Source organism: Pagrus major, chromosome 6 (genome assembly GCF_040436345.1).
Source record: "Pagrus major chromosome 6, Pma_NU_1.0".
Classification (NCBI taxonomy): domain Eukaryota; kingdom Metazoa; phylum Chordata; class Actinopteri; order Spariformes; family Sparidae; genus Pagrus; species Pagrus major.
Window position 1 is genome coordinate 38,914,047 of NC_133220.1, and position 72,089 is coordinate 38,986,135.

General features: G+C 40.9%; 1 protein-coding gene and 1 long non-coding RNA gene across 2 annotated transcripts; one reads left to right on the plus strand and one right to left on the minus strand.

The window, feature by feature from the left end:
* Window positions 1-27,666: 27,666 nt before the first annotated feature.
* On the minus strand, window positions 27,667-34,911 carry LOC140998735 (uncharacterized). Its single transcript, XM_073469097.1, has 6 exons — window positions 34,510-34,911; window positions 33,076-33,209; window positions 32,717-32,864; window positions 30,722-30,970; window positions 29,794-30,061; window positions 27,667-28,335 (listed from the first exon to the last, which is right to left on the minus strand). The coding sequence occupies exons 3-6, from the start codon at window positions 32,812-32,814 to the stop codon at window positions 28,138-28,140; spliced, it is 813 nt and encodes a 270-aa protein (XP_073325198.1). The 5' UTR covers window positions 32,815-32,864; window positions 33,076-33,209; window positions 34,510-34,911; the 3' UTR covers window positions 27,667-28,137.
* A 15,436-nt stretch (window positions 34,912-50,347) lies between these two features.
* Window positions 50,348-51,578, plus strand: LOC140998780 (uncharacterized). The gene is made up of 2 exons (XR_012179457.1): window positions 50,348-51,142; window positions 51,274-51,578. It is a non-coding gene; the product is annotated as an uncharacterized lncRNA (long non-coding RNA).
* Window positions 51,579-72,089: the final 20,511 nt, after the last annotated feature.

Consider the following 72,089-nt stretch of genomic DNA (forward strand, 5'->3'; position numbering starts at 1 on the left):
AATAATGACAAACATGGTTTCAGTTCTTTAATTCATTTTGGTCAAAACTCACTTATGGCAAATTTAAGCTTTTCTCAGTGAAATAAGCATCTTTTTGCACTGGGAAGTAGATAAAGCTTTATTTCACTGAAAAAAGGTTTTTCAAGGATGCTTCCTACCCAGGAATGTTGGATTTTTCTGAGACTGATTTGGTGAATTGGCTATCTTTTCCCTTCTTCAAGGGTGGTGCCCTTATCCCTGATAATCATTAATTATTATTGACAGCCAAATTTAACCCAAAACTCCCTATTAATGTCGCATGAAGCACTACACTTGTTAATGGCTCCCAGTTAGTTACTGTGATTACTTTGCGCAGTAAGTTACTTGTCAATGGCTGCCAGTTACTATGAATATCACAGTAAGTTTTTTACAGTGTGACCTACATGATCGATACTGATATTCTGCAAATTGAGCACAAGAAATTGACTTGTATTTGTTGTTTATTTTAGACAACTTTTTCTATATTTCAACGCCTGCACTGAAGCCTCCGTAGTTTGCCTCTGTTGGCTGAAGCTTTGCTTCTGTGTGTTGATGCTCTAGTTGTTTTACAACATAACGTCACTTATGATTTGGCAGAAGTGTCGATAGTTTAAGCTACAGTTTTGTCCTGTAAAAATATAGACTTTGAATTCATAGGCTGCAGTGCTACAGCCAAGATGTGATGTCTGCTTTCTGTCATTCAGACAGTGTACGGACTTTGATGTTTTTGTTTCTACCTTTACTTATGATGCTAAACATTGTTAAGTCATTCAAAGTTTTTTCTTAACCAACACCAATATTTTCAGAGACATGACATTAACAATAAAAAACAGCATAAGAACTAAATTCTGTATAACTCTGTGTGGTGAGGGTCTGCTGCCCAAATGGTGAAAAAGTCTGTCTCATCTCAGGTAACCTAATGAGTCCCGGCCAAAAAACACAGCCACAAAAAGATTTTCTAAAGGTGCCTCACCTAGCAACATAAAGAGTGAAAACGTGTTTTGGAGATACTGAGCATATGAGTGAATAGCCGACACATAGTTAGTCCATACTATGCTTTTCACCCTTGTAACGAAGCGCATTTCGTTACGTATATATATTGCACATGTGGTTAACGGCAGAGATGGCAAAAGTACCCAGATTCTTTACTTGAGTAGAAGAAAACTACCTGTGTAAAAAACAACTTAAGTAAAAGTGAAAGTACTGATCCAAATATTCACTCAAGTAAAAGTAAAGAGTACGGGCTGTGAAATCTACTCAAAAGTATTATTAAAAGTAAAAAGTATTTCTATTGCACGATTCACTGCAAAGTTAATAACCACACGATAATTTATATGAAATTCATTTAATCAATGTTATTGTTTGAACAAATACAAGATGTATCCTAATGTACTTTACCATACTCAATTTAGGCATTTGAATTGTACAGGACTGGTTCACACATCACACTTACTGAACATTACATTTTGGACCAGGATTTGCCTCTAAACTGTGGCCCCAACTTTTAATCAACCTTTTTAATTGCATATCAGGTAACAATACTACTACTACTGTTAACACATACTAGACCCCCATCTTTATCTCTCTGCACTACATCACTCTATCCCTCTGAGTCTAATGTGAAGGCAGGGTAAACAAATCTACCAAAATTGTTTGTTCAACTTCAAGAGAAGAAGGTTTTCAAAGTTCTTGGAACAAAGCTTTGCCCTCTTGGGTCTAAAAACCATTCCTGCTGTGCTAAAAAGCCTTTCACAGGCAGCTGAGGCAGGTAGTGGTGTGTTTAGCTTAAGAGACAGGTGGCACACAGATGGAAATGTTTTCAGGATGTCCATGGTATCAGTTGGACTGGCCAGGTAGGACTCTAGTTGCTTGGTGTTACCGTCCCGTTGATCCACCTGCTTGATTGTTGAAAAGAAGTCCTCCTCAGAAGATGACAACGACGCAGAGTCACCTGACTGCCCTGCAGTACTCTGCTCCTTCAGGTGGGTTTTGATGTAGTTGAGGCCTATGAGGGATACAAAACCAAATGAAGAAACATAATTAGCATAAAAGAGAAGGGGATGGAAGAGAAAGGAGGGGCCGGGAGCAAGGGAGGGTGAGGAAACAAGGGAGTAAGGATGGAGGTATGGAGGAGGAAGGGAAGGGTTGTGGGGTTCTAAGTGGTGCTTAACAGGTGCAACAGTCAATTAAGATCTACTTTGTTTGAATGTAGAAAGAGATGTGAGGGTAGTGAGTTTTATGGTGTTAAGCATATTAAAAATAACATAATATTAAACAAAAAGAAAGTGATGCAGCACATACCACATCTAAGGATGCCTTCATCAGTGGTCCAGTGTGTTCTGAATTTGGGGACAAGAATGGCAGCAGCAATCAGCTCAGGTTCAGCTAGCATCTCTCGGAAGCGATGCTCAAGTCCTGCTACAAGAGCATTCGCCAAGGGCCGCAGTACTTGGAAGTTGTGTGAAGGTTGTGGAGCTTAGATTTGAGTAGGGTGATGGTGGGTACGAGCCAGCCCATCTGCACGTTGGCCTCTCCTTGAAGAAGGTTAACTGCCTTTGCTACTGGGCTCATGGTTTTCATATATTCTGTGAGAAATGCAATTTCAGCAGGAGTGAACCTGGAAAACACACAGAGACGCACAAAACCATCAGTGTCTAGGCAGTCAAACATGTTTGCATGGGACAACAATACCCACAACACCAAGGCAGTCAGATTGTTGTGTTCTTTGTAACAAGTGCCAATGCCTTGCTTATGCCTAGTTCTACTCCCTGTTAGGTCACTAGGTGTCACTATAAGTGAGCACTACAAGTTATCACGCATTCTTCAGTGCTGTAGAAGAACAGCAGTGAAGAGAATGTATCGCCTAAAAAGATGGTGAATAAAGAAGCTAGCTGCTCACGCTGATTCTCTCATGTTTACTTACACCAGCCAACCCTACAGTTAGGTGTAAATGCAAAGTAAACTTACATCGGAATCTTCAGCGCGCTGCAGACCTCTGCCATGGCTGCTTCTCCTTGTTCCTTAATGATTCGTACAATCCGCTCAATAGCATAGAAAAGGGAATTCCACCTTGTAATAAAAAAAATGTTACATTTTATTAAATTTGTATAGTGCTTTACATTTGAAACAGGTTCAAAGGGCTGAACATATCTCAAAGTGCAGTGTACCTTGTTTCACATGGCCTGAGGAGCTGGAGTTTGCAGTGCTCTTCAATGATCTCTGAAGCTGTTGTGGATCTGCTGCTCTTGTTCCAGAGAGCCTGGCACTTTGCAAATGATGAGCGAGAAAGCTTCATGTACACCGGGTTACCATTCGCTGCTTTGACATCTACTGTGGCCACCTGTTAATATCAAACGATAGTGTTCACACTTACATGTCATCCGTGATTACTGTTGTTACTCAATCCATAAACTCAATCACCCACCAGGTTCAATAGATGACAGGCACACCGATGGTGCTTTGGCAGCTGGTATTCAAGCCCATCATCCTGCTCCAACAAGGGACCGGCTTCAACAGACTCAACCATGTCCTCCTCACCATCCTCTACTCCTGCTTAATAAAATAAAATATGAACTGCATTCATAGGGTGCTTTTCAATACATCCAAACACAGGACAATAGCTATGTCATCATCATAAACCAATGTGTAATGCTCACCTGATTGATCTGGCTCTGCGTTGTTGTTTTCATCTTCAGTGACACCATACACGCGGAAGGCTTTCACAAAATTGGAGCCACTATCTGTTGTCGTACGTACAATCTTGTCTCTGATGTTGAACTCTAGACAGACGTATAAGAGAAGTCAGGTAGATATGGTATTGATCCCACTGGAAATTCAAGTTCGCAGTAACCAGGGAAAATGCACAGACACATACACATGAATGTACACATTAGAAGTTAATGAACCAGATATTCAAAGTTAAAAGTAATGTATTAAAATGTGAATAACAAACCTATACATTTTAACTGGATTGGACTTAAGTAAAATACTACTAAACCCACATACCTGTATGTATTTCAGTCAGAGCATCTGCGAGTGCAGTAAAGTTGTGTGGGCCTTTCAGTTGCTTGCACGCTAGTGCAGCAGAGCTCCTCTGCAGACTTGTGGGTTGTAGCCAGTGTGCTGTGACACCGATGAAGCCCTTTCTATGTGCTGTCCAGCAATCTGTAGTGGTTCCGATGAACTCGACATCACGCATCGCATCCTTGAGATTCTTTTTCATCTCCTGTGTTGCTTTGTCAATCTTGCTTTTCATCGTATTACGAGCCATGACCTTTGTATTTGGTTGCAGGTGATGCACAAGACGTTGGAAAGCCTCCTCCTCAACAACACTCAGAGGATGCAGGCCCTGAACTACAAAGTCAATGATATGATTATCTACACTTTTCTGTGACACGTGCCTGCCTTCCCAAAGTTTCACCTGCTTGGTTGCTTGGTCCTTAGGTTCTTCGTCATTCTTCCTTTTCATGGTTGTGAGTTTTGTATACCTCTCCAGGTGTCTCATGTTTTCTCTAAAAGGACAAATGTAGGAGAGCCACAATTAAGTCAAGCGATACAAACATATATGAGTCAGGGGCTGCATTGCCTACCTTCCAACATTAACCTCATAATGTTACAGCTGACTAGAGTAAAAAAAAAAGCGCGATTTGGGCCGTTTAATTGATTAGAGCAGGCAATTTTATTTGTATAACCCGTTTTTTTTACCACCAGTTTGTCTCAAAGGGCTTTACATGGCATCATAACAACATCCCCTGTCCTTAGACCCTCACATCCACTGACGAAAAACTCCATAGAAAACCCTTTTAACAGGAAAAAATTGTAGAAACCTCTGGGTGAGCAACAGAGGAGGGCTCTGTGTCCATGTGTCTCTGTGCGTCAGGTGTTAATTGGTATCCCTGGTCATTGCAAAAAATAAACAGTAGCCGGTTGCAAATATGCGCCTGGTTCTCATAAATGCATGGGCTCCAAGTTAATTTAGCATATTAAAATGGTCATATAGGGTAGTCTGATAACGGTAGCTAGCTAATTAGCATAGCCTAGACGTAGCCTCACCAGCCCAATTTAGCACAACATTACTAGCGAACGACGACGTTAACTTAACTAACACATTAATTAACGTTAGCCTTTATGACTTACCTGTATATGTTTCCTGAGGTTTGACGGTGAGTTCTTGAATGCCAACACTTCATGGACTTTAGGTTTGCATAAGACGCAGCACATTTGCCAAGAATTATTTTTAGACCCCACAAACTCGAACAGTTCTTTTAAATAAGGCCATGGGTGCTCCTCGACTGGCTGCTCCGCAGTCTCTTCTTCACATTCCTCTCCATTGTCCATTTTGAACCCTTGCTGGCTGCAGCAGGTGCCGTGACGAGGTCTGATTACTGGCGGACAGGCAGCTGTGTCGTGCCCATAGACTGTAGGTCGTGCCTCGCAAGATTTTAGCGGGAGCCGAAAACACAGCAAACACAGGCTACAGGCTGCACATGACATGCATACGTCACAGCGCCCCCACCAAAAAAGAAAGAAAGATTTTTTTTTGATTTTTTTTTTAAAGTAACGAGCCTTTTTGGGAAATGTAAGGAGTAGAAAGTACCGATATTTGTGTTAGAAATTTACTGAGTAAAAGTAAAAAGTTGTGAGAAAAAAAAATACTTCTAAAAGTACAAATACCTGAAAATTATACTTAAGTACAGTAACGAAGTATTTGTACTTCGTTACTTGCCATCACTGGTTAACGGTATCAAATTTGCACAACAACTCTCAAGCCATTGCAATAACTGCACATTGCACTTTAGTCATAATGGCACTTTAATTAAGATTTGCACGGTACATTTTGCACATGCTTATTTGCACAGTTTTTACAGATATTTAAATGAATCTAGTTATTGAATATTTATTGAGCCATATGAAACCTCGTGACAGCGGTTGATTGCGTGCCGTCGGGCAGGTGCGGGAGTGCGCACTCGGCTCCGCCTGCAAGAGAGGAAAAGTTAAGCTCCGCTAAAATTGTGCAGGTAATTGACGAGAATGAACCATAAGCAATGCAAAGGTATTGGGGAAGATGTGTGTGTGCAATATCGCTAACGGGTAAGAGTGCAAGTGGGTGTTGTAGTGCAAAAACGAGTTGTTTGTGTTTAACACTTACCTGTCCGGTCCTGTGTCATGGATCTACAATAAGACCTGGATATGGCGCCGCCTCTCAGCAGACACGCCGATTTTTCCCAGTGGCCACTCGTGGTATTGCAACAAAAAATCCCATGGGGCCCAGAAAGCATTTTTCCCATAGGCCGTAATAGTAAAAGAGAAGCCTGTAAAACTGTTCTCAGGACAGCTCCAGCTGTAACCACTGTTAATTGCTAATCTTTGTATTCCATATTTTTAAGTCATGGACTTTTGAACCGTCAAAAAGTTTTCTAAAGGCCAGAAAAGCCCCCCCAAAGTCTCATTTTCCATAGTGACGTCACAGCTGTGTGCGTGAACTCCCAAGCGCGGTCCCGCTGTGTCTCGGGAGCGAGGATGCCTGTTGGCTTAATGACAGCTCTGAACGGGGCTAAACGCGGTCGGAAAAGTGAATTAAACGACTCCAGGGTGAGTTTTTTTCGAGACAGAGTTGTGATACAAGTTTCATATTTTAACGTCATGTATTTTTAAATGCAACTCTAAAGGTATTTTGGCGTTAAATCACCCGCTTAATGACATTTTCACTTACTGCCAGTGCCACTGCTGTGTAAAAGTCGAAGTTATTTACCTGCATGTGATAGTTTCGGTGATGTGTCACCACGGTCTCGGTCTCACCTTGACTGATGTTCAATATCCTTTTCATCCTATCATAACGACCTTTTATTACGTTTTGAACCGTCTGAGTCTGATGGCCTGGAATTATGCAATGTGCAGCAGAGCATACTGATGATGATGCAAGTATAAACTACAACGCAATAAATAATAAAGATGAATAATAAAACAGAAAAATATAAAATTAATTAATTAATTAAGAAATGCACATTTTAATGTCAAAGCATTCTCTATTTAAAGAAAGTAAGAAACAACAGTCAACATGCAGTTACATATGTTTTACTCTCACTTGCCTCTTACAAACTATTTTTCTCAGTTTTGCAGACTGTAATCACAAATTAAACAATTTTTACTTGGGACAGATTTGTTTGAGCCTTGGAAATATTTTACAATTATTTTTTATACATATATGCACAATCAACTTAACAATGCACATGAATAATGGCACTTGCACTTCGGTAGAGATTTGCACTTTATTGGATTCGCACACAACATTGTTTACACATCACACCAGCTCCGCCTGAAAGGGAGATAGTCAGGATCCTGAATAGAGGGAGATTGGACATGGTGGATCACTTTGTTAGTATTTGGTGGAACATGTGCCATAATTACTATGGCTTACATGTGTAGAATATAGTGCCATAAGTGTGTGCATGTAGTTGAGTCATTGTGTACAGTATGAAACACTAAACTGTCCTCTGTGCTCCAGGGTTTTTGGCCAGAAGGCTCCCCGGGGGCCAGACACCTCTTTATATCAGTGAGAGATGTCTTGTGTAGATGGTGGAAAGCTTAATCTTTGTTTGGAGTAAGAGTGGGTGTATTAAAATATTGCATGGGGGTTAGGAGTTAGTAGTGTGTTAAAGGCTGAATATGGAGAGTGAACAGAAAAAACACCACCTATTGACCAGAGATGGGAGTCACGACAACAGATAAAGTGACTCCTGCAGTCGGTTGCCAGGCCCGTTGCTAAGGACGCCACTCTGGTCAGAGTAGCACAGAGAAGAACTATGCAGGGTATTTACCTTGTGTTTCATTTTTACCTTCATTAAACAGCTTCAGACTAATTGTGATGGTAGATAAATGACTTGTAACTTGTTACAGGGAGAGTGGAGGCTCCTTCCATATCGTGGCTAAAAACCAACCCTGCGATCAGCCTCGGGACCGGCGGTGTCACAGACAGTCGCTCTGGCCACAGGCTCAGCTCCCGTCTCTGTGGCACCGTGAGTCCGCGACACAAACGCGCCCCGTTACATGTGATCTGTTGTTTATGACAGATCAGACTACACAAATACACACAACATAACATGTATATGATAATCCATCGATCCACCGACTGACTTCACTGAAAACAAATGCATACGACCGGGAGGAGGGTTAGGAAAACAGCGGAGAACAACGTTTTATCCTTACTTTAAAAAAAATAAAACAACACAAATTAACCACGTACAGTCTATAACCATGACTTTCATCACCGGTTGATGTGCCCTAGAAATCCATCATTTGATTGTGTAGATTTGTCATTACCGGTCAAACTCATCCACAAGCACTCATGAGCGCGCAGCGCTTGTTCAGAACGCAGTTTGCTCGTTCTCATTGCCCCAGGGCATGATGGGAGGCCCCAGAGCATCATGGGGGGTGACTCAACTGCGCATGCTCTATGGGCCCCATAACGCGGAAGTAAACCCGGAAGTCAGAAACTTTTTCGGCGTATGCGCCAGGCGAGCAACTCCGTTGAAATCAACGGCCGCCATTTTTGGTCCGGTATCCAGTTATATATAGATCCATGTCCTGTGTCTGCTCCAGGGTGCGCGGGCCAAAAGATTCCCCCGGCGGCACAGCACAGTGATAAACGTTCCGGGAGAGACCAAGTGGCAGGACAGGAAGTGGGGGGATTTTCAAATCACAGTGTTTATTTCTACATGTTGTAATTATATTTTATATGTGTATTTTGGGGTTAGCATAGCGGCAAAATGAATTATTGTAAATATGGTGTATTATAAGTAAAGAGGGAAATTGTCATTTGGTTAGTTAGCCATATGATTATATTTTAACTTACCTCTGAGTGGAAGAGTCCGGTGATCAAGCCTATTGACACAGTATTTAAGGCGCCATTTACCATCTGTCTGTGTTGCACGTCTGATCTCAGAGACATATCACTATTGTTGTTGCTGCTATTTTTGGACATTCGATTGAATAAATATAATGAAATCTGGGAAACCCGACCATTGCCTGTCTTTTCTTCGGCATCATCCAGCCACTCACGGGTCATCTATCTAACAACCCTATATTTGTTCGCTGCAATATCTACCTTCCTCATTTACATAATTGACTGTATATTTTGAGTCAGAAATCTGCAATGTGACCAAAACTGCAATTGACTGAATCACCATTTTACAAATGTTAAAGCTGCTGTAAGCATTATTTTCTTATTAAAACAGTACATACAGTAAGTGTAAAATGGCTTGAAATTCACTAACCCATGTCTCTTCTCATGCAGTAAAAAAAAAAGAAATTTCTGATATCTCTGTCAACTTTATCCAATCAGGACAGAGAACTCCATAAAGAGGCGGTCCTGTCTGCTCGTGAACATGCAGAGAGCAGGTTCCTCCTGTTACCTGCAATAGAGTGGTAATGATGTATTTTTTTAGGCTAACCCAGAAGTTAGCATCTCCATGGTTCCCTCGACAAAAAGCCTATGAGATTTTTGAATCAGATTTTGCAATACTGTCAAAGTTTGATACTTGCACATTTTGTTCAGTAAAATAATCTTCATAGATGAACACCACTTTTGTGATTTTCGCATCGTAAATTAAATTACTAGAAGTAAAAGGCTATTGTTAGGCTATAAACACACTACATTGCGGTCACATAATTTTAACATCAACACCACTAAGCATCTAACTACACAATTACTAAAGACATTTTCTGATAAATCTGCAAGTTGGAATAGTTTGTAACTGAAGTCCTGTAAACATGGATTAGTGAGTAGATGAGTCTCCGTGTTTGGCGTGATGATGTTTAATTTGCGTGACAACTTCTGTAGTCTCATTTAGCCACTTGTTTGCAACCGTCGTTTTTTTAGGGGAAAAAAATATTAAACTTAAATTTATGTATTGAGGAAAATGATCCAATATTACATATCTGTGAGTGGCAGCAAGAACTGTCCTCTTCCTTTCTGTGCAGCTCTGATTAAAAAGGAAAAAAAACATAAATACCAGTTGTTTATTGAGCATTATCAGCCTGTAGACAGTTAAAATATTACTAAACTGTGTTTCAGCATTCCATCAAAATATAATCAAAGGAATATCAAAAACCAGAACTAGGCCAGTCTTTTAATATGCTAAATATTACCATTTGGTCACGCGAATTAGAACCTGCAAACAGCAAATGGTATCCATTCTATAACAAATTCTAGAAATGATAAAACACTGTAATCCTTGAAAGCTTAGTGGTAGGCAGGGCCGGCCCTGGGCATAGGCTGTATAGGCGAATGCTAAGGGCGCCGTCATCCATGGGGGGTGCCGCAAACGGGGGGAGAGAAAAAAAACAAAAACAACAAAAAACTGTTTTTTACCAGTGCTATTACTACTATTATTTCGAAATATTATATAAGCCCACGGCAACATAACTTCATAGCAAAGCTTATTAAATAATGGAGAGGCCTTTTTTCTGGTTTCCTGGCTCGTTGCACTGTACCTGCCCTCTGTGAGGGGGGCGGGGTCGAGAGGCGAGCTGCCTGAATCTGACCGGACCGTGACCCCAAGACCAAGACAGACATTTATTGATACTGTAGCAGAACCACAATGTCCAAAAGACTGAAACCATCCGACGCCCAGGGAAGGAAAAGAAGGAAAGAAGAGAAAGAAAAACGTGGAAAGAAAGAGGTACAGTAACGTCAATGTGATGAAGTGAATGACATGAATGGTTTATTGCATCGTAGTTACCGTTGTTGGAGCAGAGTGTTAACTTGCTAGCTTACTTTGGATGATAGCAGCATTGTTTAATAATCAGTAAATAGCTGAGTCGACGTAAGTTAATGTTACTCCACCTTAAATTCATCAGGGACATTTGGAAAGTTAACGTCAGGCCTGTTCAGGTGTTATTTTAACCTGTTGGCTGTGTTTTCCTGCTTGTTTGTCAGTTAAAATGCTCTTAGTTTTCCATCCCCTTTATAAGTAATAGGGCAGTTGTAAGCCTTTGGTTTATTGTGTCACAGTTTATGTTTGCTAAAGTGCAGCTAAAGTGTATTACTATTAATACTCCATACCTTAGCTTTCCCATATCATTCATAGGCTACATATATATATTAATTATTCACTACACTTTACTGCTTTTTGCACTCTGGTTAGACTGAATTGCATTGCAATGACAATAAAGTTGAATGAATCTCATCGTATCTTCATTATTAGTCTATATTTGTCTTATGTATAGCACACACCAAGCATCTGTTTTTTTATTAAAATGTAACATCCAGTGGTCACATATACTTCTCTCTTCAGATGCACTTTTAAAATATTTCATCACCACCCCCAGTGACACAGCATCAGGTGCTCCTGTCCTCTACCTCAGCACAACAGAGTGACAATATTCTTTAATATGTTTGTGCATTACCTTATTTATATTGTATTTTTAATTTATCACTTGTTTCTTTCTTCAGTTTTTATTTGGTGTGATATTTTTGACTAAAAAGAAATTAAATCTTGAATACATACATGCAGTTTCTGTGTGAGTGTATGAAAAACGATTGTGAAATTGACTGCGATGCAAGGGGGCGCCAGCTAAAATCTTGCCTAGGGCACAAAATTGGTCAGGGCCGGCACTGCCTTTATTCATGGTAGTTTGTGGTTTTCCAGTCTATATGTTTTGGTGGCTTATGTTCTGCCTCTGCTTTTTTCTAAATCTAGTGTGTATTATAAATCTGACATCTAATCTGCATATTTTCTCTACTGACTTCATACCAAATGTCCGTTAATCTCCCAAAAAAGGGACTTAAAGTCGCCCACTTGAACATCTGTAGTCTGAAAAATAAGGTAAATGAGTTGAGAATTAAATGTTGGAAAATGATCTACACTTAGTTGCTATCTCCGAAACTCATCTGGATGAATCTATTGACAATACTGAGGTAGACATACAAGGTTATAATATAATCAGACTGGATAGAAATAGGCACGGGGGAGGAGTGGCTTTCTATGTACAAGATCACATTCCAACAAAAATAAGAAGAGATCTCAAATGGCCAGATGTGGAGGCAATCTGGATTCAGGTTCACTTGCCCCATCTTAAGCCATTAATAGTATGCTGCTGCTATAGACCGCCTTCCTCTGACGCCATATACCTTGAAAAAGTCTGTACTATGCTTCAGCATGCCTCTGACACAGACAGAGAAATTTATTTCATGGGAGAGTTAAATATAGACTGGCTTTCAAAAAACTGCCCTATGAAAAGAAAGCTCAATGACACTGCCACTGTATGTAACCTTTTTAAAATGATAAACCTACCAACCAGAATAAATATTAATAATTCAGGTGTATCATCATCAACTTGCATAGACCATATTTTCACCAATTCACCAGATAAATGTTCAAAAGTTGTTTCAGTACCAATCGGATTCAGTGATCATAATATGATTGCTATGGCAAAGTCCCCAAAGTGGGACCCAAAATTATATATAAGAGAATTCATAAAAATTTCTGTGAAAATGCATTTCTTGCAGATCTGCAGAATTTAGAGTGGGACAGTATATTTAAATCTACCCATACTGATACTGCTCTACACAAATTCATGAAGTTATTTTCCTCTGTCTGTGACAAGCATGCACCCATGCACTAAAGCGCCCTGGCTTGACCCTGATCTGAGAGGTTGGATGAAGGAAAGAGATCAACTAAAGAGAATTGCTGTAAATTCAGGGAATTCAGATGACTGGCAAAAGTACTACCAATTTAGAATTGATGAAATTAAATATGACAGTAAAAAACTTTGGAGTACTTTCAATCAAATCATGGGCAGAGATAAAAAGGGAAAAACACCATCATTTATTGACTCAGATGATGGTTTTATTACCAAACCCCAAGAAATTGCAAATTATTTCAACAATTATTACATAAATAAAGTAAATACTATAAGAAATGGCATGTCGCCTGTAAATGGCCAGTTATCTGAATCAATCATAAAAGAACACATCATGCGGCACAAGGAATGCAAATTTGAATTTTCAATCACTAATATATTGGAAATTCAAAAGTTATTATCTGAACTAAAATGTGACAAACCCTGTGGTCATGACAATCTAGAGAGTAGACTCTTAAAGCTTTCAGTTGGAATCGTAGCCAGTCCTATTTGTTGTATTTTTAACTTGTGTATTAAGGAAGGAATTTAACCTCAAGTATGGAAGGTAGCTAAGCTTACTCCTCTACAGAAAAACAGGAAAGAAGCATTCACTGGATCGAACAGTAGGCCAATCAGTATTTTACCTGTCTTAGGAAAACTTATGGAGACAATTGTATTTAGGCAAATTCAAAACTATTTCTCTAGTAATAGTATCAATTCTGACTTTCAACACGCTTACAAAAGTGGCTACTCAACATGCACTGCTCTCACGCAATTAACGGATGATTGGCTGAAACAAATTGACAACAAATTATTAGTTGGAACAGTGATGCCGGATTTTAGCGCAGCTTTTGATCTTATCGACCACGAATTGCTAATTATAAAACTAGCTGCTTATGGTTTTAAACTTCCAGCCATTAACTGGATGAAAAGCTACCTGTTTAACAGACAGCAATGTGTCTCGTTTAATGGATCTCTTTCAAGTTGCAAAATATTAAATTGTGGCCTTCCTCAGGGAAGCTGCCTTGGACCTTTATTATACTCAGTGTTTGTAAATGATATTCCATATGTCTTAAAAAAACGCTCGCAGTATAATTGACGCAGATGACACTACAATATATGCCTCGGCAGAGAATGATACAGATCTGAGTAGTGTACTTCAAGATGAGTTAATGCAGATCTCTCAATGGGTCACTGAAAATAAGTTGAAACTGAATATATCAAAAACCAAATGTCTTGTTATTAGCTCAAATTATGCTCATAGAAAGGAACAAAGATTATGTGTTTCTTTGCTTGGAGCTAATATTGAGCAAGTTAAGGAGGCCAGACTGCTGGGGATTACAGTCGATGAAACACTTTCTTGGGCTACTCACATTAACAACATTGTAACAAAAACGAGCAGAAGTATTTCAGTCGTTAGAAGAAGTGCCTACTTTTTAACCAAAACAACTACTAAGCAAGTAATAGAATCACTTGTGCTTACACATCTTGACTATTGCCCAGCAATTTGGTCAAATGCATCCAAACTACAACTAAATAAAATTCAGCTCACTCAAAATAGGGCTGCAAGACTTGCTCTACGTTGCTCATTTAGGCACAGTGTCGAAAAAATGCACAATGAATTGTCATGGATGAGAGTTGGTGAGAGACTTGCTTGTAGCCTAATTTTATTTTTGAAAAACATTTATACATCAACTAAGCCTTCTTGTCTCTACTCTCAGCTGGTGCGTGTTAGTGACAGTCACAACCATGGAACTACACGAGCCTTAAGAGGTGTTTTTACCCTGCCTATACCTAGATCAGATGCTTTAAAAAGAACAGTTACGTACAGGGCAATTACATGCTGGAATAGACTCCCACAGCATCTGGTCTCAATCACGAGTAGAGCTGGTTTCCGGAAAAGACTAAAAGAGAGTGTTGCACAGAAAGAGATTTTTTTGGACTGCATTTAATATTTAGACATACATTTGCCTCATTTATTTTCTTTATTTTCTTTTTTTTTCAACTGTCATTTATTTTATTTTCTTTTTTGTAGTGGTTGTTTGTTACAAGACAAGTGCTACAGGATAAGTGTCATTTGTAGTTGTTGTTTGCTACAGAATAGGTTTGGAGAATTGTCTTGAATGTCTTAAATATTTTAACATGTATGTAATATTTGTATACATGTATGTAATATTTGTATATGTATATGTGTATATATGTTTTCGGATTGAGCATATATATATATATTTTAAATTTTGTATTGTGATGTAGGACCCCAGGAAGAATAGTCGCTGCTGAGGCAGTGACTAATGGGGATCCATAAAAATAAACAAACAAACATGATGGAAACCATGTTGTTCTGCAAACTGCCGCCATTCACTGCAGTTATAACACAGACCATTGTCACTAACTACAGTCTCTGGTATTCCATGCCTAGCGAATATGGACTTTACATGAGTAATAACACTGTTGGCAGTTGCATTTGTGAGCAGAGCAATTTCTGGGAAATTGGAATAGTAATCAATAACTAACACATAATCTTTCCCATTACAATGAAACAAATCTGTTCCTACTTTCTTCCAGGGTTCAGTAGGAAGATCAGGAATCATCATGGGTTCCTTTGCCTGCTTACTCTGGTGCCTTTTGCATGTTTCACATTTTCCTATCATGTTTTCAATGTCCTTGTTTATACCATGCCAGTATACAGTGTCTCTGGATCTCCTTTTACATTTTTCAATTCCCAAGTGTCCCTCATGTAGTTTCTGTAGTACTTCCAGTCTCAGGCTGTGTGGAATGACAATCCGATTGTCCCTTAATAACAGTCCATTTGCCACACTTGGCTCAGATCTGATGTGATAGTACTTTGAGCAGGACCCCCTGGGCCAGCCACTTTGGAGGTGTTCTATCACAGCTTGCAGCTCCTTGTCTTTAGCAGTCTCCGCACTTATTTGCTTTGATTTAGCATCTGACACTGGCAGAGACTCAACTATCATGTTGACATGATTTTCTACTTCTTTTTCAGTGGAACTCACAGGACTCATATCTGGAGCTCGTGATAGTGCATCGGCTAACGCTAGATGCTTGCCAGGTGTGTATATCAACTCGAAGTCATACCTTTGCATTTTCATGATGAGGCGCTGAATCCTCTGCGACATCTCATTCAGGCTTTTCTTGATGATCGACACAAGAGGACGATGATCTATCTCAACTGTGAAAGTGGGAAGTCCATATACATAACAATGAAAGATTTCCAGTCCATAAGTCAGTCCAAGACACTCTTTTTCAATTTGAGCATATCTGCTTTCAGTCTTAGTCATGGATCTGGAAGCATACTCTACTGGCTTCCAACCTTCTCCTTCTGCCTGTAGCAAGACAGCACCAAGCCCGTCCTTTGAAGAATCTGTGGAAATCTTCAGTCTCTTGGTTGAATCATAATAAGCCAGCACGGGGACAGTTGTCAGTGTGGTCTTTAAAGCATTCCACTCTCTCTCATTCCTCTCTGTCCACTCAAATTCTGTGGAATCATGAAGGAGCTCTCTTAATGCTGACGTTCTCACTGACAAGTTTGGTATGAACTTTCCAATAAAGTTTATCATGCCCATTACTCTAAGCACACCTTTCTTGTCAGTAGGGCGTGGCATGCCTAGGATAGCTTTTATCTTTCTTTCATCAGGCTCAATGCCCCGAGCAGACAGTGTGTCACCCAAAAATATTATCTCCTGTACACCAAATTGGCACTTGGCACGGTTTAGTCTCAGTCCATTTTCATGTACTAGTCCCTCCAACATGTTGTCCATGGCATGATGAAAAATCTCAGAAGCTGAGATTATGCCAAATGGCATTCTGAGAAACCTGTATCTGCCATAAGGTGTATTGAAAGTGCAGTATCTTGAACTTTCCTCATCCAACTTGATTTGCCAGAGTCCCTGCGCTGCATCAAGTTTTGAGAAATATTTGGCTCTTGCCATTTCACTTGCAATCTCCTCATGCTTTGGTATCTGGTAATGCTCACGTGTTATGTTCTTGTTTAAATCTCCAGGATCCATGCATATTCTCAGTTCTTTGTTTTTATTCTTTTTATCCACGCACACCATCGAGTTTACCCACTCAGTAGGTTGCTCCACTTTAGTGACGACTTGCAGCTGAGACATCCTGTCCAGTTCCTTTTTGAGACGCTCTCGAAGTGGAGCTGGAACTCTGCGTGGTGCATGAATTACTGGTTTTGCATCGTCTTTTAGTTGGATTTTATATGTGTATGGCAGGCATCCCAATCCTTTGAAGACATCATCATAACACTGCAAAATGGAGTCAACTGTGCATGAGTGTACACTTATTGCTTCTGAGCAGTTAATGTGGTACACTCTCCTCACCAGGTTCAATGCCTTTGATGCAACCCCGCCCAGCAGTGACTCACGGCCCTCAGGTACGACTGAAAACAGCACATTGTAAGTTTTATTCTTCACTGTTACTTTTAGTCTGCACTGACCTTTGCTTTCAATGTCTTTTCAATTGTAGTCCTTCAGCGGCACTCTTTTCTTGATTATTTTGGGCTTTTCTTTCACAGCACTGATTTCTGTCATGCTGATCAGGTTCGCCTGTGCACCTGTATCAATCCTTAGTGCTACTATAGCTCCATTTATTTGAAGTGACACAAGCCACGTGTCTCCTTTTTCTGAGCGCCTGTCATTTTTCTCTGTGTCCTCCTGCTCTGTTTGTGTATTATCACATCCTGACAAAGAAAGTCTCACTCAGGTCAGTCTCTTCCACTAACCGCACTGATTTGGGCTTGCTTTTAGAGAGACATTGTTTTGCAAAATGATTTTTTCCATTACATTTTGAACACTTTTTGCCATACGCAGGACACTGCCGGGGCTCGTGTCTGCCACCACAGCGTTTGCAGGAGTAGCTCGCATCATCTGTGCTTTTCTTTTGTGGCGTGATTCTTTTCATTTTATTTTTAACCACAGCTACTTTTACACTGTCATGTCCCGCAGTGATACCTGTTTCACTGAACGTCTTTGCATGCTGTTGTGCTAACTCACTTGCATGGCACTGTCTCTCCGCCTCCCGTAGCAGCCGTTCCCTGGTCCGCTTATCATAGATCCCGTACACAATTTGATCATGGATCATGGAGTCTTTCAGATCCCAGAAATCACATGATTGCGCCTTTAGTTTTAAATCAGTCACAAAGCAATCAAACGTCTCTTCAGGCTGTTGCATCCGTGAACGGAACACGTATCTCTCATATACTGTGTTTTGTTTTTGGTGAGCAATGTGCCTGGAACTTCCCGATTTTTAGTCCAGTCCAATGGCAGCCATGTACAGCTCAAATTGCTGCTTGAAACACCACCAGTTGCCGTCGACATTTCCCACCAGTTTCAGTCCCTCCGGTGGCCTCAAAGTCTCCATCTCGAGTAGAAAGTTATGCTTGACCTGCCTTTCGCTCCTGGTACCATGTCTTGTTCATCTTTTAAAATGATGAGGCTTTTGTCTTTCATATGAGCTAACGCTCAAAACCTTTATTTACGTCTTCATCCACGTTCTGAATGACCCCCACAGGAAGTGCCTCTATATGTTGTTCACAATCACCAGCCCCCTCTATTGGTCACCACTGGTAATGACACATTAATACCAACACAGTCGCTAGCCGAACACAGGTGTAGCTATCATAAATTAGCACTTGCTAGAGTTAACAGTCAGCTAATTAAGACAGTTATCAGAGTTTTCGGGTACCAGGGTGGACTGACTCGTAAAAATTAAGGTCATTTGTATGTTCGGGTGTCAGTTATATTATTTATTTTTATTTTTTATCTGCGCCAGGGTAGGAATATAGCGGCTATATTCACCGAGTCCATCACACCTGGTGTGGGGGGACGGGTGGTTGGTTTCGCAGGACAATGCACTTGACTCGATCACAATTTGACCTGAAGTCATGCTTATGTGGGCTACGATAATCCAGCCATATTTTTATACTTAATACTTTTTATTTAGTTCTTTCTTTTCTTGCTGTCGTTGCTGTAGGGTTGCTGTTGTTTATATGTCTCTGTTACAGTCAGCTGAGTTAGTGGCGTCTGGGTTGCTGCACGCTCCTTTTTTTTCTCTGCCTTAGCAGCAGCCAACTTTGAAAACTCAGTATACTCCTTGATGTGAGAAACTTTCAAATGTCTTCTTTTGTAGCATTCCTCCTCGAGGTATCTCCTTTGCACACACCTTGCAGACTGCAAATTTGTTGTCCTTTTCAGACACATTGTAAAGCTCCTTTACCGGCGACGCCATTTTCAGTGTTGATGCTTTTTTTTCTCTCCCCCTCCCTCCTCGCCTGCCCGCCTTTCAATGTAGAGACTGCCACACCCCCTTAGGAGACCTGGGTCTGAGAAGTGGGAATGCATGCAGTCAATGCACTGTCTCTATATTGAAACGTCATCTGATCGGCCTGCTTTGATCTATTTTGAGAACTCTGATCAAAACCGTTAGGGGCATTATCGGCCGATTGCGATCGGTTGCCGATCGATCTGTGCATCTCTAGTTTTTATTGACTTTCAACATAGATGTGTCACCCAAGAAAATTACTCTTGGCTCTGCGGGGATGGTTAGTCCTGTGATATCATTAAGCACTTTGTGTATAGACACCCAATATGAATTAAGACAAGGGCAAGTCCAAAACATACGTACCAACATTCCTATTCCCGATTTGCATCTTGGGCAAAACTGGGAGTACTGAGACTTTATTTTATGTAGTCTGTCAGGGGTATAGTATGTTCTATGAATAAGATTGTATTGTGTAATTTTATGTCTAGAGTTAAAAGAAAAACACTGACTACTAGTAGACACTGGGTCTCATTCATGAAACGTGAGCAGAACGAATTTGTGTGTAAACTGTTCGCAGACGGAAATTTACGTGCATCTCGCATTCATCAATATTTTAGTAGCTCCGATCTTTTCGTAGCTACTAACAAAATCTACACATGCTGCTGACCACGCGTAGTGCTTGTGTAAATTTAAGAATGCACATAAATAATGCTTGTCACTATTGGAAATTACAATTTAAATTCATATTGCGCTCTGTTATGTACACAATACGCAGATGCCTTTGAAACACGTGATATAGCCTAAACATATAATACAAATATAACACATTTAGTTAAAGTAGTTGGCAATTGGCAGGTTTAAGATCCAGATTAGGTTCATGATTGTGAATTATCTATGTAAATCGACTCAATAGATTACACGTTCTTTCTACATGTTGAATGATGATAATAAAAATATAGGCTCCAGTGGAGGCATGTCGCTGTCTCCGCCAGGTATAATTCCTGACAGAGAGGTCTCCCCAGTTATCCCCGCGATGCGCTCGTCTGCAGGTGATAGCTGCGACTGTGAGCCTCCTCCTTCTGTGGCTGATATATTTCTTTTGTGTGAGGTTATGTGTTTCTTTGCCTCCAGTTTCATGTCAAACCATTTACGCTTCACCTCGGACATGGTTCTTTGGACTACAGAGACAATATTGACGGCATCTGTCACCTCCCTCCAGGCCTTCGCTTTGCCTGTCCCTGTCACACCACTGCTAACAGATGAAAATAAAAATGTTTTTCTTAATTCCACTTCACCCAAAAGTATTTCTATCTCCGCTTCCGCAAAGTTCTTTTTTCTTTCTCTCCCTTTCTTCGTTTGCGCCATGACTGACAGGTCGACTGGATGCAGCTACACCTCCTTATATGGTGGTCATTGGCAATTCATGGGCGGGGATTTATGCTAATAGCTGATTACCGGGAGCGCGCTGTCACTTTACGATGGATTGGCATTCACGATCATACACACGTGTTTACGATCAGATCTGAGTTTCCCGCGGTGTTCATGAATCCGGAGTAGGTTTTTAGTAGCGTAGGCTTTTATGTGCAAATCTACGCACAAATTTACTAACGTTTCATGAATGAGACCCAATGATTCTAAATCCCCTTCTTCAAAATTAGACTCCAGGTCTTCTTCCCATTTACATTTCACTCTTAGCTAAGAGTAGGATATAAACCCCCTCACTCCCTGTTTACTACGCAGAAGTTTATCTAGAGGCTGCTCTTTTAATGGTTGAAGATGGCCACCCTGTTCGGAGATAACAAAGTGCCTAACCTGGAGGTATTTGGAAAAAATGGGTGTGGGGTAGTCCATACTGAGATGAGAGCTCTTCAAAAGTCTGAAGGGTTCCATCTTTGAACAAATTCCCATAAGCTGTAATACCTTTTGTAAACCATAGGTTTGTAATAATATCTCTAAGGGCTTTAGGTAAAGAGGGATTGGAGTGGAAAGGGGATTTGTCATAAATAGGTTGAATACAGCCCGTTTTCTTCCGAATTTGCTGCCATATCTTATAAGTATGGACAATAACTGGGTTTGTTGTTGTAACCAAAAGAGAGCTAAGCGAGCTGATATATGGAACTGATTCCAGTTTCAACTCTGTTAAAAGTGTTCTGTTCAATGTGTTTCCACTTAGGTGAATGGGCTTGCACTGTTTGCCAGACCCATATTGATCTAATTTGTGCTGCCCAATAGAACAGCTCAAAATTGGGGACTTTCAGTCCACCTTTTTCTAGAGGGTTTTGCAATATTGTCATCTTTATCCTGGGTGGTTTGTTTCTCCATATAAACTGTGTGACACAAAGGTTGAGTTGTTTAAAAAACTGCTTCGGGACCGGAATTGGTAACATCTGGAAAACATACAAGTATTTTGGTAATACATTCATTTTTATGCAATTAATATGCCCAATTAAAGACAAAGGTAAATCATTCCATCTCTTACAGTCCTCTTTTGTCTTTTTTAGTAATGGTGTATAGTTAAGGGAGAATGAATTATGCTCTTCAACTGGAATTTTAAGTCCAAGATAGGTAATGTGATTAGGGCTCCATTGAAACATAGTGTCAGGAGGGTCAGCTTTAGCGTTCAGGGGCATGACAACACTTTTATTTATATTGATCTTATAGCCAGATATTTTACCATATTCTGTCAGTGTGTCCATAAGAGCTAGGATAGATTCATCTGGACTTGAGAAGTATACCAATATATCGTCCGCATATAGAGACAAAGTATGAGTACAGTCACCAATTTTTATACCATGAATGGCTGGGTTAGACCTTATAGCTGTAGCTAGCGGTTCAATCGCAATAGCAAATAATAGAGGCGAAAGGCAACAGCCTTGTCTAGTGCTGCGTGATAGAACAAATCTGGCCGAAATGTCTTTGTTACTTTGTATTTGTGCTGTAGGGTGTTCGTGAAGCAGTTTGACCAAGTTGGTGAATTTGGGACCTATGTTCATTCTTCCCATCGTCTCAAACAAGTACTGCCACTCTACATGGTCGAATGCCTTTTCTGCATCGAGTGATACTGCAACGCATGGGTTTTGGTCAGACTTGGAGCTGTAAATAATGTTAAAGAAAAAAAAAAAAAAGCAAGGACTTTAGAAAAAAAATTATATTCACTGGGCAAGATTGAAATAGGCCTGTACGAGCTGCAGAGTCCCTGGTTTCAGTAATACAATAATCAGTGCCTGCTCCAGCAACTCTGGGAGTCTACCTGTTTCTATGGCATAATTGAACATTGAGAGCATGGGCTCTATCAGTTTGGGAATAAATGCTTTGAAAAATTCCATGGGAAATCCGTCACGACCTGGTGATTTTCCTGAGGCAAGTGAGGTCAAAGCTTTCATCACTTCCTCTTTCGTAATACTGCCTCTAGTATCTCCTTCTTATCATCAGATAGAGTAGGGAGAACGAGCTTATCCAAAAAATGCTGTATACTCACAGTGTTACATCCTTGAGATGTATACAATGACTGGTAATAACTCAAGAAAGTCTCATTAACCTCTCTAGGATTACTAGTAAATGTGTCATCCTTTTGGATTATGTATATTGCCATGTTTGTCTCCTCTTTCTTTATCTGCCAAGCTAAAAGCTTCCCTGCCTTGTCTCCCTGTTCATAATATCTATGTTTCATTCTTTTTATAGCATTTTCTGTCTTATGTGTATTAAGCATGTTGTATTCCAGCTGTTTTTATTTCAGTTGTTGGAGAATGATATTGTCACATGACTGTATGTGTTGTCTTTCTAATTTCTTAATCTTATTTTCAAGATCTTGGATTTTGGTTATATACTTTTTGCGTTTACTTGAGGTGTAAGCTATTATTTGACCTCTGAGGTACGCTTTCATAGCATCCCATACAATGTTAGGGTTTGCAGTGTTTTGAGTTATATTTAATAGTGGTGTCACGATTCTCCAAATCCTCGATTCGATTCAATTTTCGATTCTAAGGTCACGATTCACTTTGATTCTTGATTTTTACTTTTTTTTTTTTAAAGCACAGGTTGCTATGCCATTTTTAGACTAGACTTTTATGCAATATAATATCTGACCTTTGTTAGCAATGAACCACACTACATTGTCAAATTTAAAACACTTAAACTTAAACAAAATAACCTGCCATCTAGTTTCTCTTTTGTAACTGCAGTCTTCTTCACAGAAGATGACATTCAAGTTCACAACAAAACAAACAAAAAAATAAATCAGCCATGTCCATAGTCTTCTCTGAACAATTAAGTGTCTTAACAAACTATTTCCCAACAGTTGGACACAAGGTGCGTAAAGCGGGAATTATGGTTCTGCGTCGATTGTGCGCCTAGGCGTCGGCGAACATGATCGCCGTGATTTTTCATTTATAGTAGTGCGGCGGTGTCTATGCATCGCGTGGTAATTCACCGCCACAACGCTAGGGGGCGCTGAGTAACGAAACCGCATGAATTCGTACCTGGAGTGTTTACTTTCCGGTTACGCCAGAAGCGGGGAGTGAACACGCCTGGTCTCTGGTAAACAGTACATTGAACAATGGCGACTGAGCGAGAGAGGATACTTTTGGAGCTGGAGCTGATCGATATTGAAGAACAAATGCTTCTAGTGCAAATGTTAAATACCAAACGAAGGAGAAGACGTGTGAGGAGGTGGTCTGTACGTCCTTTGAACGCTGCGACCCGGAAATGATGTAACGCGGACCAATCACAGCCCTCGAGGTCCGCGTCGCATGTCCCTGCTGTCTGCGCCGTTTCGACGCGTAGTTAGGATTTTTGGGAGGCGCGCGTCAAGTGACGCAGATGTTCGGCGTAGGGGTCTGCGTCGACGGCGTAGCTACGGCGTAGGTACGCCGTCGACCTGACGCAGAACCATAAATCCCGCTTAAGGTGTGAGTGGGCGAGCGAGAGTGAGGGAGCGTGCGTACGTGCGGACAGTGAATGAATGGGAGAGGAAGGAGAAGCGAAAGGAGTAGCAGTAGTAGCGACAGCAATAAAGTGAACAATATAGTGCAGCTGCAGTTTGGCTGTGAATAAAGACGACGGCTCCTCGAGATACAGCAAAGCTCCCCGGTATTATTTCCCGACCAGCTTAACACGTGAATGGGGGTTCACCCCGAAGGTAAACATAAACTTCATCCCTGGAGGAAATCATCTCCCCTGTGCTTCCCTACCACGGTCCAGGAGCCGAACAGGAATGGTGTAACACCATGCTATCGTTTGACTGGCTGTAGCTAATAGCTACTGGCTTAGCTAGTAGCTAAGTTAGAGGAGGTTGACTCGCAGCACTTCAACACATGTGTGTTTTTTTCCCCTTGGCAAGCCGACCGGACGTGACATGGGGCCTTGGCAGCATGATGATTCCATTTTTTTATTTGAAGTTCGAGATTGTGATTTTGATTGAAAATCGAAATCGTGACACCCTTAATACTCAAGAAAGAGTCAATTTCCCTGCTAATCATATTCACAAATTCTGAATTGTTAAGTAAGTGTGAGGTAAATCTCCATCTGTTACACCTGATAATTGGTGTGGATGCAGGTATAGTTACTAACAAAGAAGCGTGGTCTGACAAGGTCCTAGCCAAGTACTCACAAGAAGTGACTTGGTGTATCTTAGAGGAGGGCATCAAAAATAAATCTATACGGGTATAACTATTGTGGACAGGAGAATAAAATGAGTATTCTCTAGTATCTTTATTTAGTGTATGCCAAATGTCTACGAGCCCCATTCCTAGCATCTCTTCTTTTAAATATATAGCACTCTGTGTTAGAGAGCTGGTTTTCTGAGAAGACCGATCAAAGATTGGATCCAAAACTAAATTGAAGTCTCCTCCCATGTAGACCTCTGTGTGTAGGTCAGATAAGGTAAAGAACAGTTTCTCAAAAAATTGAGGATTATCTGTGTTAGGCCCATAAACATTAACCAGTGTTATGGGTTCCAAGTGTAATAACCCTTGCACTATCACAAATCTTCCGAAAGGGTCCTTAATGACTGAATTCACCTGAAATGGGACATTTCTATGAAGTAGTATGGCCACTCCTCTAGCCTGAGATGTATATGATGAGAAAAATATGTGACTATAACCCCCTTGTTTCAGTTTAACGTGTTCATTTTCTGTCAAATGTGTTTCCTGCAGTAAGTCTGCAACGCTGTCATTGAGTTACTCACTTATGTTTCGTCTCTCCTGTATCAGAGCAAAACCAGATGGTAATACGGAGAGAAGTGGGAATACATTGTTAAATTTGACATACAGGCTTGCACAATCAGTGATTGTCATTTTGCCATCTGCTAATGTAATCCTGCAATGTAAATGAAATACATTTCAAAATGTATCAAAATTAAAACAAATAGAATATAGGACCTGTAGGAGACTATTTTCATTTCTGTAATATTTTCCGCTCCCTTTTCTTGTTTTTTGTCCTTTTTCAGTATTGATGCCTCCAGAGAAGACGGTTCATTTGGGCGTTTAGTTAAAGATAAACACAGACATCCAAAATGTAAGATGAAAAAAATTGACGTGGAAGGAACACCACACTTATGTCTTTTTGCTCTAAAAGACATGAAGGAAGGTGAAGAAATTACATATGACTATGGAGAAGAGCACAGCACAGTGTTTAAGTGTGTAGGGTTTAATATTGTCTCCGAATAACATGGTGGTTGAACGTAGTGTCATTTGAAAAATAAATTAAATCTAATTAATCTATGTATGAATGCTTTCACAAATTTGGGACATTTAGGACAGATCTGAGCTTTAATAGACATTTTCTTTGGGCAGAAATATTGCTCTAATCGGGGACATTCACGACGTTGAATGTTGAAATGTATTACTCTAATTGAATATTATTGAGTGTTTACATCAAATTGACCAATTGCTTAACATATTTTTGATTATTTCTTCCATCAAATCATTGCAGAGGACCACAACCACAAGGGATGTTCCTCCTGTCACAGGCTCCCACCATGCTGTCGTGACAGAGACGGAGATAACTGACGCTCCCTGTCCACAGGACACTTATCAACAGGTATGTTCATAGTTGATGTTAACTTCTTTTAACTTCTGGAGTCTCTGTGAGTCTTCTTTTAATGCTGTTGTTATCTTTAAGCAAGTAAATGCAAAATGTAAGGTCATTATGAGGGAAATCTATTGTGAATCAGGCCAGCCAAACAGTTTAATCTACTGCACCCATAAGGCAGATGATTAAGGGACATTTAGGATAGATCTGAACTTTAATAGACATTTTCCTTGGCAAGAAATATTGCTCTAATCGGGGACATTCACGACGTCCCCACAGTGCACTTTTACTCTGGTGTATGAGTGCAAACTTTGTGTGAGGTTTCTGATGACCTGGAGACAACTGGTCCCCATAAATGATGACAACGTGGTGTGTGAAATGTCCCCACTAAGCTTCTTGTTATGAAGGTGTGTGACAACACACAATAGCTGAAGTAATTGTAGGAAAAAATACAGTAGAATTGGGTGTTTGTTTTCCTCTGAAGTCTGGTGTGTAGGCATGGTTGTCCTTAAGTCCTTGCAAGTTGATTTTCAAATGAAATGAACTGATACTAATTGCTGCCTTAAAAGAAGGAAACCAATCAAAAAACTGATGGATGATTTAGAAAATGCTCAACAGGACTGGAAAGTACTCAGTTTGCCATTTGCCGTAACTTTACCCATGCAAAACCTCCAGTATGGTTCTTAAAACTGACTATAACCATGCCCTGACCAAATTACAATTTGGATAATTAGAAGTGACAATTTCCCATATTTTCTGTTCTGTGGTTTATTGTGCTTTATATTCTCTGGGCTGTTGGGAAAAACAAGTGTTAACTGATTTGAAAAAATGATCTGTCAGATGGTCTTGGAAAAGATAAACTGGCCAACACAGGATGAGGATGAAGACAGTGATGTCTCTTTGGAGGATACATGTAGGATCACAGGATTCCTTTGGACATTTATTGAGAACGGTAAATATGTACTTTTAACAGTTTCTCAGGTTATTTAACTGAAAGTCTGTATTGGGTGCAAATAAATGAATGTTGGTCAAAAACACAAGGCTTTGCTTCCTCTACTTTTTTTATTACCTGTGGATTATCAGCTACATGAATAACCCAAAGCACAAATTGAGTAAAAGTACGTTCTTTTTTCAACTTCATTTATGATTGATGATACAAAATCATTTCAGGCAATAAAATAAATGTTGACTTTATTCTCTATTTTGGTAGCATCTCCAAGCGTCCTTAGGAAACTCCTGCAGTTCTGGATAGGGTGGAATGTGCTGCCCAGACACTTGGATGTTAAAGTGGTGGAGAGCAACTTCCCCAGTTCTTCCACCTGCTTCCACCTGCTTAAACTTCCAGGACATTACAAAGAGTACTCTAACTTTGAAAGAGACATTCTTGCTGCTATTTGTAGCACTGACACTGGGTTTGGAATGGTCTAAGGACACATCAATATATCACTGTACACCTTAGTGTACATTTGTTGTCTTGCTTGGCCAGCAACAAAATTTGGATTGCAGCATAAAAGCATTTGAAAGAGTGATACCAACTAGTGCCTAGTTCTGCCAGCGTGTGTAACACTGGTGCAGTAAAAAGGTCTGCATGCTTGTGATGTGGTGAAGCATTTTTGTTATTTGTTTCATGTCTATACCATTGTCTTTTAGGTTTAATCTCACTGTTCACAATTCTTTTAAAGCTCAGGAGACTGTTACAGAGACAAATTGAGTTGTTGCTGTTCTTTATTTGTGGTATTGTTCTGAAACAGGATGCATGTTGCAGTTTCTCGAGCCTTCTGATTCAGAGACTGTAAGTCTCCAATCACATGTGAAATGAATACTTCAAAACAAGTTATCTTGATAACTACAGGACAGTTTCTCGTACAAGGCTCTGTTACATAACCATAATGTTTTTCAATGTTTAAACTTAATGGTTAAAAACAAATTCATTAATAGTAATAGACATAAATTGCTTATTGCAAAAAGTGTTTGTTTGCAGTCATATTGTACAATGCAGCAAGTTGTATACATCTGGTGTAAAATAAAAATGCTGTCATTACCATTCTTTTTACAGAAAAACATTTTAGACACTTGAAACAAAGATGTGTTTGACAAATAAGAATGCGATTCAACACAGATATCAGAACTGCTAAACCACAATACCGGCTTCTTTATCAGAACTTGAGCAATATGGATTTACTGGAGCATTTCTGATAATAAGCTCACACTTTGTACATAAACATCTAACACATTGGACAGAGGGCCATCAGGGTCTGGTAGACTTCCAACTTCCTGGTCAGTCAGTGAGCGCTGCAGCTGAACTTCAGGGACCACAACACCAGGCTGACGGTGACCACATGGTCCAGTCCAGTCAACTCCAAACTCCATGTCAACCTGCAATTGCAAACTTAAACTTTATTTATTTATATAGCACCTTTCATACATATAAAATGCAACACAAAGTGCTTTACAAGTTAAAAGCACACACACACACACACAAACGCACACACACATACGCACAAGTACACGCACCTACTCACTCACTTAGGCATGCACACACAGCTGCAAACATATACTCGTTAAGATATGATATGATATGGCTGGGCACTGAGGATCCAGGTGAGGAAAGCATCGTTGGGGAGCCATCCACGCTGGGAAGTCATGTAGATCCATGGCCACAAGGGGGCACCGCCACAGGAACCACCCAACCAGGACAGACAGAGGAGCCCACACCACGGCTGTGGAGATGGCCGTGGTTCAGTGCCACCCCATCCATCCAGGCCAGGACAGCCCCCAGGGCAGCACCCCCATAGGCGGATCAAACTACTCCCAGCGTGGAGGGCCCCCCGTGAGGAAAACACTGGAGCTAGAAGATAAAAAGAAAACAGGATAAAATCAACATTAAAAGAAGTTAAAAGTAGTTAAAAATATTAAGAAAGAGACTAAAAGAAAAAAGCTAAGATACCATTCTTAAAGCTGTATCTAAAAGTTCCTAAAAAAACAACCTAAGATCTGAGTAAAACACCATAAATGACTAGTTTAAAGGAGTTTAGAAGAAGGATAAGAAGAAATCAATTAAAAGCCAAGTTAAAAAGGTGTGTCTTGAGCCTGCTTTTAAAAACATCAACAGTCTCTGTGGCCCTGAGGCTCTCCGGCAGGCACAGACGCGGGCCGTAGTGATAAAAGGATGCCTCACCGTGGGTTTTTGTCCGAACACTTGGGATGACTAAAAGGTTGGAGCCGGAGGACCTCAGGGTCCGCGAGGGTTGGTAATGTAAAAGCAGTCAGATAGATAAGAAGGCCCAAGACTGTTAAGACACTTAAAAACTAATAAAAGAACCTTAAAATCGATCAATGCAAGAGCTGAGGTTAAAGGGTAGGATAAAGAGTCAATCAAAATCAAAGTCTTAAAGATTTTTATGGTAAATATGTCTACAGAACTGTAAGCCATATTCATTCATTTTACAGAACCTAGTTTGAAATATCACTTGTTTATCATCTGGGATTCTGTAATATATGCCCCAAAAACAGCTATGGCATCAGAAAGAGCTTGACTACAATTTCCAAGAGCCAATACATTAATTTTGAGAGCTAAGATGTATAATTTTCTCTCTAAATCACTGCTCCTTGTTTGACCACAACATTGTAGCAATACCTTATTGTGTTGAAAGTGCCAATGATAGGCAGTATAAATCCATCACATTTAGTTCCTGAACAACAGGCCACTATTAGTTACATTTTGCTACTGATACATGCATTTTATAATGGACATAAAGTGGAGATAATGTTGACAATATCCCATGTAGGAAATTAAAAGTTAAAGTAAAACAGAATTACTGAATAAATTCAAACCTGTATGGGGCCCTGCTGCGCCTCATGCTCATGGCGAGTCCACAGTTGCAGCGGTGACTGGTTGCCCTCAGTCCGTAGTCTGTGGCAGTTCCAGCCACGCTGGAAAAACTGAAGGTGCTTCTGTATGTGGGGCACAAAGCACCAGTGCAGAGCATAGAGATGCATTTCATTGTCAGGATTGAAAAGGCCTTCTCTCTCAAGGTTGGTAAAGATGGTGTAGAAGAGATCAAGCACTCCCACATAAACGTCTCTCCAGAGCCTTTTGATTCTGATGGGTATAAAGGAAAAACTATTTAATCTACCTACAATTAACAGAAACACAACATACAGGGAAAATACCTTTACCTAATACTTTTACCTACTGTTGGTGTATGACAACACTCCCATCAATTCAATATTCAGTCTAAATAACAGTTAATGACAAAGTTTAATTTTAATCTCTTAAAGGATAAGTTGATTTTTTTCAAGTTTGTCTTCAAACAATGCTCACATGCCCACATGTATGATGAAAGTGTTTTTGGTCGCTGTGGTTGTTCCTCTGTCCATCTGTACTGGCTGTGGAAAATCTAATGCTAACCATTCTATTGTAAGTGATGGGTGGCCTTGTTCTGTGACTGCTGAAGCCTCATATTAGCTTCAGAATGAAGTTCAGCTGAACTACAGAATGAGGACTGTAGATTTGTCATCACTTACATTGGAATCACACTAGAATAGTAATCTTCTCCTGGTCAGTATAGTTTACAGAGAGACAATTAGAGAACAACTCTTTCAATATTTACACTAACGTTAATGTTGAAAAGCTCATAATCTGCTGCCACAAAGCTTGATTGTACTAAGATAGACTTGAAGAGACAGGTTAAGTCAGTTTATATTGCCATCTTTTACAAAGTGTTATCTTGATAAATGTTTGAATGGAAGATTATGTTACCTTTGGTTATGGACGCTCCTACCAGCAATCTGTGAATTGCTGTTCAGTCCTCTATTAGCCACCATGTAGCGTGCAACATCAACATTTTCCCCACCTTTATCTGACCTCACACGTGATGGCACACCATAGACATTGACAGCTTCCAGAAAGCTTTTTAGGACTGTTGCTTCACGATTGTTGGTGGCAGCACTCAAGTATACAATCAAACAACTAAAGCCGTCAATACCACCATGCACAACAATACGCCATCTGAAATAGATATGTATGAGAACAGATTAAGATCAGTACCACTACCTGCATCATGCATCTCTGTATGTGCAAGTTTAGGCCAGATTTACACAGAGCATACTGTATAGGCCTATTTGAACAGAACTTCTCTATCTGAAATCTTTAACACACAAACATAAATAAAAATCCTGATATACTTCTAGGTCAACATTTCTTTGTATTTAATTCCAGCTCACAAAATTTACACCCACACCCACACACGACAAAGTGAATTTATACAAAGTTCTGGTGAGTATTTTGATTAAAAATAGCCTTTGAGGCCAGCTGCATGTTGTAGAGTTTTTAGTCTTTGGTCACTGACATTTTCTGTTTTAAGCACTGTACTCCAGCATATTAGATTTCAAAGAAGACAATGGCTGAGGTTAAAATTTTGAGTGCAACTTTAATTTGGTAGCCCCTAACCCAATATTGACATCAATACTGCATGCACAGTGTGGGAGCCGTAGCCATTGTAGCCCCTGTCAGACTGTATATACACAGATTACAATTTCGACATTGTACAATCTACAGTAGAGTACTGTGCCAAAAACAGAAGGTTTATCACAGTTTCTAACTGACCTGTTTGGACCACTTTAAAAAGCCACCCCACCTAAAAGTTCAAAGAACCAACCAGCATTACTCTTAATTTTAATGCTGGTAGAAGTCAGTAAAACTGATTTGCATGCAAAAGAACGTTGATGGATTAAATAATTTGATCCATCCACCATTGATAAATCCCAGTCTGGCTTGCAGTGACACTGGTAGGTTAATTAAAATTGTAGATGGGCTTTTGTGACTGCTCTGTAAAGGGATGTCCCGATCCCGATTGCGGGATCGGGATCAGGGCTGATATGGGCATTTTTTCACTGATCGGGATCGGCAATTTTGAACGTGGATCCAAGCCCGATTATTTTTACGTCAGCTGTCGTCAACAGAGCACAATTTGTGGCAGAATGCAGTCATGCTCGTAACATTAGTCTGGAGAACCTGTGGATAAAATGTCTGCAGTGTGGAAATATTTCAAATTAGAAAGCGAAAGCAGTCCAACGGCAACACGTAACATCTGCAATACGACCGTTTCGCGAGCTGGTAACAAAAGAGCTGCATTTAATACTACAAATTTGATAAGGCACATAAACAAAAACATGAGTTCACTCAAGCAATACAGGCAAAGGCACCGAAGCAACACACACTCGTGGATACTTTCAAAAGAAAAGAGAAATATCCTTGAGTCAGCGACATGGCCACAAATATTACAGAGAAGGTCACTGAATTCATCGCTCTGGATAACCAGCCCACCTCTGTGGTAGAGGATCAGGGTTTAGTTACTGACTTTGTTTACTTGGTTGTTTTTGTTAAAAAAATTTAAAAAAACTAATGAAAACCAATGTTGCAATAGGATATGCAGAATAAGAAAGAGCCATATGAAAGTATTTACTTTGTTTCAACAAAATAAAAAAAGCTATTAAGAACAGCTTGGATGCAGGTGATTTTTTTTGTAATGCAGCTGTATTATCTAAGAAAATATTAGTTAGGGCTAAGTATCGGATCGGGACTCGGTATCGGCAGATACTAAATATTAAATGACTCGGATCGGGATCGGGGTAAAAAAAACCTGATCGGGACATCCCTAGCTCTGGATATACACTAAACTGGGTAGTAAGTAGCTTACAGTAGTAAAATCTACAATGAAGTGGGTGCTTGAGATGGTTAATGTTTTTTCGATACCTTATCAGTTTGTGATTTCCATCGATGTGCCATAAACTGTTCGGTGCTCTAACAGAGTACTTCCTACGCCTTCTTGGGTTCAGCTGAAGGGTGCGCATCAAAACTCCACCAGGATCCACTCACCGCATGGATTCCTGGACATGCTGTCCTATAATAGGCAAAACAATGCACCGATATGGTGTACTGAAAAAAAGTAAATCATTCCCCAATCTGGCAGTGAATTCACAAATCCAGATAAAATCCAGACTAGCACTAAATAAAGCAGCTTCCTCACATTGTGAGTAAATCAGCAAGTAGGCCAAATCCCAACATAAAATAACCCCCGAACAAATGAATGGGTAATGAATACAATTCCTTACTTTGTATGCCTATGCCTTGTGCATTCAGGTGCCCAACCATCATTTTGTATTCAGACATGGGATGCTGCTGCAGAATTTGGGTCACAGTTTCATCCAGATTGTTGTCCTCTATTGGAGTTAATAGATTGTGGACTCTGATCATCAAAAATAACAAGAAAAAAGTCACAAGAGGCAACAAAGAAATGTCACCTATCTCACAGTACAAACAAAACACATTGACCACAAGGAGTCTGTTGCTCTGTCGTTAGCTGCAGTGTAAGGTTTAGATTATTTTAAATCGGTGTCACCTAAAACAAACCTCATTCCTGTTTAGTCTAAACTCAGCTGCTGTGTCCTGTAGAAATAACCTAAATGCCTATCAGTTTATGAATTTTATTTATAATTTAAGTTAAAATCGTTCATATTGTATGAGTTTATAAAAGCAACACTATCATGTGCCAAACTAATGCAATTGTGCTGAAATGTCACATCTGACTCTGTTCACTTTTTACTCCAGAAATAGGGTTACAGATTATCTGACAAACTGAAGATGTTAATTAATGGCACCCATGTGCAGTATCAACAAATGCAGCAGCACAAATCCACTACCTGTAAGGAGTACATATAATAAACTAAGTGTAGCGACTAATTGTCCAATTTAAAAGGCCGCTAAAAGGCTCAGTGGGGTCTTGTCTGCGACGCGCTCGTATAAATCCATTCTTGACTCAAAGTAACGTTTTTAAAGTGTTTATTGAAACAAAAAATTATATAAGTATATGGAAACAAAACGATACGTTATGGAAATGAAATGAAACGGTCAACAGAAAATATCCAACCCCACTCACCCTCTTTGTCTAACCAGAACCACTGTGCAACTGAACAGGTAAAATACCGTAAAACCAGACCCAGGTGTTAATTGCCGGAAATAATAGTAAGAGCGTGTGCAGAATAAACAATTAATAATACAGGCCAAACCAATTTTGGCTCCTACACTAAGTTTGTCAGTAATATAAGCATGTTAGTCACCAGTCCATCTGTCATTGAAAACCAAAGCATATAGGCCTATATCATCAAGTATTGTTAGACCTATTCCAAGTCCATATTAATGTAAGTTAATATCAGTAACGTTAGTTAATTTTTAGTTAACTTAAACTCAGATTACAGAGCAGTGCAAGGAGACATATTATTGTAGGGATAAATGTTCTATGATATCATGAACAATTTATATAAAAAGCTTAGACTAACAAATATTTTATGATCAAATGTGCACCTAACGTTAGACTATATAAGATAAACACAGTATATTTCCCAGTGGTATTTGGAGATAAGGTGAGCAACATTACCATCAATAAACACTAGCTAGTTAAATATATCTGTGAATTTGCACACATATATTGCCACCTTAAACGGGAAACCAGACAAACAAACAATGTAGCGTTAGGGGAGTAAAATTACCTTATTCCGTACTGTGCCATCCTCCGACGAATTGTTCTCTCGCACACTCCCAACACCTGTGCTATTTCCTCAGCAGTGCGCCCCCAGAGTAGGTGTGCTTCGATTAAAGTGGGGGTATATTGTACGACGGATGTCCAAGGGTCCCTTCTTCTGTCTCTGACAGGATGTAAAGTTGGCGGGCGACTTCTTCAAGACCGTCTAACACTGCTGGTTCAATTTCCACATCCATGAGCTGAGCCAAGTCATCCATCAATCTATCCAGACGAAACTGAACATAGTCGTTGGTTGCATGGTTCTCTAAATCGTTCGCTAATGATCGTAATTCATTCGCAATCGCTCGTACAAAAAATGCCATTACTAATCCAGAGCTACATAAATAACAAATGTCAACAACTGCAGCTAATGGTTAGCTGAGCGGGCGGGCTGGTAGCCAACAACATTCCTGTACATAAATTAGCGCCGCTAGTAAGGCAGAGGTAGTAGACCCGAATCGAGCACACTCCTGTAACCAATCATGCTGTTGACTGAGGTTAGGACCTCCTACCTCATTAACATATGGACACAGAAATACAGAAATAAATAAATGTAGGTGAACAGAAATGTTGAAATAAATGTAAAGCATTTATTTATTTATTCTTTTATTTATTTATTCTTTTATTTATTTATTTATGCATTTATTTATTCATTCATTCATTTATTTATTCTTTTGTTTATACATTTATTTATTCATTCATTTATGTATGCATGTATTTATTATTTTATTTATACATTTATTCATGCATTTATTTATTTATACATTTATTTATGCATTTATTTATTTATTTATTTATACTTAAGTCATGTTTAGTCCTCCATAGTAAACTGGCTTTTACTGTTATGGGTGAGGAACATGACACACATGTAAGTGTTTCTTCTTGTGACTGTGAAGTGCCAAGGTACTTAGTACATACTCTGCAGTAATGATGGTGTTCAAATTGATCTACAATACCAGCTAATGGTTTCTCCAAAAAATACTTGCTTGCTGGAACTGTACTTGTCCCAGTAGAATGTAACTTTAGAAGTTTCAGCAAGTCTTCCATCAATACACCTGTAGTGTTGTGTCTCAATTCAAAGGAGAGAATCGAGATGCAACTTTGCCCTTCCGTTAGTCCATGGGAGTGGACATCATCTATTGCTTTGAGGTACATTGTCCTAAAATTATAGAAAAAGAAGCGTTGTATTAAAACTTATCAGGTTCTGTTTGTTTTTATTTTTCCATTACATAACCTTGTTTTGGTCTACAGTACTTAGCACAAATAATTAAATGGAAGCCACAACACACGCCAGAAACAAAAAAGGAAGGACAGAAAGTGTCTGTACACGTCCATGAACTGCAGAAATTAATGTGTGAATGTTGTCATTGCATTGGTTGTCTTGTAATAATTTAATGAGTTAACATCATTTTCCTCTAAAAGAGTATTTTTTATTAATTTTGGATTGTAATTATTTCCAGTGGCCGCTACAATGGGAGAAAAAAAACAGGGGAAATCCTATTGGAGTAATATAGCAGAAACACGCCCACTAATGTTTCTTAGGTTTCGTTTCTGCCGCCATTTTCTAACCCCGCAGTGGAAGGTCAAGGTGAGCGGCAGCGGTGAGCGGCAGCAGTGGAAGGCGGTGAGCCAGGTAAGTCGGCAAAGTATTAAATATGGATTTTATTTAAGATGAAATGTCAGCAGAATTTTTGTTGGCTTACTTGAAAGGTAAAGCCTGTGCTTAACATTGCAGCTGGCGAGTTTGTGGGTCTTACTGCATAATTGCCATGGTCGATGCTAACTGGGCTTCTACGTAGTCAGTCATTACACTACGCACAAACTACATTGATGTGTATTTTATTGTGTATTTCATTTACAACTAAATTACTCAATAGCTGCTTGGTATGTATCTTAATTTACCACGCACAGTGTGTTTTTACTGCGTTAAGTCCTGTGTACCGACCATTTTATCAAAGAGGGTTTGCTCCGAATTGAGTCATGTACACCACCGTTTTCCCTGCTCTTCGGTTAGCAAGCATGTGTTTTGTTTGTTTTTTTTAATTTATTTTTGATCAGTCTGTTTTCTCCTGTTCGGTTTGCAAGCACGTGTGTTTTACTCTGAATTTAGTCGTGTACATTGACGGTTTTCTCCTGCTGTCCGGTGAGCAAGCACGTGGTTAGCAAGCATGCCTGTTTTGCTTCACCTGCTATTTGGTTAGCAAGCATGCGTGTTTTGTTTCACCTGCTATTTGGTTAGCAAGCATTGTTTTATTTTGAATTGAGTCATGTACATTGACCGTCTTCAGTCAGTCAGAAAACTTTAATTTTCCGTGCTATTTGGTTAGCAAACACACGTGTTTTACTTTAGAGTCCTTTGTATACTATTTTTATCTGCAGCTCGGTTAGCAAGTACATGGCTCTGACAGTCGTTCTAGTCCCAGTGTGATAAATTGGCATTATACAAGCTCTGCATTGTACTAACGTTATGGACATGACATGTACTTAATTTGTTGCTGCTATGTAGAGTTTGCCATTATTTTTGTTAACATGGATTTACACAATCAGAGCAGCATAGTCAACATCACGAGATTGTAAAATACACATTGAATAAGTCAAGGTGGACAATGGATTATATGTTAAAGCAACACTAGGTAGTTTGGACTCATTACTACCCCCGGCTGGTTGAGAAGCGCAATTATCTGTTACTAGTGTCGTAAATACTGTCACTGTATGAGCATCCCTGGGGAAAATGAATACACGTGAATTTGTTGACGGAGCCGGCGAATCACGAAGCCTCGTTTGGAAACATCAAAAACATGAAACCTCAATCGAGTGCCAACAACAAGTTAGATTCAGAGATAGCAGTTGGTAGTTTGTTAGCATATAGGCTGCACAGCACATTAGCATGCTAGAATTATTCTCATACCGAGTTGGTTATAATGATTGCACCGACTAAGTTACTTCCAAAACACGACGCTTGGGCGTGAATGTGTTTAGTAACATCTGAAAATATAATTATGTTTTCGGGAGTTACTAAATACAATTGCAAGTTGTGACGTTGTGTTCGGCGTAATAACTACAACCAACTCGGTATGACAACAGTAAGTAGCATGCTAACGTTACCTCCCGATCACACTGTTTAACAATTACGTTGATTATCTGCATGAACTAAGGAATCTGCAACTTTTCAAGACAAGACGTTCATAGTGTTTTAGTAAGTTACTCATCGTTTACAGTCACTACATGAAAACGTGCAAGCTGACGTTGTGTTTGGTGTAATAACTACAACCAACTCAGTACGACAACAGTAGCTAAGTAGCATGCTAACGTTACCGATAACAACAGTAGCCTAAAGTTACCTCCGGACCACACTGTTCAACAATTATGTTGATTATCTGCATGAACTAAGGAATCTGCAACTTTTCAAGACAAGACGTTCATAGTGTTTTAGTAAGTTAGTCATCATTTACAGTCACTACATGAAGACGTGCAAGCTATCGAAACGGACAGCATTAGATTATAGTAGCATCTAGGCTAGGTTGCCATCAGTCTTGAAACCCATTCCTTCTCTCAGCTCGCTCCACTGAGTGTAAGCTGGTCTAATATTTATCCGTGTCCGGCTCATGTTATATCACTTTCACTTTTTCTTTTCTTCGCCTCCTCAGACAATACCTTCTTGGCTTTTTTAGCTGGCTCGGCCATGGCGTTTGTTTACAAAAAATCCAAGTAGCAGCTGGCTAAATCCACCGACAAATAAACGTGTCGTAAAGCAGGTCGCACTAGACTTCTTTACGTCAGGTAGGTTCCTACCCGCTCTGAGAAGTTACACAGTGCGGTTTCTGCCGGCGCGACCCCCCTCAGGCTGCAGAGGCGTCACCGTTCATCCTATTAACCGTTATTCTACCACTTAACTGAGTTTAGAAACATTATTTTAAGGTCGAAAAACTACTTAGTGTTGCTTTAAGGCTTTGTGAATAATTGTGGAAATGATATTAAAAATAACCTTTTTGTGTCATGAAGGATGCAGGCTGTGCGTGTAAAGTACAAGGAAAGACAGAAATACCTCTGTTTTGAGGGCCAAGTGACCTACACATTGTTTTTGGAATGTGGTGAGTGGAAAACTTAAAGAGTTTCATGCAATCTATTAAACATATATTTTGGGGGATGGTGCAAATATCAATTAATGATTACTAAAGATGAGATATACCTGTAAGAGGCCAATTATTATCCAGCTGCTATACTAACCGTTTAGGTTTATATGGCTCAATTTATTAAATTTCACTGTTTCCCTTGTTCTGGTGTTTATTTTAAATAGTGCAATTTTATTGTGTTCACAGCTGCCAAGAAGTTCAGCATCCCAACCTTGGACTTAAAAGTCTTTGACGACTCAAAGACTGAGGTTGATGAGGAAGTTTTTGATTTCCTGCTGAAAAAACAAAACCTTGGTGTGCTTGAGATTTGTCTCGCACAGGGTCCAAATCCAGATGGTAAGTTACTTGTGTCATTGGTTCTTTTTTTTTTGTATTTGGGGGGAGGGGTTTGCCTTTTATTGACAGGATAGTGTAGAGTGGATAGTAAAAGGGAGAGAGACTGGGGGAATGACACGCAGTACAGATCAGCACAGTCAGGAATCGATCCAGCCATCACTGCATTGGGCATTGCCAACATGGGACAGGTGCTTAACCACTCAGCCACTGAGCATCCTAGTGTCATTCATTCTTTAAGTCTTGGCTAGCCTAACATGTTCTGTGTAAGACAAGCAGATAAATCTGCTAAATTGTTAGTTTGCTATATTTCAAATAATCTTTTTGTATGGTATTTTTTGGTAGTTACTATAATACTCTTAGTAATTGTATGGTGTTAGTGTTAATCACACCAACTGAATGTTTACATGGTTTGACAGATTGGCTAAGTTCCCCTGCAAGCAGCTCCCTAAACAGCTCCAGTGGGGATATTGCAGAGGACTCTGATGACACAATAATATTGCAGCACAGTCCTGCCACAAGACGGAGAGCTGACCACACCTTTCTTGCACAAGTAAGCTATGCTGATTGCTGTACATCCTTTCAGAAAATGTACACAAATTTGAATGTATTGTTAATGATTGAATGGATTATCATATTGCCATTGAAGCACAAGGTTCTGCTATCTTACCTTAGACACAGCTCTGCATATTGTTGACAGTATCTCCAACATAGAAGTCTAGTGTGCTTGCAGACAAGTGTTAACATTGATTTTATATTGTATTTTTTACTGTCACTTAGATGATTGAAAATGTTCTAAAGAACAAACCTGGCGGAGAGAGGATCATCAATGACAAGTGAACATGGGTATGCTGAAATATTTATTTCATTCACAACTAATATGTTTTTTTATGCACCATCCACGCCTAGTTTGCTGAAGGTGTCATTTACACTCCAATACTTCCAAAGGTGCTCATAGTGTCTATCTGTGTAGGACAAGTCCTTCAAGGCGTGTCAAAGAGGACTACGCAAAGGGGATCATCAGCTTGTTTCCATACCTGGCTGATCCAAGGAGCAAGTTGGGTTATGTAAGTACAGAAAACAATAAATTCAACATTTACTCTTCACTTCTAAACTCAAGACATTTTTCAGGCATGATGTACATCTAGATTTTTTTGCTTGGCTATGGTTTAAGTAAAACTAAAGATGTTAACATTTATGCATGTCCACCATCTCTGCCATCTTTTCTTAACTACAATGCAGAAGATGGGAGTGGGTATCTGGCTTGGAGACTGAAGTTTGTCCAAAAGGAAGCTTCTGATGGACAAAAGAAGGCCATGAGGCTATCAAAAACACAAACAGGTATGTGTTATTGTTACCTGGAACCAAACTGTATACATGAAAAACCTGGCAGAGTTCCCAAGCCTTATTTATTAAATCCTAGAACACTGTCATGTCCATATCCACTGTTACAGGGGGCCCAACAGCTGATCGAGACTTGAGAGAGGACAGTCACCTAATGACAGACATCTTGTGGTCTGAGGCCATTGCACTGATGAAGCATACAGCTGATGAAGGAATTGTTATGACTAAGATGAGGCAGACCTTCAACTATCGCCAAAATATCATTCATGATCCAGTGAAGTCCTCTGACATCTTTCTGGCCTTCCCGAGATTCCTGGACATAGAAGGATTAGTACGTTGATCTTAAACTACCTTCATTGTAACTTGTAAAAATTGACTTGCATGTTGGAAAAAAGTGAAATTGTATGAGTTAAGGAGATTTAACAACTTGACATCATCTATTCTACAGATTGAGCAAGATTTTACTTTGCTGTTTGATGATGCCATCTCTGCGAAGTTCCTGGAGAAGTGGCCCACTACATACAAGAAAAAAGTCCTCGAGCAAAGCCGTGGTCTCACACAGTCAGATGACCTTCAGTACCTCATTCAGAATGCGGAATCCACAGCAGAAGTGGAAAGTAGTGAGGCAAAAATAAATGGATTATATTGTTGTTGTTCTGGTTTGGTTGTGATAAGATTTAATGTTTTAGGAAAGAGCACTTGATGTAGTTAATTTCATTGTATTTTGTATAAATGGGAGCATAAGAAGTGTAACACTGCCACCTGCTGAGTCTTTTTGGTAAAGCAAGTAGTGATTTGTTTTTTGTATTAAACTTTATTATGGAAGTGTTTTTTTGTTTTTTTCTTTATTACTTGTTCTTTCAGGATGGGACAGTGACATGTCGTCCATTTTGATCCTTGTACACCTGCTGCCACCGTCACCTCATGACTGCAAGAGACCAGGAAAGCTCTCCGCCAGACAAGCATGTGAGAATCTTGTGAAGTTCATCAAGGTAAGGCTGCAATACAGGAAACATCACTAGCTATATCATGCTACATGTTGTCTTTTTGTAGTTTTTTACTGGATGAACAATCATAATTTGCATATATCAATATTTCTCTCTCTTCCTATAGCTAACACTTATTTTTTCTTCAGTTCTAAACTTTGACCTTTTCTCACTTAAGTTGACACAACACTAATGCCACCTTGTGGTCTGAATGTGCAACATTACAAATGAAAACTTGTGTAATACATTAACTTTATTTTTAACCACTTCGATGTAAATTGTGAATCATGAACTATTATAGTGAATAAAAGATACAAAAGTCATTCCAAACGTTCATTTTATTGCAACTAGAAATGCAACTAGCTAGTAGTTTTGTCCCTAATCCTAACAAGTCTAATCATGTCTTGTTATCTGTATGTTTTATTTTTTGGTTTTTTTTGTTTTTCAAACTATTTTCAGATGGTTCATTTTAATAGCAGACTAATGAAACTCTTTGTGTCACAGACGGGGACCAGCATCCAGGGGCATCTCGATGGCATCACAGAAAGCCTTTAACCATACCTGCTTGCAGTGGGAACTCAGAGGAGTGTGATTCACAAGTACTTCATTGTCATTGACAAACATGCAATACCTTGTAAATCATCCGGCTCTCTTGCCTGTTTTGATAAGCTTTTCAAAGCTCACTTTGTCTTTGGTACTTCATACAACCACGATCTGGTCAATGTGTACAACTTCCTGCAGACAACCATTTATGAAATCGATATTGATACAACCAAGGTGAATCCTAGAGTTGCAGAGTTGAGGGCTCGGATGCTGCGTTGAGTAGATTGTCTTTTTTTTTCTGTGAGGGCTTCACTACAGAATTAAGGTGATCTGAAATGTTCTGTTTTATTTGTAAGAGCTCCCAGGCAAATGCTAATTCCCTGACAAAGCACTTAAAAGATCCACAGTCTTTGCTCTGGCAAGACACTTTGTCTTAAATTTGGTCAGGCTGGTTGTGCTCAAGTTTATGGAACTTTTTCTGGGTTCAGAAAGCATCTCAATAAAGCACATGAACCTTGTTCTGATCCTGGTGAAGGCCCATCCACAGCTGAAGATTCAGTAGGAAGTCAATGTTATGATTTACCATCTACAAATCCTCCTTCTGATTCTGTCCTGCTTCAGAAATCTCTTGTGCACAGTTGTGCGGCAACAATAGCTGAACTGAAAGTGGCAGGTGTAGGTGAATCAACGATCAACTCCTTGGTCATTTCCATGGAAGAGATGGTTAATGATATTCATAATCAAGTAAAATAATCTGTGAAGAGTAGTCTGTCTTTACAAGAACCTGTCAAAAGTGACATTGAGTGCAAAATTGATCAGTATTTTGAAAAAATGGAAAATCCTTTTAATGCATTAAATTCTAAAAGTAAAAGAACACAATATTTTGCAGAGAAGTGGGGGCGGGTGGACCCAGTTGAACATGTTCTTGGTTCAAGGTTTGATACCCTGCGCAATCGAACTACAGGAGCCTACGATCAGGTTGTTGTTACTTTTAAATTTGTTTACATTCCAATTTTGAAAACTCTACAGTTTATTTACAATCACCCCAATATAAAGGAGATGATGCAGACTGAGTCCAATTCAAGAGAAAATCTGCTGAAAGACTTGTGTGATGGAGATCTTTTCAAGAGCCATGCTCTATTTTCAAAGCAGAAACATGCTATTCAGATTCAATTTTTCTATGATCATTTCGAGACTGCTAATCCTCTTGGATCTAAACGGGGAATACATAAATTAGGAGCAATATATTTCACCTTGCAGAATTTTTCTCCCAAGTACAACTCTGCTCTCCATAATATTCATTTGGTATCTTTATTTCATGCCAAAGACATTAAAACATATGGCTTCTCTAAAATACTTGATCCAATTGTGCAGGATATTAAAATACTGGAGAGGGATGGAATTAGGGTTCCCCTGTATGATGACACAGTATATGGAACTATTGTCCGAGTTACTGGTGACAACCTTGGCCTTCACTGTTTGTTTGGTTTTGTAGAATCATTTAGTGCCAGATATTGTTGCCGCTTTTGTCTTGCTGAGAAAGAGGACTTTCAGACAGAGTTTACTGAGGATTCACCCAAGATAACTATGCGAACTCAAGCACTTCATGCAGAACACTGCCAAAAAATGGAGACAAATCCCAGACTTCCCTATGTGAACGGTCTTGTATTCTGAATTCATTGCAGTACTTCAATACATGTGAACATTTCTCTGTTGATATTATGCATGATATCTTGGAGGGAGTGGCACAATTTGAAATGAAACTGTTAATATTACATGTAATAGACCGATACACAACATCAAAGGAAGTAGACAGGAGAATTAAGAGCTTTAACTATGGCTACATGGAACAAAACAACAAGACTTAGACTTAGACTTAGACTTCACTTTATTGATCCCGTTGGGATGACTCCCTCAGGGAAATTGAATTTCCAGCAGCATACAGTTCACGAGAAAATAAACTCTTAGCAAAAAATAGAAAATAAAGATAGGAATAGAACAAAATACAATACAATAGAATACAATAAAAATAGATTAAAATAAAATAAGATAAAATAGGATAAATAAAATAAAATAAAATAAATGTAAATGTAGAGGACTGTATATTTGTTATTGTACAGAAATTATTGCACGAAAGTGAGAGTGTCCAGGTATGTATGTGAATAAATAGATAAATAGATAAATAAGTTATTGCACAGTGAAATCACAGTATTGCAGTATTGCCGGTTATCTATTTCCTCCTATTTCCTCCTCCCCCCAAGTGATGAGTTGTACAGCCTGATGGCATGAGGGACAAAGGAGTTCTTAAGTCTGTTGGTCCTACACTTGGGAAGGAGCAGTCTTTCACTGAACAGGCTCCGCTGGTCGCTGATGACGGTGTGCAGAGGGTGGCTGGTATTGTCTATAATATCCAGCAGTTTTTCCAGTGTCCTCCTCTCTGCCACCGTCACCAGAGGGTCGAGCTTCATGCCGACCACAGAGCTGGCCCGCCTGACCACCTACAGTGAAGTTAGGAGAGGACTCGAGTGACTTGGGGTTAAAAGCCATCCAGTCCTGGTGTTTACTTCGCAATCTACCACTCATCTTCGGAGATTTGGTTTGTCCAAATGATCAGCACTGGTATTTGCTACTGTTGTTGCTTCAAATTGTAAATATTGTTTTTTCTCCAGTGTTATCAAAGGGTATAACCATTTTCTTGAAACACTTGATCGCTAAACACCATAGGTTATTCAAGCATTTGTTTCTACACAAGAAGCTGCTACCAAAGCATCATTTCATGGTGCATTATCAGGGACGTGCACATGATCATAGAGGGGCAGGGGCTCAAAGTCAGAAAAGGGCAGTATGTGTGCGCACATAGCGCATGCCAAATTTTTTTTCAGGCCTTAATAACACAATATGTAAATCAAATCAAATCAAATCAAATTTTATTTATATAGCCCAAAATCACAATCGCATTGCCCCAATGGGCTTTACAGTCTGTACAGTGAACGACATCCTCTGTCCTTAGACCCTCGATTCGAGTGAGGAAAACTTACCATCTTGTTGGAAAAAAAAGACCCTTTTAACAGGGAAAAAAAAAGACGATGGAAGAAACCTCAGGAAGAGCCACAGAGGAGGGATCCCTCTTCCAGGACGGACAGTCATGCAATAGATGTCGCATGTACAGAAAGAACAGCAATCACAGTTTACAGGTTGCATTGACAGAAAATAACCCTAGCAGGTCAAGGACTAATTAAAGGCTAAGTCAAAAAAGTGAGTTTTGAGTTTAGATTTAAAGGCGTCAATAGAGCCAGATTGTCTAATATCATTTGTGAGGTTATTCCAGAGGAAGGGGGCCCGATAGGAGAAAGCCCTGCAGCCAGCTGACTTCTTCTTAACCCTGGGAACCATCAGGAGCCCTGAATTTTGAGAGCGTAATGCACGAGTTGGAGTATACGGTATACTAAGATCTGACATGTACGATGGGGCAAGGCCGTGTACAGTTTTGTATGTCATCAGCAGCACCTTAAAGTCTGATCTTATATGTATTGGGAGCCAGTGCAGTGAGGCTAGGATTGGTGTAATATGATCAAATGTTCTACTCTAGCTGCAGCATTTTGAACCATCTGAAGACTTTTAGTGCTCCCATGTGGAAGACCCAAAAATAAGGCATTGCAGTAATCCAGCCTGGACAAAACAAAGGCATGAATCAGGATCTCTGCGTCAGCCTTAGACAGGAAGGACCTAATTTTGGCTATATTGCGCAGGTGGTAAAAAGCAATCTTAGTAATTTCTTTTATGTGCTGATCGAAAGAGAGGCTAGAGTCAAAAAATATGTAGATTATGTTAAAAGTCTCTCGGTTTTACATATGAAGCGCACACGGTCTTTCCACTTCAACCCTCACTGGGTTATCAACTTTATTAACGTCTCACGTCAGGTTCACATGCTCGGCCTGGTACCTCCGGCGGTGTCACTTCTAAAACGTGTTCGTGTGCCACACTGTGCCAAACAAAGGTTCCTAACCAGTAACCTATATTCTTACATCCTTTCTCTTTTGAGAATGAGTGCTGTTATAAAACTCTAATATCAACAGGGCTTATTACTTAATCATAAACAGTTATATATGCTCAGAAATTCAAGTCTTCTCTCACCAACTGATGAAAATAGCGGTTTACAAACAAAACAAAACCCATTGCAAAATTTGTATTACACAACCCTTAGTTACGAACTTGCAATATGCAAATGGTCACAACCATATCAACATATGAAAAGCATAACTTCTGTTGTTGTTTCCTTTCCCTGAGTATAAAGTGCATATAAACATGAACATTATCACTTTATATCACAGTCCATCAATATGTTAACACACAGTCCTTGTATCGCTGTGGCTGCACCACAGTGCGACCAGCTCTGGTTGTGACAGGGGTATTTCTGTTAACAGTGTCTCTGGGTGCATGTCCTGCTGTGACAGTGTGAGGGAGAGGAACAGTCTCTGAATGTTCGTTTCCCACAGCCTGTGGCTGACTGGGGATGCTGATCTCAATGTCCATAGGGTCACTGTACGTCACTCCAGGTGCACGCCTGAGGTGTCTGCGATTTCTCCTTAAGACTCCTCCAGATTGCAACTGAACCTCATAGGACCTCCCATCGACTGGCTTCAGCACCCTGCCTAGTCTCCAGACAGTGTGGGGTGGGAGTGGCTGTATCCTCACACAGTCACCTGTGGCAAGTATGTCCAGGTCTCTCGCTGCCCTGTTGTAGTATGTGCTCTGACATTGTTGCTTGTTTTTCAGATTCTGACTGATCCGGACCACTTTTGGTCTCAGCAGGCTTGCTTTCGTTGGCAGCAGTGTTTTGGTGCGGCGGCTGAGCAGTCGTTGAGCTGGACTGCTATCCAGGCCCTGTGACGGTGTGTTGCGGTGGTCCAGCAGAGCAAGATAAGGATCCTGCCCAGCTGCTTTGGCCTTGATGAGAAGTCTTTTTGCTGTCTTAACAGCTGATTCGGCCTTGCCGTTGCTCTGTGGGTAACCAGGTGATGAAGTCACATGCTGAAATCCCCACTGTTCACTGAATTTTTTGAAGTCCTGGGACGCATATTGTGGGCCATTGTCCGAGATTACTGTATCCGTAATACCTTGGCGGGCAAAATGAGCTTTCAGTTTCTTTATCACTGTTGTAGATTTTGTATCTGCCAAGTAGTCTATTTCCCAGAAGTTTGAGAAATAATCCACAGTGATGAGATAGTCTTTACTGTCAAACGCAAAAAGATCTGTGCCCACCTTTGCCCACGGCCTGCTCGGAACTTCATGTGATATTAGTGTTTCTTTCTGTTGTTTATTGTCCATTGATCTGCAGATGTCGCACCTGGCAATATACTTTTTAATCTGATCATTCATGCCCAACCAGTAGACACACTCTCTAGCTCTGCGTAGGCATCCTTCAACACCCAGATGTGATGAGTGTAAACGGCTCGTGATGTCAGATCTCAGTGTGTCTGGAATGATGGCTCGCTCACCTCGGAAGACTATTCCATCTTGGTGACTTAGTTCTTCTTGTAGTGTGAAGTAGGGCCTGATTTCACTTGGTACCTGTGCCTTATCTTTGGGCCATTTCTGAGTCATTGTTTTAATGAGAAGCTGCAATGTATTGTCTTTTTCCGTGGCAGACCGAATGTCATGTAGTCTGTCAGATGAGATGGGTAAGTGTTGCACCATGTTGACGGTCTCTACTTCCTCTTCCACAGGTGTGCTCTCAGGAAGATAAGCTCTGCTGAGCGTGTCCGCCAGCAACATGTCTTTTCCCGGCACATATGTAACGTCCACATCATATTTTTGTATGCGCAACATCATGGCCTGCAGCCTTTTGGGCGCGCTCAGAAGGGGTTTTCGGACTATGGTTTCTAATGGCTTGTGATCACTCTGGACTGTGACTTTGCGACCATATGTGTATTGGTGGAATTTTTCCATGCTGAAAACCATAGCTAAAAACTCTTTTTCGATTTGGGCATAACGACCCTCAGTCTGTGTCAGTGCCCTGCTTGCAAAAGCGACTGGCTTTCCCATCTGCATGAGCGCTGCACCCAAACCTGTGTCTGACGCGTCGCACTGTACTGTCAGCTCCTCATCTGGGTTATAATATTTCAGTACTGGAGCGTTGACTATTGTCTCTTTAAGTTTTAGGAATGCTCCGTCATGCTCTGCCGTCCATTTCCACTCCTTGTCTTTGTGTGTCAAGTCTCTCAGCACTTTGCACTGGTCTGAGAGATGAGGGCAAAACTTGGTGAGGTAGTTAACCATCCCTAGAAGCCTCTGTATTCCTTTTACATCCGTCGGTGCCGGCATCTGCTCCACGGCACGCACTTTTTCCGGATCCACTTTGAGTCCATCTGCCGTCAAGCGGTGTCCAATGTATGTGGTCTCCTTTTGTCTCAGTCTGAATTTTTCTGCATTTAGTTTTATGTTCTTTTCTCTGCATCTGTCAAGAAACTGTTTTACTTTTTCATCATGATCACGTTCTGCTTCCTCTTGTGTCTCCCCTTGTCTCGTGATCAAGACGTCGTCTGCAATGATGTATAGACCCGGTACCTTGTCCAACGCCTGTGTGAGCTTTCTCTGGAATATCTCAGGGGCCGGACTGATGCCCATCGGCATCCTCAGCCACCTGAACCGTCCGAAGGGGGTTGCAAACGTTGTCAAATAGCTGGATTCCTCCTCCAGCTGTACATGCCAGAATCCACTCTTGACATCACACACTGTGAACACTTTAGCTCTTGACAAGTCTGGTAAAATGTCTTCAATGGTTGGAAGTGGAAAGTGACTGCGCTTTAATGCTTTGTTCAAGGGTTTGGGATCAATACAGACTCTTGGCTTACCATTCTGTTTCTGTACGACCACCATAGCACTGATCCAGTCTGTGCTGCATTCTACAGGAGTGATTATTCCTCTATGTTGCAGGCTTTTGAGCTCTTCCTTCAGTGGTTTCATGAGGGCAACTGGGACCCGTCTCTTTGGTAGCTGCACTGGCTTCACTGTGCTGTCCATCTCCATTTTGTATTTCCCTTCAAGACAACCATCTCCTGTAAACACATCAGCATAACTTGCCTTAATTTGTTCCATTGTCCACTGTTCTGTTTTTTCAGTTTTTTCCGTTGTGACTATACTGTCTATTGTCATGATATTCTCATGGTGCACTTGAATCAGTCTCATTGCCTCACTGGCTCTCCTGCCCAGCAGAGGCACTGCATTATCTGCATTTACCACTTGAAACTCCAAGCGATATTGTTTGTGATTTCTTGGATTTCTTATTTTGATTTTGCATTTCCCCAATGGCCTCAGCTTGCTCTTGTTGTACATAACTAGTACACTGTTAGTGTGTTCTAGCTTGATATCTGGGTTCAGCAGGTTAATGGGGATAATGTTGCAACTAGCACCACAGTCTATTTGAAATCTGACCAGACCTTTGTCTAGTAGCATGCCAGCATAGAGAAGCTTAATGTCCTCTTTAACTGTGTCATTCTCTTTTCCATCCTTTACTCTCCCTTCTTCCACATCTTTGCTTGAGTCTGTCTCTACTGCATCCACTGTCTCTGTGATACATGTTATATCTTCATATTCATCACTCACATATTCTGTTGCAACAGTACTCACAGTTTTCTTCCATCTTTGCTCCGGTTTTGCTTTACATTTTGCTGCAAAGTGATTCTCTCTGCCACACTTGGCGCACTTCTTCCCAAACGCTGGACATTTCTGTTTACTTTTTTCGTGTGTTTTCCCGCAGAATTTACACTCCACCGTGTTGTTAGTTTTCCTTTGGTACTGCGCTCCTTGCACAGCATGCACCTCCTCCACCATCGGTGCGGTGATGGTTTTCACGTTCTCCTTAGAGAGCTCCGCGGCTCTGCACAGTTGCAAACATGTGTCCAGTGTCAAGTTTTTCTCCCGCAACAGTCTTTCTCTCATAGCCGTGTTGCTGCCTCCACACACAATCCTATCGCGTATGAGCGAGTCTCTTAAAGTCCCAAAGTTGCATGTTCTTGCCAGCAGTCTCAGTTCCGTGACATAAATGTCTATATTTTCACTGGTGCCCTGGTTCCTCGTGAAGAAACGATAGCGTTCCACAATCTCATTCACGCTGGGGTTGCAGTGATCATCAAACTTTTTGGTTATGTCCTCTATTTTCCATGCATCCTTAGCTGTGTCGCCCATGAGTGTATCCAAAAGTTCTCTGCCGCTCTCGCCGACAAAATAGCTGAACAGCTTTACCTTCTGTTTATCATCAGCGTCGGTCATTGCCAGATCCACGTAGAGGGCAAACTCGTCCCTCCAATTCTTCCACGTTTTAGAGAGGTTGCTTGAGTCCAAACACAGCGTCTGCGGCGGCTTCAGTCCCTCCATGGCGTCACACGGCAGCCTCACACTAGCGGCTAAAACTAGCAACAGGTATCTCTCTCCCGACCGGAGAAAACTTTTTACGTACTCAGACCGAGTCCTCTTCCGCTGCCACCATGTTAAAAGTCTCTCGGTTTTACATATGAAGCGCACACGGTCTTTCCACTTCAAATATTTAAGCACGTTGAATAAGGTGCAGACACACCTGTCTCATCCCTTTCCTCCGCTTCTCTCTGGTGGCTGTGGCTTGTCTATCGCGGTGGTTCGGCGTGGCCGTTGCGGGTGACAATCCTCTTCATTCAGGTAATGCTCTCTGCTAGTCTTCCATTGTTCATGTGTGCGTAACACGGGCACTTTGGTGACGTGATCTCCGCTCTTTGTAGCGCAATCGGCTGTGGGGGGATGCATCGCTCCGCCAGAAGCCCTTCCTGGATGCGCTTGCCTGTCCCTTTCAGTAAGTCCACAATTGTCTGCCGTCCCTCTCTTGGCCTTCACTGTAGCTTTGCTGAGTGGTATGTATGAGTTCATTTTTCCAAAAATGTTGGTTTTAATATTTATTTGTGCACTAAATTATAGTTTGTGTGCCTTTCATTTAGAGGCCGTGGTAAATGGTCGGCCGGTATTTAGCCACCTTTCCCGGGATCCACGCTGCTGTTTTGGCTCTGCTTAAATGTTGGATGTCTTTGGCTCACCGTGACGACATTCAGTTTGATTATACTCAGCCGTTGTGGCTCCCCTAACCCTAACCCATGAACGTGTCCTGTCTGGAGAGTATTGTCAATTGAGCCGCTTTTTGGCTTGAGCTGCCTGGCTCCTCAGCGCGTGGTTACTCCTCATAAGGCTGCCCACTTCTGAGCAGGTTAAAGGGCATTACACTGCTTTCAGTTTTAAGGTATAATTAGTTTCTATTTCGTTATTTAGTGTTTTGTATTTCTGTATTTTGTTTTCATTGTGTTTTGCCACACCAGCTCTGTGTAGCACCCTATTGCATGTTTTAACTTGTTTTCTTTGTGTTTTGGTTAGGTGCTGTGGGCCCGAGGCAGCAGTTTAATCCATGGTGGTGGTCCCCTTCACGAGTGTCCAGTGTGTGCGAGTGCAGTGTCACAGGTGTTTTAATTTACAGACCTTTCTACTTTTGATTTACCCCTGCCGCCTTGTAAACACCGGCCCTGCCCTTTAATCTCTGCTCCTGTAGGGTGCTAATTTTTATGTGATAATATTATTATAGGTGACTGGTGTGTGTGTGTGTGTGTGTGTGTGTGTGTGAACTTCTGATTATTTTTGCTGATTTACTTATGTGTTAAATAAAATGTGCTCTTTAATTTGAAGACCGTCTCTTGCCCCGTGGTATCCTCGAACCTGTGTGACCTTATTCATTAAAAGTTAGCTTAGAATTTCCTGGGGGTGAAATTACCCCAAGTGGCGTTGTCGCAACTCCGTAGCTCCCCTTTCCACCACGTCACACATGTAATTAAAAAGTACAAACATTATATTTAACATTATGGAATACATAATTTGCCATGTACATTCCTTATAAACAATATATGTAATGTTTACTTGATTCATATGTAATTCTTATAATCATGTTGTATGAGAAAAATGCGAAAGTGGCCACTTTCATGAATAAATCATAGTATGAGACATATAAGTCTTATAAGACATACAATACATATAAAACATTTACTATTGGAGGCAATGGGAAATTCTTATAAGTTTTTTCTATTTCTTTTCCATATGGGAAGTCCTGGCTAAGAGAACACATCTCACATAACCACTGATCGTTGATACTGATTCACGACCACTGTAATACACTGACTATGAAAAGATGTGTGCATGATTCTAACCATTCGTATTCGTAATGTTAAACATTTGTATGTCAATAAAATTGTTGTACACAAAATTCTGCTGTCATATATGCGAGTCTGAGAAATTGTTTGGGTTAGGATTGTTTTTATGTGAGTATGAATCTAAAAGCTGTGAGTGCAAAGTCTTGTGAATACAACTCTTATTTCTACGACAACGAAGTCTTCACTGTGAACACGAATTCAAATTTGTGGGTACCAGTAGAAAAGTGTTGAAATGATGTCACGTAGGTCACAGGCAGGTCACAGGGGAAAATAATCGAACCCCGATTCCTCCAAACGCGCATGCGGCAAAGCCAAAGATGGCTGACAGCAGTGGACCGGCTGGAGCTACCAGCTCAGGTGAAGCATCACAGGTAAAGTCAATAACTTGTATATCCAATATTCATAAAATTGTACTAAAATAATATACAGTTCATGGACTTACAGACTTACTGCTTTAGCTTGCAAGCTAACGACATGCCGGTGACGCTAAGTTAGTGCTAGTATTACTAGCATTAGAAGTTGGCTTGTGCTAGTTAATTAGCACTGACCTGCAAAATATGAAATAATTAATTTGAGACATAATGTTGATCAAAATACGACTTATCAATTTATAAATTGTGTCAATTGCCGTATAAATCTGTCCATTGTATAAGTCCAGTTTCTTTTCCTCTTTGCTAACCCTCCTCTCGGTCATGTGCATTTGTTTACAACAAAGCCTGCGGGAAATCAATCAGTGGATCCGTGGATTATCATACACACATTTTGACGTGTATATTTGTGTAGTCTTATCTGTCATAAACAAGAGATTACGGGTTACGGGGCCCAGCACTATTACTCTGAAGCTGTTTAATTAAGGGAAAAATGAGCCATAAGACAAATATCCCGCATTGTTCCTTTTTAGCCTGTTTCCATCTGTGCTCCTCTGATCAGAGCAGCGTCCCTAGCAACGGTCTGTTTGCAGAAAAAACAGACCGTAAAATGCAGCGATTGACAACATTCAATAGAGCCCTATAATCATAATAATTATTTGCCTGCAGTCAGTTGCTTGAGATCAGGTGCACAAGTGTGGTTTGCATGGGTTCAGACTGGCTTGCTGTTTGGTGTGGATGCTGACCCAAGCTCAGACTTTAAGAAGACGTTAGTTTGCAGTGTGTGGCATGGATACTCGTTGATTTACTGCTGTTGTGCAAAATCATGACATTTATGGTCACATAGACCCTCTCTCCACCTCCCTACGCTCATTAAATGAATGTTATTCATCTGACAATAAAAAGACAAAACACGCAATAAACAAAGTTAAGATGAATTTGACTTGTTTTCCAAATTTCTATTTATTTCGTGATGATATCATTATCGAGAATTGTTTTGGCAACAGTAATCGTCCAGCAAAAATCAGATATTGTGACAGCCCTAGTCCGAAGCTTAAGGTGTGAAAACCTGATGGGTTTACACTATTTATTACTGCTTCCACCATAGCTCGTAAATCATTTTGAAGGGGAACTATTTACAGTAGTTTTGGAAGCGAAATTAAAACTCAGAATTTGAATATTTATAGGAAAATAAAGTCCCAGAACACTGTCTGAAGCTAGAAAGGTGGCAGGGTCCGCCACATATATACAAAGTAAAACAGTATGAAAATTGTGTTGTCCTTTTGGGTCAGTTTGTTTATTCAGTCATCAAAATAAAACTATATTGTGCACTGTAAGAAAGCCTGTCCATGCCCCCAGCACAAGACTACAGTGCTGCTCCTTTGGACTCCTTCCTTCCTTATTGTCCTGTTTGTGTGTTCATGAGGAAAATGTGAGTACTGTACATATAGAGCCTGTTAAGTATTGTATAGCATTGTAGAACAAATATGTAGTTAAACGTTATAGCTTTAACGGTTTAGATTGTAGAGTTGTTACTCGCTCTAATGTGCGAGCCTTTTCCTAAATAGTTATCCAACTGTTCACTCGTATATTGTATAACTCGGGGGCTACTGTGTTAAGTTGTTGGTTAAGACAATATTTTTGATTATTATATTGTAGCCTATATTGATAGTCCTTATTGTATTCTCCTTTTTCTCTAAGACCACAAACACAAGCTCAACACACAGACTCAAGATAAATACAGTCTACACACAAAGTCCAGCAATCATGAAATAAAGCCTCTTGGGAACATGAGATCTCTTCTCTAGAGCCGGATTCTGTGACTGTGGAGTTAAGTCCAAATCTGCCGTCTCAACCAGCTATTAATTGTGGGAGATCCTTGCCCTCCGTTTCATGCACCTTTAAACCCCATGTTTATGTTACCCTATGGCTTTAAAGGCTAATACTGACTGATGTTGCACATGGCAAATGGACTGAAGTAATGAAAGCCTTTTTCCAGGTGCACATTTCTTAAAAATAACCCTTTTCAGAATATTTGACTATTTATTGAATGAAAAGAGACAGTGATGTGTCTGAGTGAATGAATACATGTTAACACTAATAACACAAACTGACATGCTACTTGTTGAAAGGCAGTCAAGTTATTTGTCTGGTCACTTGTCAGTATTGCTCACTTTTCCACTTGTCAGGTATCTCCACAGAAATGTCACACATGCAAAAACAGGATCCAAATGCACACAGGAGCAGACAGACTCAATACAAGAAGCGAGCTTTAATGAAAACTGATCATTGGTCCAAACAATCCAAAATAAGGTAGGCAAACAGACAGGTAACAAAAGCCTGGCAAATGGAGGGGATCCAGACAACAGTAAAACAAAAAACAGAACAAACCATAAATCCAACATGAGCACAGGGAGCACATGAGGACCGGGGAAAAGACACAGGAATGCCGGGTAACAGGAGTTATGTGAGGATGAGAACTGAACAGACAGACCAACAAAGAGTGAGGGAACAACACAGGATTAAATACAAACAAACCTAATGTGGGGATGAGGTGCAGTTGGAGTGAGGTGGAGAAACACAGGTGAGGGAAATGAACGGAAAAACACCAGAAACAGGAAAGGGCTGATAGGCTGGAAAAGCTGGAAAAAAAAACAAACACACACACAATAAAACTAAAATGACAGGATCGTGACAAGAAATTTCAATAACAGTCTGATGATTGCCTTAATCACCGTATAAATCCATGGTATACATAACAGTCCACGGTATACATACACGGCATACATACCAGTCCACAGTGCACACACGGTATACACAACAGTCCACAATGCACACACAAGTCCACAGTGCACACACAGTCCACAGTATGAATACAAAGTATACATAACAGTCCACAGTATAAATCCACAATATACATAACAGTCCACATTACAGTCCACAGTATGCATACAGTATACATACAGTCCACAGTAAAAATACAAAGTACACAGTACAAATACAGTCTACATACATTGTATACAGTAGAGTCCAGTCCGCATACAGTCTACAGACCATAGTAGACATACCACAGTAGACATACCACCGAACACAGTCCACAGTATAAATCCACGGTATACATAACATTCCTCGGTATACAAACACGGTGTGCACACAACAGTCCACAGTATGAATACAAAGTATACATACCAGTCCACAGTATAAATACACAATATACTTACCAGTCCACAGTATAAGTCCACAGTGCACATAACAGTCCACAGTATGAATACAAAGTATACATAAAAGTCCACAGTGCACACAACAGTCCACAGTGCACACACACACACAAGTCCACAGTATGAATACAAAGTATACATAACAGTCCACAGTATAAATACAAAGTATACATAACAGTCCAGAGTGCACATAACAGTCCACAGTATAAATCCACGGTATACACAACAGTCCACAGTATAAATCCACAATATACACAACAGTCCACAGTATAAATCCACGGTATACACAACAGTCCACAGTATAAATCCACAGTGCACACACAGTCCACAGTATACATACAGTCCACTTTACAGTCCGCAGTATGCATACAGTCCACATTACAGTCCACAGCATGCATACAGTCCACATTACAGTCCACAGTATGAATACAGTCCACATTACAGTCCACAGTATACATACAGTCCACATACAGTCCACAGTATAAATACAGTCTACATACATTGTATACAGTAGAGTCCAGTCCACATACACAGTCCAGTCCACATACAGTCTACAGACCACAGTAGACATACCACAATCTACATACCACCGAACACAGTCCACAGTATACATACCACAGAACATAGTATACATACCACAGACCACAGTACGAGGATCCTCTGGAAGCCAGAGGCGAAGGCTCGTACCCTCTGGAAGCTGGCAGCAAAGCTGGCTGGAACCCACTGGAAGCTGGCAGCGAAGCCGGCTGGAACCCACTGGCAAAGGCTCTGACCCTCTGGAAGCCGGCGGCGAAGGCTCGTACCCTCTGGAAGCTGGCAGCAAAGCTGGCTGGAACCCACTGGAAGCTGGCAGCGAAGCCGGCTGGAACCCACTGGCAAAGGCTCTGACCCTCTGGAAGCCGGCGGCGAAGACACGGACCCTCTGGAAGCCGGCAGCGAAGCCAGCTGGAACCCACTGGAGGCTGGTGGGGAAGGCTCGGACCCTCTGGAAGCCGGCGGCGAAGGCACTGACCCTCTGGAAGCCGGCAGCGAAGCCGGCTGGAACCCATTGGAGGCTGGCGGCGAAGGCTCAGACCCTCTGGAAGCCGGCGGTGAAGGCACGGACCCTCTGGAAGCCGGCAGCGAAGCTGGCTAGAACCCACTGGAGGCCGGCGGCGAAGGCTCAGACCCTCTGGAAGCCGGCAGCGAAGCCGGCAGGAACCCACTGGAGGCCGGCGGCGAGGGCTCGGACCATCCGGAAGCCGGCGGCGAAAGCACGGACCCTCTGGAAGCCGGCGGCGAAAGCACGGACCCTCTGGATGCCGGAAACGAAGGCATGGACCCTCTGGAAGCCGGCAGCAAAGCCGGCTGGAACCCACTGGAGGCCGGTGGCGAGGGCTCGGACCATCCGGAAGCCGGCGGCAAAAGCACGGACCCTCTGGAAGCCGGCGGCGAAGGCACGGACCCTCTGGAAGCCGGCGGGGAAGGCTCGGACCCTCTGGAACCCGGCAGTGAAGCTGCCTAGAACCCACTGGAGGCCAACAGCGAAGGCTCAGACCCTCTGGAAGCCGGCAGCGAAGCCGGCAGGAACCCACTGGAGGCCGGTGGCGAGGGCTCGGACCATCTGGAAGCCGGCGGCGAAAGCACGGACCCTCTGGAAGCCAGCAGGAACCCACTGGAGGCCGGCGGCGAGGGCTCAGACCATCCGGAAGCCGGCGGCGAAAGCACGGACCCTCTGGAAGCCGGCGGCGAAGGCACAAACCCACTGGAGGCCAGCGGCGAAGGCTCGGAACCTCTGGAAGTGGGCGGTGAAGGTTCGAACCCTCTGGAAGCCGGCGGTGAATGATCGAACCCTATGGAAGCCAGCAGCAAAGGCACGGACCCTCTGGAAGCCAGCAGGAACCCACTGGAGGCCGGTGGAGAAGGCTCGGACCCTCTGGAAGCCGGAGGCGAAGGCAGCTGGAACCCACTGGAGGCCACAGACCACACAAAACATATACAGAACAAACACTGAGTCACAGACCACAGTACAAATGCACAGAACAAACACACAGACCACAGAACGAGTACACAGACCATAGTACGAACACCGAATACACAGTACGAGTACACAGACTGATGATAATTTTGTACTTCATGTAGAGAAATGTGAATTGAATCGTTTACACAGCCCTATTGAGAGAGACTGTTAAATGTGAACTGTAACTTGTGACCTCTTTTATGACCTTGTTTTATATTGTTTTATGACCTATGTAAGGTACCGAGTAATCACTGAAGGTAAACACTCTCTTCTCTACAGGAGGGCATGAATGAGCAGCTGTTAAAGTGAAAACACACCCACAGAGACAGATATAAGCCAAGCATTGCTCTTCTGATATTGAGTCTTCACTTTGTAACTGAACTGCATGTTGCTCTGTGAATGCTCCTCTTGTACAAGATTAAACCCTTGTTTGAATTTTGAGCTGACTCCGATCTCCTTCCTCCAGGTTTAAATTAACGCAGAATTATTTTAACACAGACCAAAGTACGAGTACACAGCATACATGCAGACCACAGTACGAGTACACAGCATACATGCAGACCACAGTACGAGTACCACAGAATACAGATAACAGGCCACAGTGTACAGATCACAGTACACAGTAAACAGCATACACAGAGACCAGTATACACAGTCCACAGTATGAATACAGTCCACATACAGTCCACAGTGCGAACACCGAATACACAGTATGAGTACACAGACCAAAGCACGAGAACAAAGCACAAAATACACAGTACGCAGACCACAGTTGACAGTGCAGAGCATAACTACAGACCACAGTACGAGTACACAGCATACACAGACCACAGTACGAGTACACAGCATACACACAGACCACAGTACAAGTACCACAGACCACAGTATACAGATCACAGACCACAGTGCGAGTACACAGCATACATACAGACCACAGTGTGAATACATAGCATACATACAGACCACAGTACAAATACACAGTATGAGTACACAGCATACATACAGACCACAGTATACAGATCAGAGGGCACAGTATACAGATCACAGACCCACAGTACAAATGCACAGACCACAGTACACAGCATACAACACAGACCACAGAATAAATACAAAGTATGAATACAGTCACAGTAGTCACCGCAGTCTACATACACTGTACACAGTACAGTCCACACACAGCCTACAGACCACAGTACATAGTATACAAACCACAGACCACAGTACATAAATGCACAGACCAGGGACCACAGTACAAATGCACAGTATATAGACCACAGTACACACAACGAATACACAGTACGAGTACACAGACCACAGAATGAATATCGAGTACACAGACCACACTAGGTGTACAAAGTACGAGTAAACGGACCACAGAACGAGTACACCGACCACGGTAGACAGTACACCACTGTATACAGTCCAGTCCACATACCACAGTATACATACCTTAGACCACAGAACGAGTACACAGTATGAATATTGAATACACAGTACCAAGTACACAGACCACAGCATGAAATACACAGACCAGGGACCACAGTAGACGGACCACACTACAAATATACAGTACGAGTACACAGCACGCAGACCACAGTACGAAATACACAGCATAAATACACAGTACACAGCATAAATACAGACTGCAGCTTGTTCTTCATGTGCAGCTGTTTGTTAAACAGGTAACAGACAGAAAATCACAGGTGCTGTTTAAACGAGTACACAGAACGAAATACGCAAACCGCAGCACATAGCACACAATACGCAGACTGCAGCACGAAATACACAGCATGAAATACACAGCATAAATACACAGTACACAGCATAAATACAGACTGCAGCTTGTTCTTCATGTGCAGCTGTTTGTTAAACAGGTAACAGACAGAAAAATACAGGTGCTGTTTAAACTTTAAGGTTGTCAGTTCACAAAAAAAAAAAAAAACAGAAGAAGTTTAATGTGTATGACAAAAATAAATAATGTCCAGAGATCAGCCTTTCAAAAAATAAAGTGATCATCCAGCAAAACTGTTTGTCGTCTCTTCAAAAATATTTAAACAGGTATAAAGAACAGGATTGTAATGTAGGACAGCAGCTGAAATAATGCGAAGTACTAACTGGAAAAGAAAATCATATTTTAAGTCTTCCCTGAATCAAGTTGATCACAGTCTAATTTCCAAGTGTAGTGTTACGCCCCTGGTCTAGGGTAACCCAGGACATAACAGGATGGGAATCTACCCATTCTATCACTCCAAAGAAGTCAGTGTCACAGAGGAGTTACATTCAAAGAAGCATTTATTTTGCTTCAGAGGGAGAACAAGGCCAACACAACAAACAAAATAATCTATTTACCCTAACTTCCTGCCACAAATCAAAAATATAAACAAAAGACAAAATCTTACCTAACTCCTAAATCAGTATAAACAGGAGAAAAAGGGGTTATCAAAGAAAAAGGCTTCTCCCTCCTACTATGCTAACACACAGGTAGTCTATTAAGTGCCAGATTGTAGTGCAGCTGAGTTACTTACAACTGGTTTGCATCACAAACAAAACACTGGTCAAACCAGACACTGGTCCATGTTGGAAGTGGAAGATTGGTGGAAAGGGAGATTGCAGTAAGCCGGCGGTTTAAAAAGGGCTCCTCTACTCCCTCTGACCAATCCCATGTCAGCAATCAAGCTGAGCAAGCCAATCAGCAGGTCCAACCTGCTCTCAATCAGAAACACCCCCCCCCCACACACACACACACACACACAATCACACACACAGAGACTGCTCACCCACACAACACTGAGGAGGGGATGAAGATCAGGAGGAAATATAAAAACAATCATGACTCAGGGTCACAACAGTAGGCCTACACTATATTCACTATATCTTTAATCACATAAATGTCTGAACTGATTACACTTAAACTGCAGACACACGTTTGCTTTTATCACTATTGTCACTACTATTTGATCACAGATAGGCCATATCCATGGACACCGCAGGAAATCTGTGTTGGGCGGTCATAAAACAGCCGTCATCAGAAACGGACGTTGCTTCACGTGACGCTGCAGATGAAAGGACGTCTCACTTGTCTTAAAACAGATTTCCTAGGTCCTCTCTCCTCCCGTGGTTTCCTCGGGTCTCTCCCTGAATCCTCGGGGGGCTGGGCTAAGACGCAAGGAAAGGACGCAAGTGAGGGAAACGTGGATGCAATTTAGGTGAAATGGGATGCACTTCAGCTGTGAATGGTTGTTAAGCTGTCTGGGGAGGGAACTCAGTACTGCATTGTAGGTGGGTGATAGGTAATGTCGTAGACCACCTCCTCTGTTCAAAGATGGTTGTTCCAGTTTGACATAGATGGATTCTTTTACTCCTCTTTCAAAACATCTGTCTTCTCTGGACAGGATGTTTACATTGTTGTCCTCAAAGGAATGATTTTTCTCCTTCAGATGTAAGTGGACAGCAGAGTCCTGACCTGAGGAGTTGGCCCTCCTGTGTTGTGCCATTCGTCTATGGAAAGGTTGTTTTGTTTCCCAAAACAGTATTATTTAGTTGTAAAGCCTGAAGCTGTTCCTCAGTCACTAACATAGTGTATAGCTCCATGGTATCATAAACTGTTTGATATAAAATAATCTGAATTCAAAAATACTGTTATATCCCACATTGTTATTTATTCAACTGAACATCCCCCTGAAAGTTTTAGTGGAGCACAGAGTGTAGAAGATCAATTGACTACTGTGTTGTTGTTTTTCTTTACTTTTTCTACGAGTGGAGTTTTGTAGTGTATTCCTGTTAGTCATTATATTTCTTATGACTTTGTGCTCAGAATGCCGAAAGACCTTGAAATTGTAATTTCCTAGAGAAAGTTATCTGTATACAGTAATTAATAAAAAATTTAAAAAGTCAGTTGTCTGACCTCCACTGCAGCCTTGATCAAAAGCCTCCTCTGTTATGTTGGTCAGTTTTTGGTCAGGCCAGTTTTCCCCACACATCTGTTGTCAGCAGCTATAGGAGGTACTGCCACTGAAATTCAAACAGCAAGGGACCAGGAAGTGTATCACAACGCTAAATGAAAACAATAAGAATATTGATATTTGCATTGACTTGGATGTATGGGTGTATGGAGGGAATAAGTATCTTAGAAGGTGAACTTAAAAAAGAAACAATGTAAAGCTAAGTGATCCAAGGTTCAAGATTAAATAATTTATTGCCATTTTAATGAAACATGGGTTGGAATTTGTCTTGATGTTTGCTCAGTGTAGGTTGTCTTTCTAGACAGAGAAAGACCAGCCAAACATAAGCACAGAGTAACACCATGTTACTAATAACAATCACCATCTAGGAAACTTACCAAGTCACTCAGAAAACACACTTGATTCAAACAGAATGCCTTCGTACCGAAAATAAGTCACCAAGACCATCCTGGTCTGTCTCTCCAATGCTCCATCATTAAAAAATAAACCCTTAATTCATTGACTTAGATGTGAAACACTGGTTCCACACACATTATTCCCTTGCTTTGTCTCTTTGCCTGTCAGCTACCTGCTGGTTGAACCCTTAGCCATGACCATTCGTCAGTCACCCAAAACCACAGGTATAACAATAGGAGAGACAGAGCATCGTCTAGCCCTTTTCCCAGATGATATTGTTTTGTTTTTGACGAACCTAAATACCTCAATTAAATCACTACATCAACTTTTGAATACATTTGGACAATTTTCTGGCTATAAAACTAACGGCAGTAAAAGTACTTTATTATTACTAAACAAAGAAGAAAGAGAGCATCTGACAATTCATACACAGTCTGCTTTAACTTCAGATGGATTCACTTATTTAGGAATTAAAATAACCCCTGACATTGAAAATATTATATCAGCCAATTATGATCCCCTGGTGAAAGAAGTAATAGAAATGTTAGATAGATGGAACCCTTTGCCTCTTTTGCTTTTGTCTGTAAAAATATCAGACTTTTGCTTAATTTCCCAATGCCAAACTGAATCATTTTACCCGCCTTGAGCCTACTCTCCAGTTATTGGGGATCTCCTTCAACATAAACACCGCCAAGGAGCTTTTGGAGGAGAGGCAGGGTGTTGCCACGCACATCCTTTACCAACTCTACCTGTCACTTGAAAAGAAGAAGAAAGCACAAATCAGTGGAACAGTGATCGGTCAGCCTGCAGCCAAAGCTCACCTGCACAAAAAAGAGAATGAGATCTTCTCTGATGTAAGAGGACATATTTTCTTCTATATATACATGTTGAGATAAGTCTTCTTGCTCTGTACCCAGAGTGTATGCTGAAATATGGTAACTCGGACTGTCTGTTAGTCTTTTTTTATGTTTGAAGTTCACATTATTTGTCTACTCTAACATCAATATCCACAAAAACAAGCATCTGTCTCTCTTTTTATATAGCGACTGCATCGGGTGGTGAAACATCTGAAGCTGCAGAAAATATCTTAACAGTATGAGGAGAAAAGCGAGCAATGGAACAACAGGTATGCGGTGATCCGTCCCATTCAGCAAAAGAGACAACTCAAAGTCCAGTATGTCCAGAGTGAAGAATATTGAGAAGGTACCGTGGACCATGGAAAGTAAAACATTTTGTTGTGATAGTCTTCCCCTGGATTCGTTTAGAAAATCTAAATTTATGACCAGACTTTAAAGCGGTTTACAGCTTTGATTTTTATCAACTTGACTTTTTACAGATTAATTTCTCACTTTCAATTGTCACACAGTTGCCATTCTTTGCTGTATTTTGGTGTTGGACATTACTGTAATAATGTACCAGTACTGAGTGATAAACCTACACTTGAACCCCAGATAATGATGATGGAATTAGTAAAGCTCATGCCAACAGTTGGAAAGTGTGTATGTTGCAGCTGCAGGTGTGTCACTGGAAGCACAATGACATCATGACTTGTAACCAGGCCACTCTTGTCCAGGTTCCCAAGCCTCCTCTGTACACCTCACAGCTCAACCGAGAGAGGCGTCACCATCAGAAGCAACGCTTAGCACAAGAAGCTCAGGTGTGATCCACATTAAATATTGATCGTTTATATTTTTTGCCTTGATGACAGGATGAGATATACGGTGTTTTGTAGGCTAATGCTCACTGACAATGGGTCTTAAATCTAGGCAAGCAGAAGTCCAAGTTTGCTATTGCTCAACACCTGTCATTGTTCACAGAGGGGATTTTGTTTCTGAGTCACTTTCTCTGTCAGGATGTAATTGGAATTCCAACTAACGGCCCTCTAAATTGATTATTTTGACTAAAGTTTAACAAACTTTGCTCCCAGCACATTTGTTTCACATGTCAAACAAAGAAGAAAACAAAGGAGTGACATGAGTTTGTTTGTCTTGCTGTTATTATTATAAAGTCTGTCCACTTTGTCCATGCAGATGGTCTAGACTGAAATAGCCCAGTTTGAGATGAACAGGAAGAAACTGGTTACTTATGGCTTTGCTTCCTCATCAAGGTGAAAGAGAAAAAAAACATTTCCACGTTAACATTTAATTTATGTAGAATTATGTATTTTTTTAATTTATGGAGTTTTATAGCAATATTTACAATCATACATTAGAAACATGACATTATGTTTGATTAGAATCTTTTTGATTCCAGTGGTCAGCCCTTGCCTGGAGATTTTGCTCTTCCTGGCAGCAGTCAGGGCTGTGACATGCCTGGAAATGGAAGTAAGCTGATCCTACGCTCCAATAGCAGGTATATACAGGATATCCAACAGAGGCTAGAGGAGAATGCTGTAGCTCGTGAGTGGAGAGAGAAAAGAGTTGGCAGATTCCTGGTGGAGCAGCGTAGGGCCCATGAAGCTCAAGAGGTGAAACTTCTCCTCTTACCTACTCAGGAGACTTGAGAATTCATTCAGTACAGTCTGTTTCTCTACGTGAAGAATCATTTTCTTCTCATTCATATCTAGTCATCTACCCATTTGTCTCTGTGGACCATATGGAAAACATGTTTTAAATCTTTCACCTCATTTTAAACCAAAATTAATCAACTGACTGAGATATGTAAGGTCAAGGGTGTGTTCCAGGAGAACCGCCTGTCCAGAGAGCAGCTGTACCAGGAGCGGAGAGAGAAGGATTTTCAGGAAGCTCTGGAGAGAGAGGTGGTGAGATAGGATGAATAAGGAGGAAAAGAAATCCTCTCTATTGTCACTTCGTATTAGGCATATTAAGCAGAGGCTTGTTTTTGTTAGTTTGTGCAGTATCATCAACAGGGTGTTAGGTATTATGAAGAGAGAGAGGGGGGCAGGAGGCGTAGTAAGACTATATGACCTATTACATGAACAACTTTATGTTTATGCTATGTTTATGTTTAACAGCAATAACACATTTAGTTAAGAATGCACAGATACTTGCATAAACACTTTGCAAAGGATGATGGCTACAATTACGCATGGTTTCAGTGTTAAATACACAGTATGCTCATCTTCATTTGTCCAACAATCCTAGAGCAGATTGTCGTGCAATTAAGTGTCAGATTCTGCGGTTATTTTCCATTTTCCAACTTTTTTAGGAGATTTAGGGAGAAAATCACACAATCAAATGTACATACATATTAGGGGTTTAATGAGTTATTAATTATGGTGTGTCCATTGGCAAACTAAAGAGCTGATAAAAATATTCCTTTCTTTTACTGAAACCTTTAAAGGAATAGTTCACACTAGAACGAAATTCAGTCATTATCGACTCACCCTCATGCTGATGAGAAGTCCGGTGTAGTTTCTTATTCCTCAAAGTGCAGCTGGAGACCCGTGGGGGTACCCTCCGGCAGCAATAATCCATATGACGAGCGTTAATGGCGTCTGAGACGAAAAGGTCCATAAAACTACATAAAAACTTTGTAATATTCCTCCATACTGCTCGTCTGCTGCAATCCAAGTGTCCTGAAGTGGTGACATCCAGAGTTTACTCGAAACGATGTCATTTAGTACATTTTTCTAGCCTAAACTATACTATATTTGCCTGGAGGCACGCTCCCGCGTTCACGCTAGTCTCCCTCACGGCGTTTGCACTACGGAAGCCGTGCCAGACAAGATCAACGAGACTCGCGATAGATACACACCGGTATTTACATCCTCCATTAAATCTCAACTAGTGTTTACCCAAAGGCATGTGGGAGACTCCAAGGTCAACTGGAAGAAGCTTCTTTGGTCTGATGAGACCAAAATGGAGCTTTTTAGCTATCAGACAAGATGCTATGTTTTGCCGACACCAAACACTGAACATCACCACAAACATACCATCACCCCTGTGAAGCATGGTGGTGGCAGCATCATGCTGTGGGAAGAGGGTTTAATGAATGAAGCAAAATATATGGAAATCCTGGAGGACATCCTGATGCAGTCTGCAACTACTACTTGGGAGAAGATTTATTTTCCAGAAAGACAATGACCCGAAGCAAACAGCCTATGCTACACAGAAATGGTTTAAAGACAACAAGGTGAATGTTCTGGAGTGGCCCAGTCAAAGCCCAGACCTCAATCCAATAGAGAATCTGTGGCTGGACTTGAAAAGGGCTGTTCACACCCGACCCCCATTCAACCTAACAGAGCTTGAGCAGTTTTGCAAAGAAGAATGGAGTAAAATTGCTGTGTCCAGATGTGCAGGCCTGATTAAGATCTATCCACACACACACAGACTCAGTGATTGTATTGAGGCCAAAGGTGCATCTACTAAATACTGACTTTAAGGGGCAAATACTTATGCAATCACTTATTTTACATTATATATATTCAATTAATTTACATCAATTTGTAGAAATCTGTTTTCACTTTGACACTGAAGAGTTTTTTTTATATATATATATATATTTTGTTTTGTATATATTTTCTATATTGTCCATGATTCCATTTCTAAAAGCAATGAAAAGGGGAAAACAAATATATATTTATATATGTTAATTGAGATATGAGATATCAATATCTGCTCTTATATGGCAAGTATGGTGAACTTAATCAAAAGCAAAATGATTTGTGACAGAGCCCCTGCAGACCAGACTAGGAAACCCGTTTAATTCGCTGAGTAGCACGTTACCTTCCCTTCATTAAATCGCCATTACATTGTGACTTCCGCCGGTAGGCTTTTAATGTGAAATCTAACAGGAAGTGGACTATCATACAACCGCCAGCATAACAGCTCCGAGCCACCGCAACAGCTCCGTGCCACCGCTGAAGTTGATGAAACAGGGTATAACAAGCGGCGTGTTCGGTAAGTATTAAGTATTTTCTTGAAATATACAGTAGCGTAATGCCATGACAGTTTGATGCGTTGTGTAGCCATTTATTTATTTACTAAAACTGTCGGTTTTCTTGTTTAAAGGTCGCTAGCCAAACACAGGTGTATCATAAATTAGCACTTGCTAGAGTTAACAGTCAGCTTAAGACAGTTATCAGAGTTTTCGGGCACCAGGGTGGACTGACTCGTTAAAATTAAGGTCATTTGTATGTTCAGGTGTCAGTTATTTTATTTATTTTTTATATTTTATCTGTGCCAGTGTAGGAATATAGCGACTATATTCACCTAGTCCATCAAACCTGGTGTGGGGGGATGTGTGGTTGGTTTCGCAGCACAATGCACTTGACTCGATCACAATTTGACCTGAAGTCATGCTTATGTGGGCGACGATAATCCAACCATAAATAAAATTCAGAGAATATACTGTATATCCCTATATCATAGAAGAAAATAATAAGCGAGCAATATGTTAAATGAAGGATTTAGGGACCCCACTGTACTGATTGATTTCATTACACAATAAACTCAATATTTCAACTAAGTTTAGGCTGGATTTAACAGAAATTGAGTTGGCATAGCACAATAAAAAGAACAGAAGACCAGGTACTCTTTTGTTTGAGTCTCGTCATCAGTTTAAATGCCTCAAAAGTGGCAGGTGGAGAGAGATGGTAAAAATGGAATGTTTGCACTTCCTGTTTTTCAGTTTGCTAAGGGGAAGAGTCCATATGCTACTCAGGTAACATATTGTTTAAAACTCTGTAACCTTATTTTACTAGAACTGATGCCTAAGCTATCTCATTTTTTATTAATTTCTTTGCAGTTTGAAATGCCACCAAGGATCAGTCCTCTTAAAGATGCCTGTCACCATGTTGTTTTAAAGACTGACAAAACATGGAGGTTGGAGGTGAAGTACATCAATGCAGTGAAAAGTGGGTTAGATGATGGTGTTAAATGTGGTATTGTTTATCTGGCTATCTATCTAGATGTATAGATGGACAGATGGTGATAAGTTTCTTATCAGTACCTATACTCCTTATCAGTTCTTTTGCTTACTGTTTTATTTCCAAGAATAGATTCAGAAACAGATGATAAGAATTTTTTATTTATTATTATTTATTGTTTCTAGAGCAGCAACAGTAAAGCTAACAGCAGGAACATCACTATATAAACTATCACTGGAAATGAGTCAAAATGTCGGTAAAATAAATACGTATTCCTGAAATCATAATATTGAGTGAAGTTTAGAAAGGATAAAGAATACAGACGTCAGTCAGTAACAGCCATTCATCCTGTCCTCCTCCCTCTGCTGAGGTGATGCACTGCCTGCATGTATCACCTCAGCAGCAGCTGCGTGTCTGAACCGTATACCAACAGGGTCACCGTAATAGCTGGCAGTTGGCAGCACATCTCAATCACGACACGGTGTCCTCATACATCTCTTTTTGTGTGGATAACATCATTCCCACCAAAAAGGTTACTATCTACCCCAACAATAAACCCTGGATAACCAAAGAACTAAAGGAAATCTTCAACAAAAAGAAAAGAATATTCTTCACTGGCACCGAATCTGAAAAAAAGGAGGTTAACAGAGAGGTGAAGCGTGCCATAAAAAATGCCAAGCTGAAGTACAAGGACAAAATGGAGGAAAAATTCACACAAGGGAGCCTCCGCTCAGCTTGGCAGGGAATCAAAAACATGGCTGCTGTGAACTCTGCTCCCACCACCCACAGGATCATCCAGGTGGCCGGCAGCAGCCCAGCATCCCTCCCCAACGACCTTAACTCCTTTTTTTCAAGATTCGAGACGGACAACATCACCCAGATGATATTATCTCCTCCCTCACACCTGCAGAAGCTGAACTCTCCTTCAACACGGAGCAGGTGGTGAGAGCCCTCAGGAGGACCAAGGAGAGCACAGCACCTGGCCCAGACAACATCAGCAGCCGGGTCCTGCGGTGCTATACAGAGCAGCTGGGGGGCGTGTTTCAGCTCCTGTTTCAAAGATCTATGGACAGCGGCATAGTCCCCCAGCTATGGAAGCACTCCACAGTGGTCCCCATCCCCAAGAAGAGCTCTGTCAAGGCTTTGAACGACCTGAGGCCTGTAGCTCTCATCTCACTCGTGATGAAGGCTATGGAGAGGGTCATCAAGAACCACATCATCAAGGTCACTTACCCACTGATGGACCCTCTCGAGTTCGCTTATCGCGCAGGCAGGGGGGTTGATGATGCTAAAATATACATCATGGACACTATACATAAGCATCTAGAACACCCCAACACCACAGCCAGACTCCTGTTTGCAGACTTCTCCTCTGCATTCAACACCCTACAGCCACACATCCTGGCAAAGAAACTCTTCACCCGCTTCCACCTGGACGACCAGCTGATCCTGTGGATTACAAACTTCCTGACCAACAGGTCACAGAGGGTTCTGGTCAATAACACCTTCTCTGACCTCTCCTTCACCTCTACTGGCTCCCCTCAGGGCTGCGTCCTCTCTCCTCTGCTCTTCATCCTCTACACCGATGACTGCAGGTCCACCCATCCAGACTGTCATCTGGTCAAGTATGCGGATGACACAGTTCTCCTGTCCCTGCTCTCACGCCCCTCACATCACCACAGCTCAGCGCTTCATGAGTTTGTGGAGTAGTGTGATAACTCCTGCCTGGAGTTAAATGTGGAGAAGACCAAAGAGATGGTGGTGACCTTTTCCAGCAAGCAGAGGGAGCTGGCTACAGCAGCTGTCAGCACAGTCCATGGGAAGACTGTAGAGATTGTGGAAGAGTACAAATACCTGGGCACAATCTTCGACTGCATGTTGAAATTTGCCTCCAACACAGAGGAGATTCTCAGGAGATGCCAGCAGCTGCAGTATCTCCTGAGGAAACTCAACACGTTTGGGGTCAACACAAACATCCTCCGGACATTTTATTATTCATTCATTGAGAGTGTAATCACATTCTCAATAACCTGCTGGTTTCACTCCACCAGCCTGCAAAACAGGACCAGCCTGCAGAGCACTGTCAAAGTCTGCTCTAAAATCATCGGATTTCCGGTCAGAACACTCTCAACCGTGTGTGAGCAGCAAACACTGAGGACAGCGCTCAGGATCCTACAGGACCCCTCACACGCTCTGTTCCCAGTGTTTGAGTGGCTCCCCTCAGGACGCTGGCTCCGCTGCCCGGGCTGCAGGACACAGAGGAGGAGAACAACCTTTGTTCCCAGAGCTGTTCAACTCCTCAACTCCCAACCATCCCTGCCCCACTGCCTCCCTGCTCTGGACCCTGGACCCCCCCATCCCCCCATCCCCCCTTCCCCATCCTGCTAACGGACAATAATCTACACACATCCCCACTTTATCTTTACATATTTATAGTATTTATACGGACATTCAATCTAGCTCAGTACCAACTTGCACCTTATGTAGATACTGCTTATATTTAGTGTGAATGCTTCAAAGCATTCACACTATTGTTCTTCTGGAATTTATTATTATTAGTGTGAATGCTTCAAAGCATTCACACTATTGTTCTTCTGGAATTTATTAAAGTTATTATTATTATTATTATTATTCCTGCTTCCGTACGTTTTTCAGCTCTCTTCTACTCCTACAAATTTTGAGCTACAGAAACCATTCAACTATCAAAATGTTCAGCTCGTTAAGGACATGATGGCATGCAAATTTTGGTTTTTCTATCTTTTATACTTTTGGAAATATTCAGCTTTTTCTGCAAAAATTTTCCCATTCATCCTTATGGGGATTTTTTCAAATTTCATTCTGCTACTACTTCAGCATACGTTCAGCTATAGAAACCGTTCAACTATCAAAATGTTCAGCTTTTTAAGCTCTTTCAACCTTGTACTTTTCAGCTTTTTAGCTTTTCAACTTTTTCAAATATTCAGCTTTTTCAAAAAAAAAATTAATATGGAAGCAAATGGGAAAATCTTCAAATCCTCTTCAAAACTCATCCACTTTCAACCTCTTCTGGTCCCTCATACTTTGAGCTAGAGACACCATTCCAACTTGAAAATATTCACAAGACCTTGAACTATTGGTCATGTATTTCAGTTTTTGAAAATCTTTTACGGTTTTGAAATAATCACAGTTTTAGTTTTAAGGATTTTTAACTGGTCTTCTGGTTTTATAATGGGTGTGTATTGCGTGAGCTAGAGTGCGTGACATCATCGCTAGAGTGGAGAGCAGCTGCAAAAACTTTAGAAAAAACTGTCTTCAGCTTGGTTTGGGTCCCACATCTTTTACTTCACATAGACAATATATACATAGAAATGTAGGAAATCTTGTTGGCTTTCAGATGATGGTCTTATTTCAGATGTAGGACCTAAACTTTTGGCTGTAGAGGCCCTCGAGCAACAAGCACTCCAGCAACTCCCCCATAAGCCGCAGTGTTAACTTTGAGCCTAAATTTCTGGAGTGGAGCAGACGGTACCGGTTTTGTCTCTTGCTCTCGTGCCCTCATTTTTCACTCTACAGAAATAAAAAAGACATGACTGGGTTCAGCAATGTCTCCTGTTACTCACTGTATACATATTTTGGCCATAATCATTACACTTTTTTCTAGACTTGCAGGTGTTTGGGAGGTGTTTTCCCATTCATTCTTATGGGGACATTTTCAAATTTCGTTCTGCTACTGCTCCAGCTTATGTGCAGCTACAGAAACCATTCAACTATCAAACTGTTCAGCTTTTTGAGCTCTTTCAGCCTGTTACTTTTCAGCTTTTCAACCTTTTCAAAAATTCAGCTTCCTGCCTTTTTCAACTTTTTCAAATATTCAGCTTTATGTTCAGCTAGAGAAACTGTTCAACTATCACAATATTCAGCTTTTTCAGCCCATTAAGCCTTGTACTTTTCAGGTTTTTCTGCAAAATCTTGACCATTCATTCTTATAGTTTTATGCATTTCCGGCAGCACGTTCAGCAGATTTCCGAAATCACTTCAGCCGTCAGCATTCACACTGTATTTTCGCAGGAAATGCAATTTTTCTAGTTAAAGTTATTAGTGTGAATGCTTCAAAGCATTCACACTATTGTTCTTCTGGAATTTATTAGTGTGAATGCTTCAAAGCATTCACACTATTGTTCTTCTGGGATTTATTAGTGTGAATGCTTCAAAGCATTCACACTATTGTTCTTCTGGGATT

Excerpts from the sequence above, each read along its gene's own strand:
- LOC140998735 (XM_073469097.1), bottom strand. The coding sequence starts at position 32,814 with ATGCGCACCCTTCAGCTGAACCCAAGAAGGCGTAGGAAGTACTCTGTT. Across the intron at positions 30,062-30,721 it reads AGGAGCGTCCATAACCAAAG|AATCAAAAGGCTCTGGAGAG; the intron begins GTAACATAATCT and ends TATACCCATCAG. Across the intron at positions 28,336-29,793 it reads CGCAGCAGGGCCCCATACAG|GTTGACATGGAGTTTGGAGT; the intron begins GTTTGAATTTAT and ends TTGCAATTGCAG.